This window comes from Pseudochaenichthys georgianus, chromosome 24 (genome assembly GCF_902827115.2).
Source record: "Pseudochaenichthys georgianus chromosome 24, fPseGeo1.2, whole genome shotgun sequence".
In the NCBI taxonomy this organism is placed as follows: domain Eukaryota; kingdom Metazoa; phylum Chordata; class Actinopteri; order Perciformes; family Channichthyidae; genus Pseudochaenichthys; species Pseudochaenichthys georgianus.
Genome location: NC_047526.1, coordinates 33,961,158 through 34,016,325, shown reverse-complemented (window position 1 = coordinate 34,016,325; position 55,168 = coordinate 33,961,158). Strand labels below are relative to the sequence as shown.

At 41.2% G+C, this 55,168-nt stretch overlaps 3 protein-coding genes and 1 long non-coding RNA gene across 4 annotated transcripts; 1 reads left to right on the top strand and 3 right to left on the bottom strand.

The window, feature by feature from the left end:
• Positions 1 to 8,260: 8,260 nt before the first annotated feature.
• gpr31 (G protein-coupled receptor 31) lies at positions 8,261 to 11,497 on the bottom strand. The gene is made up of 2 exons (XM_034075803.2): positions 10,580 to 11,497; positions 8,261 to 9,508 (listed from the first exon to the last, which is right to left on the bottom strand). The coding sequence occupies exons 1-2, from the start codon at positions 11,144 to 11,146 to the stop codon at positions 9,044 to 9,046; spliced, it is 1,032 nt and encodes a 343-aa protein (XP_033931694.1). The 5' UTR covers positions 11,147 to 11,497; the 3' UTR covers positions 8,261 to 9,043.
• Positions 11,498 to 12,111: 614 nt separating this feature from the next.
• LOC139433092 (uncharacterized) lies at positions 12,112 to 32,777 on the top strand. Its single transcript, XR_011642656.1, has 4 exons — positions 12,112 to 12,246; positions 20,363 to 20,483; positions 23,744 to 23,884; positions 32,697 to 32,777. It is a non-coding gene; the product is annotated as an uncharacterized lncRNA (long non-coding RNA).
• Positions 24,866 to 30,106, bottom strand: ttll2 (tubulin tyrosine ligase-like family, member 2). The gene is made up of 3 exons (XM_034075659.1): positions 29,885 to 30,106; positions 28,263 to 29,572; positions 24,866 to 25,175 (listed from the first exon to the last, which is right to left on the bottom strand). The coding sequence occupies exons 1-3, from the start codon at positions 30,104 to 30,106 to the stop codon at positions 24,866 to 24,868; spliced, it is 1,842 nt and encodes a 613-aa protein (XP_033931550.1).
• On the bottom strand, positions 31,936 to 52,817 carry LOC117439755 (hatching enzyme 1.2-like). Its single transcript, XM_034075804.2, has 11 exons — positions 52,728 to 52,817; positions 51,339 to 51,392; positions 51,220 to 51,255; positions 51,083 to 51,133; positions 50,963 to 51,016; positions 50,836 to 50,882; positions 49,959 to 50,028; positions 33,316 to 33,430; positions 32,724 to 32,896; positions 32,370 to 32,451; positions 31,936 to 32,212 (listed from the first exon to the last, which is right to left on the bottom strand). The coding sequence occupies exons 1-11, from the start codon at positions 52,759 to 52,761 to the stop codon at positions 32,080 to 32,082; spliced, it is 849 nt and encodes a 282-aa protein (XP_033931695.1). The 5' UTR covers positions 52,762 to 52,817; the 3' UTR covers positions 31,936 to 32,079.
• Positions 52,818 to 55,168: the final 2,351 nt, after the last annotated feature.

Below are 55,168 nucleotides of genomic sequence, written 5' to 3'. Positions count from 1 at the left end.
GTGCTTCCTCTGATCAGGACTCTTTTAAATTGATAACGCCTACGTCGCATGACCTACATTTGTCTGAAAATAGGTTGCAAAGAAAGTTAGTTTTATTCTCTATTCACATCTCGTCACATAGGTTTGATATTATCATCATAGTGTTTCCCAGACACACAACTATAGCACAAACAAAAAAAGGAGTGTTTTCTGTTGTTAGAGAAAGATAATACAACAAGGAGTACACAAAAATATATTCAAGCCAAGGAAGGCAGTGTGCAACTCGATTTTGATAGGATAACAACTGGTGACTTCTAGAATTGTGTGAGTAACATTCTGTTTTTAGACTTCTCTGTTTCAGTGTGTGTCCTCTGTATCAATGCTCTGTAGTTGATCTGACTGAAATTGTGATTTTAAATCTCAAAACCGCTACAGTATCTGTCAGGCAGAAACTTGGGACAAGTAATTTGACTGAAACCTTAAAACTGAACTAACTGACTGCTAGGGTTAACTTTGATTTAAACATTTGTAGAATACTAAGAGCTTTATTGAGTAGGTGTAACTGTATTAAGGGTTAAACTCATAACTTTATAACTTAGGGTTTAATGTAATTGTAAAACCATTGGGCCACTGTAAAGACACAATAACAACTCTCCTGTTATCTCCATCAGAACAACCTTCTGGATCCGCACCAGTCTGGTTTCAAGGCAGGTCACTCCACAGAAACTGCCCTCCTTGCTGTCACTGATGAACTGCACACTGCCCAAGCATCATCCCTCTCCTCTGTCATCATCCTGTTGGACCTGTCTGCTGCATTCGACACGGTGAACCATCAGATCCTCCTTCACATTCTCCAAGAACTTGGAGTTTCAGGCTCTGCACTTTCCCTCATCACCTCATACCTCGTCTGGTCTTCAACCTTCCTAAATTCTCCCACACCACGCCGCTCCCTCCACTGGCTTCCGGTAACTGCTAGAATCCACTTCAAGACAATGGTACTTGCGTACCATGCTGCAAATGGATATGGCCCTTCCTACATCCAGGACATGGTTAAACCGTACACCCCAGCGCGTGCTCTACGCTCTGCATCAGCCAAACGACTCGCTGCACCCTCGCTGCGAAGGGGACCCAAGTTCCCATCAGCAAAAACACGTGGGTTTGCTATCCTGGCTCCAAAATGGTGGAATGAGCTCCCCATTGACATCAGGACAGCAGAAAGCTTACACACCTTCCGGCGCAGACTGAAAACTCATCTCTTTCGACTCCACCTCGAGCAATATAACTATTGACAAAGCACTTAAATACTAATAAAGCACTGGCTTATCTAAAGCCAGTTGAGTAGCACTTGAAATGTGTTTGCTCTATGAAACCTGATGTACATATATGATTCTGTTTTCTTCAAGTTTGTATTTTGTTAGTCGAACGCACTTATTGTAAGTCGCTTTGGATAAAAGCGTCAGCTAAATGCAATGTAATGTAATGGAAGGCCGAGAAGTATCTTGCTTCCCCCTTTTTTTGAAAAAAACGTCCTAAATACATTTTCCTTGAGAAAGTGATTCTCTCATTACAAATATTTCATATTTACAGATATTATAAGATTTAAAAAAAGCCTGTTTGTTAGATGCAACGACCTTTGAGTCAAATTTGACATGTGAGCTGTTTTATTCAAGCTTTTATATTTATTTCAAAAACATTTTGGATGTACTTAATAAAATCATATACTGCATTATTGCATTAATCAACATTGATCACCATTTTCATATTAACCACGAGTCCAACCCAGTCTCACGGCATTTCGTGTTCACCAATACGATTTTTAATCTATTGATTCGTGTTCACCAACACGATTTGCCCCTTTTTTTCGTGTTGCACAGCACGATTTTAAAAGCAATGTATTTCTACTGGTAATGTGTTTCGTGCCTGCAGCACATCTTTTTCTCCGGTCGGGTCGTGGAAGACCGGAAGCTGTGTGGTTCATAAAAACATGTTCTTACTCAATATCAAGCCACAATTATTGCTTTTATTTTAAATCGTATAATTTCGGACTTTTGTTGCCGTCTGTGAGGAAAATAAATGGGGCTCAGGGATACTGAAATCTGTATTTTTAAATATGTTTTCCTTCTAATTTGTTATTCTTTTCAAAATAACACACTGTTATTTACTCACCAATAACACACAATTATCCTTGCTTTTATTTATTGGTTTAATTCCATAATCTCGGGCTTTTTTGGTGTCCGTCAGGAACTGAATTTCAAAATAAAAATAACCGGAAACAGACGTAGGCCTATAAGGGACATTTCGAGCATCATTGCGATTGTCAACATTTCTGAGTTTAGGATGGCCGAAGACACTACACTATCCATAATCCCCAGCTATCGTTTAGGACTACAGTTCCCGTAAGGTTACGCAGAGCGTCAAACAGCTGTGTGAAATGGAACGAAACCACGCCAGACTATCCAAAACTGGAATCGAACGCCCCCCCAGAACTACACACTACACTATTGTGTTTCGCAAAATGTTCTATGGGACGTCTCTACTGAACATTTTCGTTTTTCCCACAATTAGAAGTTGCCAGTATTAAACACATTGGTGTTATCAAATGTAAAACATATAATTAATAAATTGGTGAAAATCACTTGTGTCCATAATGCGCAGCATTAATATATACCCACATGACAGCTCATTGATACTTTGTAATTCTACTCCACTACAATTCAGAGGTTAACCTGGTCTTTTTACTCCACTACACTTATTTGAGTTACTTTGCAGATTCTGATTAATTATGTGAAATATAAACAACCCTTAAATCAGACTTTAGTTACACCTGAGTAAAATTCAGGTAAGGTGATTGTCAAGTGCCAACAATCAGGAGAGATATTTGATAGTTGGTGCTTGAGAAGACTAAACATGTATCTGCAATTGACATGAATGGAAACAAGTAATAAAGTATATTCATTACTCGTTATTCTCTACTAATAGTTAATTAAAGACTGTATATTATGGCTATTTTGCACATCCCTTTCAAGATTTTCAAAGGTTTATTGACATATCATACACAACTACGGTGTAGTTATGCAATGAATGAAAGACTTGGGTCACAGGTTCCTCAACAGTGCATTACAAGACATCTATCAATATGTGTGTACCTCCACCATTAAACTGTCATATTCTGCACATTTCTTATTCTATCTACATACATAAGAGTATAATTCATATGTATAAGGATAATTGTGTGTTATTGGTGAGTAAATAACAGTGTGTTATTTTGAAAAGAATAACAAATTTGAAGGAAAAAAAGATTTAAAAAATACAGATTTCAGTATCCTGAGGCTCTGAGCCCCATTTATTTTCCTCATAGAACAAAAGTCAGAAATTATACGATTTAAAATAAAAGCAATAACTGTGGCTTGATATTGAGTAAGAACATGTTTTTATGAACCACACCAACACATCCTCACTCCCAGGTCGGCCTATGTTGACGTTATGTCAAGTCCCCTGCCGGCTTTTTCCAACGCAAGGGGGGGGGGCCTTAGAGTCAATTTTCAACGCAAGGGGGGGGGGCCCTTAGCGTCCATTTTCAGCTTTCCGGGATGTCCATATGCGTCTATGGACGCTCATGGAAGCACGGCATTCGTTTGTGTCGACTGCCTTATAATATTATAAGCCGGCAGGGGACTTGACATAACGTCAACATAGGCCGACCTGGGAGTGAGGATGTGTTAACCACACAGCTTCCGGTCTTCCACGACCCGACCCGAGAAAAAGACGTGCTGCAGCCTGCAGGCACGAAACACATTACCAGTAGAAATACATTGCTTTTAAAATCGTGCTGTGCAACACGAAAAAAAGGGGCAAATCGTGTTGGTGAACACGAATCAATAGATTAAAAATCGTGTTGGTGAACACGAAATGCCGTGAGACTGGGTTGACGAGTCACATGTTTTGTGTGAAATGAATCCCTCATACTGAGGAAGCCACGTAAAAATGCCAGCCCCCCCTTTTTGTTTATGGTGAAATCAGATGTGTCTTGCATTAAGACATCCTTGTAGTGCATTATTTGTATTATTTTCAACAACAAAAAAATAGCATTAGTTTTATAGAATGTAAAATATATTATTATATATCCTAAATATATATATTTTTTGGTTTTTGCTGCTTTATGGATGTTTTTTATCTTATTATTTAGTCATTGTTTTGGCTTTACTGAACACATCCTCTTTGGTTCTTTCCTTTTCTCACACTCTGATTGTCAATAAGCTCAGAGGGGACACGCGTTCATGCATTTTGCTTAATATGTCACCAAGGGCAGGACTTCTACTTATAAATAAGTGTCTATTATATTCAAGCCTTTGCCAAACAAGTGTACACAACACTCAATAAGACTATCGCCGTGAGGGACAAGTCTCTGTATTTCGCAGTCTCCAGGAAAGCAGTAAAACTTGCCTTGCCTTACTGGAAAGGGAAAGACTACAGAGCAGCAGGAGGAAGCTATGGTTGAAAATCCTCAGAAGCATCCAAAGAAAAGTCTGTGTTGTGTTTGCTCCAGATAAACAATAAACTCAGTGTTAGGAGGAAGTATTAAATAAAAAGGGGCGAGGACAAGCAGACTCCCCTGCAGGCAGAAGCCATGAGGGCAGTGTTTGTGTATTTACTCTGTCTGCCAGAGGGGGGAGACAAAAACTCTCCAACTTGAATAAAGCAATACAACTAAACCCAGATGCTCCCCTGAGACTTTGAACAATTGTGGAAACATTGAAAGGGTTTTTCTGTCAAACCACAGGACTGTAAATATAAGAGGAAACAGTTGAACAACATTGCATATCGAACAAATATGTTAAGCAGAGTTCATGCATTTCTTCTCCATTTATCATCTCATCTATTTTGGAAAAGGCATCATTGTTAGTACTGCAGTATAAGTTCATTATCCATCTACATGTACAGTACTTGCAGTGGTAAAAAGAGCTCATTGCACACATAAGAGATATGTAAAGTTCCTAATGATTGGCCCAAATTATTGTTTTTGAGTCATTCAATAGTTTGAGGTTTCATAATTCTATCTATGTGGTTTTCTTTTGAATTATTTGACCCTGCAAAACCTCCTCTTAAACCGTTTCCTGCCTTTCCAGCTCCCAGTTTTCCCAGAGTCCACTCCTCCTCCGTCAGAAAGAGGCCTGAGGATCGTCGTCCTGCCTCCACATGTCGCTGCCACGGTGAGAAACAACGACTCAATTCACACACACAAAACACCAGATATTTTCTCACCAAGTTCTCTTATCAACATGTACAGTCCTGTTTTGAGAAAGATTGGTTGCTCTGGTAACTTGACTCAGAGATATGATGAATGGGCAGAAAGCAAATAGACGGCACCAAACACAAATAAAAAACATTTAAACAATTATTCTCGTAGGTGCTTTAAAGAGGACATCAAATGCTCATTGTCAGGTGTATATCAGTATGTAGTGTCTCTACTTTAAAGAGTCCTCTCCTGCTGATGTGCAGGTGTATATCAGCATGTAGTGTCTCTACTTTAAAGAGTCCTCTCCTGCTGATGTTCAGGTGTATATCAGTATGTAGTGTCTCTACTTTAAAGAGTCCTCTCCTCCTGATGTCCAGGTGTATATCAGTATGTAGTGTCTCTACTTTAAAGAGTCCTCTTGTCACAGTTTGCTTTCTCACTCACCTATTTTCTGCATTAACTTTCCTTAGTCACCTGGTAGTCACACCCTGTCTCTCTCTCACTCTGTTGCACCCATCAGCTCCATTAGTATTTAGGCCCACTTCACTTTCACCTCAGTGCCAGATCGTACTTTGCAGCATGCCAGTCTTTCCCGCATTACCCTTCAGATTGCTCTCCCGGTTTCGACCCTGCCTGTCCCTGACCAGCCTGCCTCGCCTGCTCCCTGACCCGTGCTGTACCTGCGACTCCCGTCCTGCTTTCTCCTGGAACCCTCGCCTGTCCCCGACCAGCCCTTTGCCTACTATCTGCCGTTTTGTCTCCTACCAGCCTATTGCCATCAATAAAGCTGATTACCGACTATCCCTGGTTTCCCGTGATCTGCACTTTGGTCCTCAGCTCGATTGTGACACCTCTCCTCCTGATGTTCAGGTGTATATCAGTATGTAGTGTCTCTACATGTCTCCATGCTTTAATGTTCAAAAAGCTCTTTATTCTTCTCATACTGCCTGTGCTGCAGCACCTCTTTTCACCCTCTGTCTGAAACCAGAGCCCAGTCTGCTCTGATTGGTTAGCTGGCCGGCTCTGTTGTGATTGGTCAACCGCTTAAAGATGTCCCGCCCCCTTAGCCTATCTATCACATACAATGTGTTGGATCACAATCTTGTATCCAGTATATTTAATAAGTTCTGTGACGTAATGAAAATCTAGCTACATTTTTTTCCTTGATGGCCCTTTACTATTTATTTTCATTCTTATTTCCTGCTTGTTTGTAAAAGCAGAAAGCAATAGACTTCAGTGATAAAACAGCAGGTAGTTGTAATGACTAAGCCAATAATACATCTGACAGGAAATGTGTTTGAGCCATGAGCTTGAAATGCACTAATGTTAGATCATCCGTGTTCATCCTCTGGGATTAGTCATAAAGCTGACGTGCTGTTTTCGCATTACTGCATTCACCTTAAAGACTGTATGATCACCGAAATGTGTCAAACATTTACCTCTTTCGCAATATTTTAGACCACAAACTTCCGGAGGTATTTTTACCCTTTTATGACATGCTTATTTTTTCCAATACAGTCAGTACTCAAAACAACACCCACTCTTTATCCCAGGACAGAAGTTTCAAGATTGCTCAAATGCATGTTGACTCATATCTGAACCGGTGGGAACTTTCTTGTGACAGTGCTGTGTTATCACATGACGTATATGTTGTTAGATTACTAGGTTAAAATGCATTTATTTGACATCCATCTGTTTTTAAATGCCCCATGTCATGGCCATTTCTACTGATCATAATTCCATTGATAGCGAGACACAGCGAAACCCAGCCCCATGGCGCGTTAATGATATACTTTCCCCATTGAAACATACACACCTGACACCATTTTTTCATACTCCCCTAGTATAGAAAAAACATTAGGGTGGCAGAAATAGCGTTTTTTGAATTGTTGTTAGCTTGTAAACATTGTGCTATTTAAGGTCATGGTACTGTACATTATGTGACTTTAGGACACGTGTGCCTCTCTTTACTCGGTACATATTTGCAGATCTTATTAACATACAGATTTACATGTTGTCAGTTATGCAGATTTAACATTTGAGGAGCCAATAGTTGTGTACACAGTATATAAGTACGCATCGGTGCTGTTTTTTTTATCATGTATGCATGGCAAAGTAGCTTCTTCCTCAGTTGTGTTCCCACCTTTTGTCACACATGAGATTTTATGACTAAATTCCACTTTTGCATAAGGTTGCATAATATTCCACGGCACAAATGTGTCATTGTATTGTTTTTACCTATCCACACAACGTGTCACAGATACAAGGCAATGACTTATTTTATGATACACAATGATGCGTCTTTAAGATAATGATTAGTACATTGACATGACATTGAACCCAGTCACCTGATGGACTACTTCAAATGAGTAAGGCCTTTATCTACAGTATACCCAGACAGACATACCCTTACTCACTGCACTATTACTGTTAATGAGGTCATACAGGTGAGGATGACTTATACAGAACATGGACAGTGGAGTTTCTGTAATTAAGGCAGAGTATTGTTTAGTCTTGTCAAAGGTAGGAGTGATGATTCATTCCTGTAATTTTCCTTGTTGTCAAAGTGGGATTTTCCAACCCTGACTTTTAAAGAATGCTTTTCCCATGAAACCAAACTGTATTCTCAATTACATTTAGAGGGAAACATGTTTTACTCTGGATTCAATCGATGTTTTAAAACGATACAAATTGAACGAAAGCTACTATTTGGTCATGTTCAGTTCTGGTTTGGCTTAACTAAGGGTGTTTTTTGTCATTTAAAATGAATCAACGTAGAATTTTGGTTTGACATTTCAAACATATACATGTCTCCTGGGTGGAAGTCTTGTGTTTGTTGACCCCTGCCTTACGCAGACTGCTGCAGATTTCTTTATAAATGGATTTGTGAAACATCAACAAATAAACGTAGCCAACATAAATCGGCTTCCCTCTAAACTTAATTGACAATGCAGCTGTATTCCCATATGTAGTTGTATGGGAATGTTCTTTTTTGGAAACCAAACTTGATCTTCACATATGCAGTCAATAGTGAACATAATGAGGGACAGTTAAGTGTCTTTTTATTGTTAGAAAAATATGTACAGTAACATATAACCCCCTCTCTCTCTGCATACAGCATAGAAAGTGATATTCCATCATAAATCAACATTAAGGATCAGCTTCCTGTATGGGCCTTCTGGTTTAAGTCTTATCTAATAGGGGAATGACCTCAATGGCTATATGCTTCAGTTACATACATTTCATTCCCCCTCTTACATTTCCTTAGTTTGGACATTTCTTACCATTTGCAGCTTCATAGAAAATGTTTGTCCCAAGACATGTTTATATTCTCTGTGCTTTAATTGATGGCTTCAATCACTAGAGGTTGCTACACAGTGGAAGCTAAGTTACAAGTCGCCTGAGGTTAATATGATTTGAAAGATCACATTCTTCTGAGAGCATTTGAAAGGATTAAAGTCGAAAGCAGAAACAAGAGAAACTGAAAAACAGATGTGCATATTTTTGGCAGACGGTCATTCCCCTTAAAAAGAACCTCATGTTTCACAAAAATAAAATCCACCAACATTAATAATCTATTGAATCACTACTATAGTACATCTACAGTGCTAATAAAAACACACACTCTAGTAGAACAAGATCTTTCTATTTACATATGTATATACTTCTATTCGAGCATCTATAGAAAGTTAAATAACAACTGTCTTCACTTGCCTTCAGAGTCCCCTTTCAAAGTAAGCACTTTTTTGGGGGGGGAGTGGCACACTGTCAGTCTCAGGTAGTAATCTGTTTAGGTTGCTTGACACAGACAAACCTGTGAAATGGTTTTCAAATGACAGTATTGCGTGTAGGTGGGAGTGTGTTTCCCGCCGATGAGCTTTCTATCGGCACTTCACCGTCCTTCACTAAGAACGGGAAGTAAGTAGAGCAGTAAAGCCCTTTGAACTTGGTGCTGCCGAAGCAGTAGACCAGCGGATCCAGAAGACAGTCTATGTAGGAGAGCACCATGAGGCCGTCGAAGAGCAGCGCAGCTGTATCCTGCTGGGGCAGAGGCCATTCTTGGACGCGGGCAATCAGCAGAATCATCCTGGCAATGGTGCAGGGGAGGAAGCAGAGGGAGAACACCACCATGACGGAGGTCACCAGGAACACCGCTCGCTTCAGCTTCGTCCTGTTGCCCACAGTCTTTTTCCTGAGCCGGTTGACGATGTGCACGGTGCAGTAGACCAGGATGACGAAGGGGATGAGGATCTGGGTGAAGAAGACCACCTCTCGCAAACTGTCCACCACATCCTTCAATCAGAAAAAAGATCAAGTTAATCGTCTTTTTTATATCAACAACAACAAATTCTCGTTAATATTTGGCCCTTGTGTCTCTACTCTCTACCAATTGTGTCAGTATCAGGACAGCATCGGTCAGAAGTTTAACCACTATTCTAAATATTTATTTCATGTAAAATCTTATTCTGTAAAGTAACAAGTAAAGTAAAAAGCACTAGACCAGACATTAGTAGTTGGCTTATTGATAAGTGGATCACCAGAAAAATAAACTCCAAATATTTGTATGTTTGATGAAATGTTAAAATAATGGTAAAAGTCTCAAGAAGCTTTTTCCAACCTCACAAATATGGAGATGTCCTTCTTTTTCTAAATGGACTGTTTATCATATTGAACGCAACATTTTGGGGGTTTTGGTCTGAGTTTGATAAAACAGATTCAAATACTTTTTTTGGTAACTGTCCATAAACATCATGTCTATATGACACTGACTACATTTGGTTGTAGCTGTCCCTGTGATATTAGGTGCAGTTTGACACACTCCAGGTTTAACATGTCTTAATTGTAGCAACACTATGTGCTGTGTCAGTGCAAAAATAGCTCTGGAATCAGACTTTATCTACTGTACAGTAAGTGGTGCTGTTGAGTGATAATACTCCCTAAAACTGGACCCACATACAGTACGGCATTCCTGATTAGGCCTCTCAACACCGTACTCACATTGATAACATGATCATCTTTGTTACATTAGGTTGAGAGGATGTTTCCACAGAACTGCTCTTCACTTTGTGTCAACTGTGTATTGCACACATTAAGCAGCAGTGTGTCATTATCCAAATGTGCACACTCAGCACAGCGTTGCCACATTTGAGTGTGAGAAACACGTGAATTAAACATACCCAAAACAAAAACATTACCAAGTAAATCCTAACCATTTGGGATGAATTACTCCGTTTCACTCATCTCATGCAGTTTAACCTAATTTTGGGGACTGATACTGAAAACCTACCAATAGAAAACTAACTTGTTAAAAGCGTTGTATATTGACGATTTACAATAATTACTTATTTAGTGAGTAAACCTTACCTTAATCAATATATCTTCTGGAGCATCTTCTGGGTTTTTGCCATGGCTGTTGCAGCAATCAAAGTTTTTGAGCATGGTGGGGATGGTGAGAGGCAGAAGAAGCAACCAGATGAGGATAGAGATATGAGGAGATTTCTTGAGAGCTCTTAAAAGATTCTTTCGACCTGGGTGCACCACGTTAAAATATCGATCAATGGAAGTGACCGTCAGGAAGGCAATGCTGGCCCCTCGGTTTAAAAACAACATGAACAGCATGGCTTTGCACACGGTGTCGTTATCACTCCTCCTCTCTCCTTGGATGAAGTTGTATGCCTTTATGGGCAAACAGAAGAGCAGGAGAATGTCAGCCAACACCAGGTTGAAGAGGAAGACGTTGTTGGTGTTGGATTTCCAGAATTTCAGCTTGAATATGAAGAGGTGGAGGACAGATGCGTTCAGAGGCAATGCCAGGATGAAAATCATAATTGTGACAGCTGCATAGAATTTATACAGAGCCTTGTTTGTGGCAAGGCAGTCCTCAATACTTGTGTAGGGAGATACAGTGGTAAGTAACGTGGCGTTTGCCATTTTAACAGTGAAATACACTTTCCTGTGTTAGAGCAAAGTGTTCTCTTTTCTGACAAGGAAATCCCTGCAAACATGAAGTCTCACCCACAAAACAAACTTGCCAAACAAGTTTTGCCAATGCCTTCCTGTTTTACTCCTCTTTTAGGTTTTAAATGTCCTCGTGTGTTTTTCCGTTTTCAAAAGTCTTTGGTGTTAGGATCTCCTGAGCCTTGGAGTGATTCTCTCAGAGTGCAGAGCAAAAATGCTTCACGGTTTCTTTGAGTTGTGTTGCAGTTCAGCCCCTGTGCTTGTAGCTCCGCCTTCCACTGTAGCCTGAGGAGGTGAGTCAACAGCTGCTTTTCCAATGCTGGATCAGTGGTCCTAACAAGGAGTAAAACCAGCCTGTTACATTTGAAATACATAATACTAAAAGACAGTTTCTTAACAACAATATACTAGGACGTAGTAAACATCAAACTAAGCACAAAGGTGGTGTCTTTAAGAGATGAAACTCAGTCAAAGTATGCGCGCTGTGCTAAGCCCTGACAAGCCCTTGCTGGATCCGTATGAAAACATTGTGTTACTGATTGCTAAAACTGATTTGACTTTTGACAGGCAGCCAATGGTACATTTCATATTCCTTCAATGCATAATCCAATTTCCTGGCACAAACTGTGAGAATAACCGTTGTTCTACTCTTGAGGGCTCCCAGAAGCTACTGAATGACAGCTTTCAAACGCTTCCGCTCTTTGCTCTCTGTTCAATATTGCGCGCGTTCTTCGCAGATGCTAAAAAGGGACATTTTAGGAACTTTGTCCTTAGAGTAAGCAGATGTGGCTCCCTGGGAATTGATGATGAATGTACGTGTACGCATTGAGTAGATGGATATAGTGCTGCTGTCATTTTGTTCTACTATGTAAAGAAAAGTCAATGGGGTTGCAAGGAATGTTAAGTCCTAAGGGAGGAGAAGGGGGGGGGTAGCTTTGGGCCTCTCACTCAACTCTGCATGCCTCAAACGTTGCATGCTTCAAACTCCTGCGCGACTGCAGCTACAAGTCCAGACAGCTCGCAAGATTAAAACAGGTTTTCGAGACGTGGGCAGGACATGACCTCGTGACTAGGTACACGAAAACTTCACTTTGTTAGAAATCAATCAGTCTATTATGTTTGTTTTGTGACCATGTATCCCTTAATCCCTATGCTTTATAGCTTGAGATGATTAATGCATTATTTAGCTTTGATCTAAGATTTATGTCTTGGATTTAAAGGTGTGAGATCTTTACCTTTTATGATCATTTATCTTCCCTTCTCCTCCAGTCAGACAATGATTCAATTTAATATTGGTTTAGTCTGTTAACAATGCAGAGGATCAAATTGTAATTTAAGGGTCTGATGGCCCTCTGTATCTACTCAACAGCCTGACTTTAGCTACCAGCAAGATACGTTTTATGATAAGGATTGATAGTAGGGCAATTTCATGTCATAATTTAAAGGTCCCATGTCATGCTTTTCCGGTTATTACCTGTCCTCTTGTGTGTTATGTAGCTTTTTATGCATGTAAAAGGTCACAGGCGGGAGATTCATGTGATTGGTTGTTGGTCGCGTTGCTCGCAAAACATCCCCAAGCTTCAGATACGCCCACCTCCAAGATTATTTTAACGCAGCTGTGTGGACGTACCGTCAGTCACAAACCCTCAAAGTACACCCTGTACCGAGTAAAACTCTAACACAGAAAATACCTGTCTATGCTGCCACAGAACGCCTCGTTGGAGATTTATCTTTTTCAATTGTTTTATTCCGAGAACCAAGTGACGTAACGACGACCCCTCCGTGGATTGGTCAACATGGACCGAGCCGTTACGTTACGTCCGTGGATTTGTTCCAAATTGACCAATCCGTGGACTTCCTCACACACTCAATCTTTTCTCAGCTGCAGCTCCGCCGATTTCTCCTCCCTGAGACGGCGGGACGTGCCGAGGCTGTGAGTCGGTGTGTGAGCACACACACAAACTCCCAGCCAGGCTGCGGGTTTGTGTGTGTGTTCGTGCTGGGTTTCGCTGTGTCTCGCAGACGTCCACTGGGCTCATAGGGAGGGGGGGGGGGGGCAGGAACTCCAACAAGCCGTTTAGGAGAGAGAGTGAATACACATACTATACAGAGATGCTGTATGGGAAACCAATGTGAGTTTGGAAAATTGCACAATTTAAATCTATTCTAGTAGACCTCAACAATGGAATTATGATATGAGAAATGGCCATGACATGGGACCTTTAACCTGTTAAGGCCCTGTCACACTGTACCGAAATTGACACCCGATGGACACACGATAAAGGAAATGTTCAAATTCGGCTGTGATCGTAGCAACATCGGGCCATTCGTGAGGGCATCTTAAGCCATCGTATGACCGCCGGTGGAGTTTCTCAGGCTCCGGCAGCAACTTCGTGAGCGGCAACTTCGTAAGGCACTCGTGAGGGCATCTTGTCAAATCGTGTAATCTTCGTGTTATCATCGGTGCATTCACACTCACTCTGATCGGGGCGAATGCCCGATGGCACCGAGGATAACAAGATGCCCTCACGATGGCCTTACGAAGGGCAAAATTGACACACGAATTCAACACGAAAATGAACCTTCGCAAGGTCCTTCGGCAATTTTTTGGCATGCCAAAGATTTTACCACCGCTCACGAAGTTGCTGCCGGAGCCTGAGAAACTCCACCAGCGATCATACGATGGCTTAAGATGCTCTCACGAATGGCCCGATGTTGCTACGATCACAGCCGAATTTGAACATTTCCTTTATCGTGTGTCCATCGGGTTGTTTTATTGCACAACAAAATCATGTAAATATATTATGTAAATAACCCAATTTCTGTTCTGTGAAACTAAAAAGGATATAATATATTATTTTGAAGGACAGTTGACAGGAAATTGTTGTTGTTATGGAAACAACATTACGGAGAAAACGTAATATTTTCTACATATAAAGACGGATAAAGTAAAGAACAAAGTCTGAAGATATCAGTACAGTATCATAGTACTGTAACATAATTGTTTTTGGTACTTTCATTGCAGTTGTATTTCTTAAATGTAATGTAAATGTTGCCTTCGTGTGTGGTTCGGGGCCATCTTCGTGCGAAATTCACAATTCCATATTCGTGTGTCCATCGGGTGTCAATTTCGGGACAGTGTGACAGGGGCTTTAAGCCCCGGCGGGTTCTTTTTTTTCTTTTCTGATACATTTAGGTTCTTAAATATTAAGATCCCCTATTGGGTTGGGAGGGTTACTTTGTAAATGTAATCAGTTACTGATTACTGATTACATGGCTCTGAAAGTAATCCGAATACAGTTACAGTTACGTGTCTTAAAAAAGTAACCTAATCAGATTACTTTTAGATTACTTTTTGATTACTTTCTTTTTCCTTCACAGATGGGTATGTTTTGGTGAACAGGAGACACAAAAAGCAAAAGGAAACTGAACGTGTTTTTACTGTTTTAATGGCTTATCAAGAGCACAACTGAAACATCACATCTGAAACGATGTAACAACATAATTAACTTTTTGGGGATGCAGCTTGGGATGTGAGGAGTGAGGGACACGGCTTAGAACGGGCGTGTCGCCTTCTGTCCTGCCAATGTTGGCAGGACATGAATTAAAATGTCCAACTCGGCCTTCATTTTAAGGACATTTCGACTAGGGATTTAGAGCAATATTTGTTTAAGCACCGGATGAGAGTGTGTGCACCAGTCTGCCTTGATCTATGAATTCATGTCCGTGACACTCACAGTATGCCCACAGCTGTTTTATAGAAGGAAAACCTCCTTCACTTCATGAAATCTCTGCAGCACCAGGAGGCAGCGGGAGGGTTAACTCAGCCTCTGAGAAGACGAGCGAGCAGGGCCTTTCACGCACCGCCTTCCACGCACCGCCTTCCACGCACCGCCTTCCACGCACCGCCTTCCACGCACCGCCTTCACTGTGTTTACCTTAAAAAATAATCATTAGTAAGGCTAAAGAAAGAGCGACCGCAGGCTGATGTGTTTTAACCACACACACACACACACACACACACACACACACACACACACACACACGCACACGCACGCGCGCAATTTAAACGCAGACTTTTGTTCCTCCCTGTTTCGTTGTTATTGTTTCACTGAGCGGACCCGCGATTTTTTTTCAAACGCTTTTTTGGTCCATCTACGGCGGTAATTTGTGCGCTGTGATGATTCGGCTGTAGGCCTACCTTTAGTAATGCATATTAAATGTTGTGAGTAAATCTTTCCACCAGTAATTCCAATAAGTAATCCAAAATGTATTCACTTCAGGTTTACGAAAGTAACTGTAATCAGATTACTTGGTTTTCAAATGTAACGCGAGCTGAATACAGTTACTTGATTTTTGTATTCTGATTACGTAACGCTGTAACACATGTATTCCGTTACAACCCAACCCTGCCTATTAATGTGTTAGTTATACCAGATTAACGGGAATAATCTCAGCTAACGGACGATTCAAACCATTTTTACCAAAACAAAACACAAGTCTCATAAGAAGCATCTAAATGACCCCTGAGCGAAAAATGCTAACGCACTTTGGCACAGAACTCAAGATAAAAGATACCCTTATTATTACTTATCGTAGCTGCACATACAAGATATTCGATTAAAGCTGAGGTTCCACAGATTATTTAGGTATATCATCACTGATTGATCCGAACTCTTGACAGGGGAAGCAAACACACAGACATCACGTACAAACACGTACCTTTACGGAGCTTTTACGGGAGATCGTCTCACCGTAGCTGTCAATCTGATCAAAAGACTTGTTCAATGGCATTAAAACAAGACTGAATCGGTTAATCCATAGGTTGAAATGTTTCTGTGGAATATTTTTTTTTATTTATAATCCATAATTCCATTTTTATGTAAAAATCAGAGAGTAAAAGTTAGCTGCTAATGGTAGCCACCAGAGTTATCTCAGCTTCCGGTCTTGGCTATGCAGCAGTCTCACACACACACATTACCAAATAAGGAGTATGTGGGAGTCCCCTTCGATTCCATTGGCTCTGACGGTTAGAAAGAGATGTCAATCAGCAAAATCGACTAAGGGGGGCCAGAGATAGGTCAAATCCACCCAAATGACCCCAGAAATGTTTTTTTGTTGCTAAATCTCTCTAAAAAGGTCAAATTTAACTTGTTTTGCATCAAACTTGATACAGGGTACTTATTATATGTTGTAGTTTGGATTCCTAAAGCTTTTAGTCTACCATCCCATCATTCAAGGGTGGTTTTCACTAGAAGTAATTTTTTGGACGGACACAATAATTTACACTTTTTTACTGTGTTCAATCTGAATTTACTTTAAAATAAAAACATCTATTTTGATTCTGACACTTCTACATCCAACTCACAGGTGTAACCTTGCTTTGAGAAAAAAGATTATTAATTTAACCCTTTTTAGAAGGGAAGATATGGTCATTTGTTGAGCCTAAGACCTGAAAAACAGGCTCGGGGTGAAACAGGTTAAAGCTTTCCCTGCAATTATGGGAAACAGACGCGTTGCTTTGAACTTATGATTCATTTACGGGCAATACGATACTCTCAATATATTGTTGATTTTGTGTCAAAGTATTTCCTTGTTGCTACAGAGCAAATTAGGGAAGAGCTCATTCTCATTTATAATAAATGAAATGTGGTTTCTGTCTACATGGCATTGTGCTTCTCCAGTATTTGTGCTGTTATTTTAATTAGCAGAGTTGGCTCATAACATGTAAAAGCCAAGATGATTACTTTCATATTGCAGCATCAATGTGGCTTCTACAGATGCCGTCCCAAAGTCAGTAAAAAGCTGATTATTTAAAAGTTTGAATAACATGTACTATTCAAATTCTAAACATGGCATTTTTCAACAATCATTATAAAAACGAGACTTCTTCCAGGTAATTATTTTTGTTATCGAAATCATGGCTTGTTTATTGTGAGTGTTGGATGCAGCAGGAATCTGAACGGTGCGGCATCAGAGGTAGACGATGCTTAGCCTCTCAGACAGATTAACAATCAGACCAGTGTTCTCACTTGTAAAGCAGACCTGTGACTCCAGTAACACTCAGTGTAAAGTTGTACCTGCTGCGATAACTCAAAGCTGTTAAGAGATTTCTCGCTGTCATCCATACTTTCTCACAGGAGGTTGAGATGTTTAGCACATACTTTTGGCTTCAAGCGTGCACACAGTGAAGCTTTACTTCATGTGTTATCCAGCAGAAGCACTCATTCCTGATCTTTGTATATTACTGTTCTGCATTTTACATGTTTTGTCCCATTCAAAAGCATTTAGATAAAAAAAAAAAAGGGAAAACGGAGCATATTCATCCCACCCCAGGGACTGGTAAGACTCAGACTAAACAGATAAAAGCTGGACGAAGTGTCTTCAAGGTTAACAGGGTGGATGTCATAGTTAATATCCACTCTGTTAACTCTGAAGACAGGTACTCAGAGGGCTGGCTTACGGCTGGTGTTTCTTGTAAACCTTATCTGAGATAACTATAAAGTAGAACATTTGTTTCACGCTTTACTTTAAAATGATTGGGCTTATTTTCCAGAAATATCGGCAAAAGCCACCCAAATGATGAGTTTAACAGAGAGACGTTACATCTTGCATTAGGGTGAGGACATTTCCATTATGGACAGAAATAATCTGAAGGTCTCTCTCTATCTTATCAGCATGAACTCCAGAGGAGGTCGTTCTTCAGCCAACAGCAGCCCAGTATGAAGATAACCTCTGCCCCATTTATGGTCTTTAAACACAAGGGAATGCAGCTGGAAGCTTTCGAGTCCTTGACCTTTCAGCCTGAGCATAGCCGAAAGTTTAGTACTTCACAAACCTTTTGCTACGGTTCATGTAATCCTCAGACACCCGAGTGAAGCCAGAGAAAAGACCCCAACGGAAATCAAGCTCAGGGTAAGATGTTTTCTCGGGTCCGCAGCCAAGAACAAATTGACTTCAACACTCCTCTCTTTCCTTAACCTGAAACTCTACCTTTCCAAGTAAAACAGACGAGTGCAGCCAGAGAAAGACCAGAACATATATAGAGCTCAGGGTGAGATCTTTTCTTGGGTCCGCAGCCAAGAACAAATTGACTTCATCACTCCTCTGTTTCTTAAACCTGAAACTCTGCATCTCCAAGTAAAACAGATTACCACAGACACTCAGTGAAGTGAAAGTCCACCCATGTGGAAGAAAAATGGAACAGTGATAACCTTGAGTAAGAAGGCAGAATTAATCAATCACCTTCTGAGCTGACGCCCTTTGTTCGCAAGTCTACTGGAGAGAAAAGGTTGAGGCACCAAGAAATGGAAAACATGGGTGAAACTGCAGGAAAGCTTGTTGACCAAGACGGGGTGAAAGGTCAGTTGAATTTATAGCACCTCCTAGAAAAATGTCTGTAAGCTCAGATGTTCAGTGAGAAAAGTAGAAAGCTCACGTCTCCACACCCGAACATGCATATTAATCAAACTTAATGCAACATTTAAACATTCCTCCCCTTGTGAAAGACAACAGATATTCCCCTCGGGCCTGCAGAAATCAGGAAGTTATTGTTAGTTTTAAGAACGACCACATAGAGAGTGTCTAAAGCTTTAACATGGAAACTCTATCCATGGGCTGTGATGAAACAAAAACACATGTTCATCTCTGCCAGGGCAGCAAGTTGAGGCCAGGAAGCAGATCATGCTCAAACCGGGTCAAAGGTCTAAAACAAGCTACAACAACAACAACAGCATTTTGTCTTTGTGCACCAAGTCAAGTCCCAACACCTCTGAATTCATTTCCCACGCATTCCTCTCCGAGAAGCCCTACTGGTGGTGGCAGTGAGGATGAAGATAACCCTCCCAGTGTCACCAGTTTCCCAAGCTCCCATCCCATCCTCCCCTTCTTGGGCTGCAGGATTCCCATTTCATTTTAAACCTTTCAAAGGAGGATTCTGGGATGCTGAGGAGGGATGGAAGTTACTAGTAAAACAGAAACGTGACACAAGTCCTGGATCTGGATCAGGCCCTCAGCAACAATTATCTACTAACAGCTCAACAAATATGATTAAATTGATCTTGACATATACTTTCAAAAAATTAAGTGGCACATTTAGTTTTCAACCTTTTTCCCACATAGCATTTTTACAAGTGGTATTATTGTTGGCCCAGTTTTTGCTTTCCGTTTTCCCCAGAGCCTACTTTAAGGAACCATTTTTGCAGAATTATTCAGACTATCAGGCAAAAAAACAAATATTCTCATACATCAGAGTTCCTTTTCAATGCCACTCATCATTATGATGTCAATAATAATATGCACATGAGGGCATAAGATCATCCAGCTTTGAATAACTGGCTGTTTTTTTATTAGAAAACATCAAAGAGATCTTGTCTGGTGGCATATAGAATATCTCAGTGAAAGCAAGACTTTCAGAGAACCAAACTAAATGCTGATGGTGTCATTATTCTTTAGCCAGTACATTTGTGCAATCAACATTTCCGTTATAATGATATTGGAAAGGAAACCTGATGTTGCAGATTCAACAAAAATTGCACAAACATCTTTTTCTGCTTGTGTGGTATTCTGATGGCAAGCTAAATGGAATTCATGCTGAAAGTACTCATTCAGTACTAATATATCACCTGATCAGCATTCGGCCTCATCTATGCAGCGCTGCATTGGCACAGGAAGTATTCTGCTGTCATTTCATCAGTTTAACATGAAGCTAGCTTAAGCTTCCTCTCTGCTTTATCATCATATATTTTCTTTCCTGATACAGAAAGCACGCACATGAAACGATGGGCATATCTACACAACAAAATGCCACTTCCCTACTTGTTGACCTATTTGAACCACCTTAACTCAGTGTAATAATATCAACAAAACTAAACAGTTGTATAATGGCAGACGAGTTGAGAATGAAGTTTTCTTTAGACTTTAATCCTTGAAAGACTTGGGTTGACTTGGATATGGATTGCCATACATCTAAAACATTTAATATACAGACATCCCTGATTCCTCTGGATGCTACACAACCAAAACATACCTTAAACAAACTAGTGTTATTCCCATCAGCTGTACTGCTGCACAGTGAAATAAGCTAATGTTGTCAAGCTTACATGCTAACACAAGATAGTGAACATGATAAACTATGTTATTGTTTCTAATAACTTGTTTTATTTCTTAAATGTCTCTGTTTATATGCAGAGAAAGAGGGGATCAGACAGAGGAGATGAAGAGGGTCTGCAAAGGAGATACCATCCTCACTGACAGAGATATGAGAAATCAAAACAAAAGTCTACAAAAACAGGAAACCAGTAAAGTCCAGGTGAGTTTTTGATGAGACATTTTTTGAAACTATATCTGGACAGTTGGTGTAAGCATGATTTAATCTCATGAGACACTACAGCAATATGACATTAAGCTAAAGTCAGACATTCATACCAAGACAATTATAGGGTAAATGAGTTCAGCTTCAATAAACTCATATATACAGTGTTTGCTAACTTGTATTTATAATGTTTGATAGAAATACTCTATCTAGATATATATACTGCTCTGTTTATTGATATATTAACTGTTTATGATTATTTTTATTGTGCAATGCCGTGTTTACATACTGCTGTAACAGTATTAGCATGGGATCAGTGTGGTGTATCTAATCTGATGATCTTGGCTAGTTGTGTGTAACCTGATACAACAGCATGCTTCAACAACACTGGCACACAAGCGGTATTCTGTAGCAACAGTAGTTAGTGAGTCAAATCGACTGTCTGCATTTTTACAAGGTATTCATTGACATTATTAAAAGATAAAACGACACGTTAATATCATTCAATACAAAAAAATTGTGATTTGGCTGCGGCAATTCTGGGTAATTGTTCCTTAACAAACCGCTTCAGTTTTTCTCACGACATCACTGGCCTGTTTCACAACACCAGCTTTCCCACTAAAACACGTTTGATTGTTAACAAATCTTATCTTGGGAAATGAATGAACCAGCCAGGCCTCTGTCATAATTTACCTTTCGACATTTCTTAAAAGCTCCTTCCAGATTCCCTGCAGCCATGATTACCGCCCACACTGTGCAGTGTGTTTTGCAGAACTGGTACCACCGGTAGATAACAAACTATGTCAAAGCATAAGTTAAACCATGCTTTCAGGAACTCAGTAACCCTTTAAATACAAGGTAAAGTGAAACCGACCTGCCCTGAACAACAAGAGAGTGTGTTGGTATTGTGTCAGGAATGAACAGCAGGAAATGACATGCAACTAATGTTGAAAGAACATGCAAATTGGTGTTCTTGTTCTTTGTTTGCATTATTCACACTCGGCAGCACGTACAGTATTGTCCCGGAATAACTTGTATTATCTGGAAAACACCTAAGACAAGTTAATGCCTGTTTTTTCTCTGAGTCTTCACCTGCTTGTCATACTAGAAACGATTATCCCATCATGTTTCAAACTTAATGTCAGGAGGCGTGGTAAACTACAGTATGTCTTATATGGCTGCCACAGAAACGTAATTAAGCATGTAAACGGTCTGCAAAGGCTTAAATCACTGTGTTCCCTCTGGAGGAAGTCTCTCTGTGCTGCAGCACAGGCAGCATGAGAAAAAAAAAGAGCTTTTTGAACATTACAGCATGGAGACATGTCACAGTAGAGACACTACATACTGATATACACCTGAACATCAGCAGGAGAGGACTCTTTAAAGTAGAGACACTACATACTGATATACACCTGCACATCAGCAGGAGAGGACTCTTTAAAGTAGAGACACTACATACTGATACACCTGAACATCAGCAGGAGAGGACTCTTTAAAGTAGAGACACTATATACTGATATACACCTGAACTGATCAGCAGGAGAGGACTCTTTAAAGTAGAGACACTACATACTGATATACACCTGAACATCAGCAGGAGAGGACTCTTTAAAGTAGAGACACTACATACTGATATACACCTGAACATCAGCAGGAGAGGACTCTTTAAAGTAGATACACTACATACTGATATACACCTGAACATCAGCAGGAGAGGACTCTTTAAAGTAGAGACACTACATACTGATATACACCTGAACATCAGCAGGAGAGGACTCTTTAAAGTAGATACACTACATACTGATATACAACTGAACATCAGCAGGAGAGGACTCTTTAAAGTAGAGACACTACATACTGATATACACCTGCACATCAGCAGGAGAGGACTCTTTAAAGTAGAGACACTACATACTGATACACCTGCACATCAGCAGGAGAGGACTCTTTAAAGTAGAGACACTATATACTGATATACACCTGAACTGATAAGCAGGAGAGGACTCTTTAAATTAGAGACACTACATACTGATATACACCTGAACATCAGCAGGAGAGGACTCTTTAAAATAGAGACACTACATACTGATATACACCTGAACATCAGCAGGAGAGGACTCTTTAAAGTAGAGACACTACATACTGATATACACCTGGATATGAGAAGAATATGTCTCCATTAACATTCCTACTGAGTGCTGTGCAAACATTGGTTCTGTAAAGACCGAGAAACAAAGGCTATTGAAGTCAGATGTTGTCCAAGAAACTTGACGTGGCACGCTGTTTGAACAATTATAAATTGCCTCACTTTACCCAGAGTATATTTACCAGACATCATGTAATCCCAGCTGTGTTAACTCCTCTGGTTCATTGTATAATGTTCCATTATAGAATAACAAAGCAACAGTAGTCTAAAAAGATTTTCATATCATTTTAGACTGACTCAGCTTTTTCATTAGATCAGAAATGTGTAGAACCTGTTCTCTTTGATGAAGGGACATGTAGGCATCATGTAACTTATTTTACACATACAAAGAAACTATACACACATAAATCAAGGCTAGAAACATAAGAATAAAAACACAGAAGTGAAGCAATAGTCTAAAATATAGTGGAGAACTACGAAAGAGAGCTGACATAATGATGGCCTTCAAACCAACAACAGGATACTGTGAATTGTGTGGTTGGTTGGTTTTTGTCTCAAGACCATCATGTGATGAGAGACAATTGAATTAGATTACATTCATGTGAGAGAAAGTTATATGGCATGTTAAATACATAATGGTATAATATAATACCATAATCTTGAATGTTGACCCACCCAAATGTAGTGATAAGTAAGATTAAAAGGTTTCATGTTAAATATGAACATTGTATTTGAATAGTTTATCAGGATGGCATGGTTTAGGATGAACATGTTTTCACTTTCAATCTTGACGTCCTTGAAGTTACTTCCTGGTATCTGAGAGTAATTATTACCACATGTTATTTAACAAATGCTTTTATCCAAAGCTATTAAGTATATCAGCCAGGGACACTTGTTGACTGAAGGGGTCGGGATCAAACCGGTTACAGTATGATTACTAGAAACATAATTACCCCTTGAGCCACATCCATCAGGTCTGATGGAGAAGTGTTAAACACAACAGGGCGTAAATCTGAGCTAACATTTACAAACATACTCCCACTTCAAGTCAACACATGAGTCACTGTGTGTGTGTGTGTGTGTGTGTGTGTGTGTGTGTGTGTGTGTGTAGGCAGGCCCTCAGGCAGCAGGGGATGCTGATTGGTCTGAAGTTGAACCTCAGCTGGAGGCTCTGAGGAAGAAACTAGTCACACCACAGCGCCGTCTAGAGGACAGAAGATGTTCTGCACACAGCCTGGAGGGACAGTCGGAGGTAAAACACACTGTATGATCTTATCTTTAGTCACAAATCATGTAGCAGACGGTGCAATATCTTAGGCACGTTGTATAATAAAGAAGACAGCCTATACAAATCTTAGAGAAATGTATAATAGGAATGTGTGTAAAATAAACAACTTGTCAAGGCTAATGCTAAATATGTTGGAAAATAGTCAAAGGAATTCATATGGAAAAACTAGTGAAAATAAAGACATGTTTTTTTCAGATTTCAACATAATTTAAAAAAACAACATTGAATGCAGGGGAAAAATGTATTTTATTGTATTATTTTTGAAGTGTCCCTGTTTTTTTGGAAAGCTTTATTTTCCTTTAAGTTGAGGCTGAATTTGTATGCATTGAACAAATGTAAAAATGTGGTATAAGACATGATAGAAATAATTACTTCCTCCTGCTTACATTTGATATATTTGTGTACATGTTGGAAACAAATCTATTCCATCTCTTCACTTAATATTTCAATGTTTTTCAACAGAATTATTCATCCACATTCTCAGTGGCTTCAAACACTTAAAATGGAAGTATTTAATACTAGTATTAGTATTTAAGTGTCCTTTAAGCATCCCGGCAATAATTGATGAAGACGGACAAAAGATGGTGTCAAAGCCCTGACTGATCTCATTACATGTTCATGCAGTCGATATGCTGCCTGCGCCAAACCTGGCATTGCCAAAGCGTAACCACCATGTGTGGAAAAAAAAGAACTGTATTCATATCAATCAAGTATTCAAGCATTTTTTTAAGGGTACAGAGGAACATATTTCATACAAATAATCATATTTAATTAATAGTGTGTGTGTGTGTGTGTGTGTGTGTGATGTACAATTCATTACTTTGAACAGCTGTTAGCAGAATTCCCAAACCATTCTTCCAGGGAAAAGTGATGTTTACATTTCCCTTTTCTTAGAAAGTAAGGAATCAAGCTTTGCATCAGAGTCTGAAAGAAAGAAATGCACCTCTAAAAGGGTTTAACACAATAACTGAGCAATGGAGGATCCTTCGGCCCCCACAACAGAGAATCAAAGTCTTCTTCACCATCTCTCTCCTCTTCCTCCTCCTCTCGTCTCTTCAACTTCTTTCTTGAAGCCAGCTGAGCAGTGAGCTTGTGCAGCTCATGAATCACTTGTTTAACATCCAGTGTGTGCTGCGAGGCCTTCAGAGTGGCTGCGTTGAACGGGAACGTCCGGATAAAGTCTCCGACTCTGAGCGGAGTAACGTGTTGTCGGTTCAGTGCTGCCGGCCTCTCTTTTCTTACTCTCCGAATCCCACTGTGAAACAATCACAACACGTGTTTGTTATCTGAATGAATGGTTGGAATTGGGTCACTGATGTGGGTAAGGGAATGAAAACAAGAATTACACAATGATAACATGACATACATTCCTGCATACTTGATCAAAATGAAATGAATTCAGAAACAAATATTTACTGGAGGGAATCATTAGTAATAAACTGAGCTTGTATATATACACTAGGGCCGGGACTTTAACGCGTTAATTAAGATGAATTAATTGCACAAAAATTAACGCGTTAAAAAAATTAACGCATTTTAATCGCACTTTAATCGCACTTATTTTTGCACAGCGGAACGTTTCTCACTGGATGAGTTTCAGGCGTACCGATTATCATCATGACTTCAGCATGGGACTTCAAACAACAACAAACCACGGTGAACAATAGTCAAACATGAACGAACAAGCTGATGAGACCGCTTTGGTCGGCCCCGTGGATGGGACATTTTGTTTTAAAAAACGGACGGATGGAAGCGTCGATAAGAGCACGGTTGTGTGCAAATTATGCAAAAAATAATTTGCATATCACCGCAGCACATCAAGTATCTAAAGTATCACCTAAATGCAAAGCATGTAGCAGCTAGCATGGACGTTAGCCCGACTCCGAGTGCAAGGAACCACACCCTGACCCACTCAACCAGATGACTGGTTTCAGGGCCAGGATAAGTAAGTCCACGTCTGAGAAAATAACCAACTCCCTGGCTCACTGGATTGCACTCCACTGTAGACCACTTGGAGTCAAGTCCATGTGAAAATTGCTTCTCACTGTTCTCAGGTCAAATATGTATATTTGATTAAAAATGCGATTAATTTCGATTAATTAATTACAAAGCCTCTAATTAATTAGATTAATTTTTTTAATCGAGTCCCGGCTCTAATATATACACTACATAGGAGCAGGACACACACATTTATTTTAGCTAGCCTCTTTTGTTGTTATTGTTTTGTGTCACTTTTTTGTTGTTTATTCGTCATGTTGTGTTTTTTCCTTTTCATAGTGATTGTCAACTTATGATTTGGTTTGCTCGATTGACTCCGGCCTCAACTCGAAAATGGCTTGGTTCACTCCAAAAGGACAACTCAAATTTGAATCTTTCCTCTTTATTTGAGTTATTGTAGATTTATTCAGCCTTCATCTGCTTCCTGTTGCATCACAAAAACACACTTTCATTAACTTTAGGCAAATAAACATTTCAATGTTTAGCACTTTAACTTCTCCTCTATGGTTTTAAATGTAATCAAGTGACAATTAAATTTAACATTTCATCCAAAGTAAATTCATCTCAACAAAGTAAATTAAATTCCAGCTTCTTATATGTTAGCTTAATACTTAAGACTAACTAGAAATCAAAATTAATTTAATCAAACATGTCTTCAAACAGATACATACATTTACAAATATATTACCAGCAGTGTCTTTGGGTGAATCCTTGAGTCTCGTCTCCTCTCTGTTACTCACTTCTGCTTCTCAGGTCGGTTATTTTCATTTCCTCGGTCCTCGGTATCACCGGAAGTTGATTTGTCTGCGCCATCTTGAGTACCGTCCCATGGCGCTTATTTCCACAGATATATATAAACACTAGATGACTCACCCGCGCTGCTGGCCAATGGAGACCGACGTTGCCACATGGCGCCCATCCTGCCACCACCTTGCCACAGGCAGCTCGCTCATTCATAACATTATGTATATGGTGCACTATTGAAATAACCATAGATTGCTCAATTTTCAAACGGTTTGGTTTGTTATAAACATCAAATATGTAGTTATGATATTGCATACTTATAATTATAATCATGAACTTTTTTTTCCAACATGTCGTGTCTCCTGTATCATAGCCATGCTAATAACTTTTATAATAAACCAAACCGTTTGTAAATCAGTCAATATTTCAGCGAGTTAAGAGTATTTCTGTGCAGATCACTCACCTTACAACAGCTGTAGCAGTAGTTGTTGACTGTGGCAAGATGGCCGCCGGTGAGCTACGCTGGGGACTCTCCCTTGCGCCATCTAGTGTTTATATATATCTATGCTTATTTCTGCCGGAGGAGCGATAACCGAGGAACCACCAGACCATCCTCCGATGAAATCCTCAGATACTCGCCCCGCCCCCTTACTGTGTATCGCTCACTGATTGGACGATGCAGCGCATGCACTGATCTGATGCTGAAGCAGTTTCCCAGCGGAGTGAAGAAGATACATGAACCTCACGGGAGTCACTTCTCAGTTTATACCGTGTTTTGTTTAAATTATTGCATCATTTAGTTACACATATGTGATATATCTGAACAACAAAGTGGTCAAAAATAATTTTATTCATTTTTTGGAAACATTTTCATGATCGCTTTTTTCGTTTATACATTTAAAGAATGGCGTTTATCTTTTTTGAGAATGAGTTCTTATTGTATTTAATATATTTGGGTCTACAACAGATGATACACATGTTTGTGTCAGTAAATGTGTACTAACAGAGGCGGGGGTGTGTGTGGAAATAACGGGGACAGAGCTGCTGTCAGACATCAGCTGTGCGGCGTCATCACAAACGGACGTCGCTTCACGTGACGAATTGCCATTCTCTGGTTCTGACAAAACAGTGGTTTTAAGTCTCTTTGCAGCTGTTTCGGTGGATTCAAAGTCATTTTGTTTGAGTCTTTGTAATAGGTTTAGTTGTTACTTTTTGGTCTGTAGTAATTTTGTGTGTGTGGTATATCATTGTGAGTCTCTTTGTGTCTTATTGCAACTGTTTAGTATCTCTTTGTCTTGGTTTTGAATGTCACTGTTGTAGTTGTTTTGGTCTTCAAAAAGGTGTCTGAACGTTTTAGGTGTTAATTTACCCCTTTGCAAAGTCAATGTCAGTCTCTTTGTGTCTCCTTGCAGCCGTTTACATTTTGTTTTTGTGATTTTGTGTGTGTCTTTGTGGTAATTGTATTCTCTTCTTGGCTGGTATGCATCTCTTTGTTTATCTGAAGGTCAGGGCATTTGTACTAATTCATTAATCCATATAAAAACAATGCTTTTTTTCTATTTTTACAAACTCACAGACGACACACTAGTATTGTATTTACCTGTAAATGTCCAGGAGCTTTTCACGTCTGAATCCAAGCCCCCTGTGTGGGATCTTGGGTAACGAAGAGGAAACGTCCGCCTCGGCTTCTGTTTCAGTGTCGTCGTAGTTTGTAACCTCAGACACACGAAGACTCCTGTTGTCTGTCAGCCACGGGGCACGATCTGGCCACGTCTGTCTGTTCACCACTGACACGTCTGTTCTCGATTGTGGGCCGAGTATCAGATTTGAGGTCATGTCATCGGTGTCGGATTTGTTGGCTGCCACTACTTTGGATGCACACTTCTTGTTTAGGTGAACAGGGGGAAGGTGTCTTTGGTAAACCGCTGCAAAAGCATGTTGTCTTTGGTTGATTTGTTCAGGGTGGTGATGAGTTTTTATCTTAGGGAGAGTCTGTAAAGATTTGTTTCTTCGCTTCTGATATTTGGTTTCTTTAAGCACAGGTATTGAAACCGGTGAGGCGTGTTGGGCATGGATACAAGGTTTGCTGTACCCTTGTCTCTGAAACACGCTCTCTCTCAAGCTGTCAGTCAATTTATAATTCATCAAATCTATCAGATCGCCAATGAGCCCTCTCTTCACCGTGATATCAGCTTGGCAGTCCAGAGTCAGCGCGGGGCTGTAGTTCACCTCCAGAAGCCACGGTTTGAACTCTGCATCGATCAGGATGTCGAACCCCAACAGCTCCACGCAGTTCGGACAGGAAGGGACGGTGGGAGCGATGGTGAGGAGCGTTAGAGTCACGATGTTATTGATCCTCTGCCACAAAAGGAGCTCGTTGATGTATTGGCTCTGGAGGAAGTGCCTGAACTTGCTCATGGTCCACTTGCAGCCTCGGCCCACTCTCTCCTTCTCCGACTTGTAGAAGGGGCTGAACTTATTGATGCTGGTGTTGGTGAGATGAGCGTACAGGTTGTGCAGAGATGACAGGTTGTACTTCTCTGTGGCAAAGCGCACCAGACCTTCCTGGTGAATGTAAACCGTGAGTGGATGGAAGCTCTTCACACAGACGTAGATCCTCAGGTCGAACTTGTAGCCGGAGATGAGCAGAGGGTTGCTGATGTAGCGCTGTACGATAACAGGGCAGTCGTAGACTAACTCCCTCATATCCTCGAAGATGAAGATGCCTCGGCCTCTAGAGAGATCCACAGGCTTACAGATCCAATAGGCCAACGGTCCTCTCGTCACTTTGTTGTACTCGGACAGGAAGCGAGTGTAGTCGTTGGGCAGGATGAAGGCGGTGGGACTGAAGTCGTAGAGAGACGAACCGAACGTGGTTCTCATTCTCCTCAGGTTGCGTGCCAAACAGTCCTAAAGGAGACATTTTAGAGAGGGGTCATTTTAACTGTAAGAGGCCTTGTTGAGCTTTTTCTTGTAGTGTGTTGTATAGGTTGCTGCGCATGTGAATGGTCTACAAAGGCTTTTTTATTTCTTCAGAAAGTACAGATTGCATTGGTTGAGATCTGGTACAAACTCCATAACCATACTGAAAGTTGAGACACACCGTGTGACAAAAAGCACAAACAGTAACACTGATGATTCATGTATCAATGTATAATAGCACTAACATCTCTGCATTCTTTTAAAACACACATTTAACACCACATTTCAGAGCGTCCTCACCTTGCGTGTGATCCCGACAGTCTTGGGATGGTGGTTGAGGTGCTGCCATGGCATTAGGTTGAGATATTCTGAGTTGCGAAACGCAGATCCTCTCCAGTACAAGTTCCAGTCCTCTTCCTCCCGTTCCTCCTCATCATATTCCTCCCATCCTCGCTCCAAGAGCACCTCCCTCACCACCTCTGGACCTCGCTCATGGAGTCTGAACACCAGCGATGCCTCCATACAGCATCGTAAACTGTAGATTAAAAGCAGATATATGGTAGATAAACAGGAGGTATACAGAGGAGGAACGTGGAGCATATTATCAGAGAATTCTGACTTTATTTGAAGGAATGTGTGAAACGAACTCAAATATCAGATCAAATCTCTCAAAAACTGTCTTTGACATTAAACACATTACAATTATTCAGTTTAAATCCTTATCTCATGGGGTCCTTCATAAATAAACATGAAATAATCCATTTATAAAAGTAGGAACCGAGACGCTACAACTTGTTTTAAATAATCCAGTAGTTGTCCGTGCACCAACAGACAGTAGCAGCTAATCTGACAAATTATTCATAGCACCAGTTTACCAAAGTGCTAACAAATATAGACTCCAAGTACAGAGATGCAAAGAGATTAAAAGAATACTAAAAAGGCCAAAAGCAATAATGTGGCGCCACGTACCGCTTTAAGAAGATGCAGACTAACAGTTCATCCGCAAGCTGGTCCCAGCACCTTGTGAGCTGTGGTAAATCTGAGATGCCCAAATAAACCCGACACTTTGATACCCACCGGCACAGAGAGGGTGTCAGCACATTTACAAATACATGAGAACAACTTTTATTATCCTAAAAAAGGTCTGAAAGGATGGAAAAAGATCTGCATTTCACTTAAGATGAATACATACACACATACTAGTAAAGTTAGGGTCTTATAAAAACAGATAAAGAAATATGTTATACAACGTCCTGCAGGTCACCCTTGAAAAAGAGATCTTTTGATCTCAAGGGGCTTCACCTGGTTAAATAGAGGCTACAAACGGGCTTGTCAACACTAATATTGACATTTAACATTTACGCTAGAATATGTAAAGCAGGATCTACATCATAGTCTATCGTTACTGGCAGGTAAATGAAGTGATGGTATAAGAAGCTGTTAGTGCAGGGGTTCCCAAACTTTTCAGCCCGCGACCCCCAGAAGAACAGTGCTAGTGACTGACGACCCCTGTCAACTGGGGGGGGGTAGTGAATCTCGCGGGAATATCTCCGCAATGGAGCGAGTTTAAATTTCACTTTCGATTGCATGATGTAGCCCAGTGCAACACCTTCGTCACACGTTGCCCGTTTGTACCATTTTCAGGCGATTTGTAATACGTTCTAGAAAACTGTGCTTTTAGGATTTCAAGAAGCGTATAGAACAAACAATAGATGTATTTTATGAAAAATTATCCAAGCTGGAAGTAGATTTAGATGTTTTAGGAGTGAGAGATTATTATCTAGTATATGCATCCAATCCATGCATATATATATTTTTTATTTAAAAGAAAATGTGTTTTGTAGGCAGACCATGCAGGCCAGCCCGATGGTCACCAAGTTTCATGTTTTAATAGCATTTTTACAAAAAAAGCCCAGACGAGCCAAACATGTGAAAAAATGGCTTAAGTGTACAGCACACAGGCTGTGCTTTTAGCTCCTCCTACAACACACACGGTTGTCAGATACAATCAGATCCTACTGTTAGCACTTCATTGTTTATTTGAATATATTGTGGCGATACCAACGAGGGTTAGAAAACTGTTTAAGGTACAACAATGTTGGCATTTTAGCTCAGGATATTACTTACTTGGGTAAAAGAAAAAACATGAAGTGGCCTTTCCAGTAGTGACCCCAATTTGCTTTCAATTAGATTAATTAATTAAATACTTTCAAATTGTTACTTCTGATCACAGAGCGGTATATTAACCATTATAAAAATAAACAATATGCATTAGGGCTTGTAGGTATACGTTTTCAATAAAAGGAAAGAGCAAGCGGGGTAGGATTTTCAAAAACGTTATTACTCTCATGGTTAATGTCAGTTAACATCAGCGTGGCTCAGTGCGTCCCTCCTCATGTCTGAGTAAAGTTTGAATACTTTGCATGAACTGAAAACTGTACTTCAGTTTTGATTATGCATGCGTCTGTAATATATTTTGACAATAGCGCAGTTGGTTAGTCGTTACCACAGTGGTAGAGTGAGTTCAGCCTCAGTACATCCAGCTCACTGAGGTGTGTCCTTTGACCTATCTGCACCCCGCTAGTCTTCGACAACACCGTCGGACTGCCATCTTTACTGAAGTAAGACCTGAAACAAAAGATAATTTACGAAATAGTTGTGTAGGATTATCACATACAGTTCTTCCCAAGTTAGAATTCATTCATCCTGTATTGGTATTATTATTCGTTTTTCTTTTTAAATGTTATGCAGGGGAAGAAATACACGAGGATGGGTTTAGACTTACTCTCCATAGTGCATGATGGAGTTGAGGTCATACGGCAGGTTCTGAGTGTCTCCTTGTTTCACCTCGAAGTTGCTTCGTTTCCCTTTTTCAAATCAGGAATTATTCATTACACCTTGATTTCTGCAGAACATGGAGTTGGTTTGTTCTAATCATCCTCAGCTACAGCACCATTTTATGTTTTATTTCTGTGCCTTTAAGGATTTGTATAATCTAAAATAAAACCTTAAAACCTTACAATGTACTTCTACATCAAATTGCCCCAAAAATAAATATGCAGTTTAAAATATGCGAAATTGAAAAACAATTCATTGTGTTTTCTTATTACAGCATAATGTCTCCCAGCGAGGTGTTCACCTGGCATGATGTTGCTCCACTCCACAGAGATGTACTGGTCGCGGTCCCTGCGGTTGTGTTCGTGGTGCAGACCCAGAGCATGGATGATCTCATGGCAAACATTACCCACAGAGCACGAGGGGGCGGAGTACAGCGCCTGGGCTCCTCCTACACATCCAACGTAGGACGCACAGCTGCAGAGACAAGAAAAGGCATTTACTCTCCTACATTCAAGTACATCCTTTCATACTGCTAGTCACATCCTCATGTACATGTAAATGTATCAAGGTCAGAAAAGTTACGGAATTCATTTATCGTGCGATAAGTAAATTAATTGCTTATCGCGACAGGCCTATGTACACAATAAAACAGTGGAAACAAACATGTGTTTGACTTTCATTAGTGAATGAAACTGTGTGCCCTTTATAGTCTGCGTCCAATATTGGGTATTTGTATATATATCCTATATATATATATATATATATATATATATATGTTAAGGTCCCGCTACTGACATGATGGCAGTCATTTAGTGCGCATATGTGTAATTAAACACATATCAAAATCTCACTCCTGCCAGGTACCCAAAGTTGGCAACCCTGACATCTCTCACCCTTTGCCATTGCAGAACTCGATGTAGTTCAGCTCTGTGGTGTGAGGCGTGAAGCGAATGCAGGTGACGTCTGAGATCATCTTGAAGGCAGCGTGGATGTCAAATGCTCGATCAGCTGTTGGAATGAAAACATAACAGTTGCTAATCACTTGTTGCTAATGAGTCAAACATTAGAGTGGGTTAATAAAGAATCCAACCACTGTTAGGAGATTTTGGTGGTAACTAGGCCGCATTTCCAAATCTCCTCGCGTTCCTACACAAGCTGTTATCTTACATGAAGGGAATCCAGAGCATACACTTAACCGTTAAACAATAATCCACTTTAATGGTAATATACAATGCAATACAATCAAATCCATTACCATACACAACCATATCGTATCATATGTGTAATGTCAGGAGTTTGGCCTACTCCTGGCTCCTGCCCACAGGCCGCCAGACCTCCAGTCCCAGCGGCACGAGGAGAGAGAGAGCGAGAACACAGCGGGGTTCCTGTCTAAATACCTCACTGACCAAAGGAGGAGTTATCTGCGCCTCCCTTCCAGACCAGTGATTGGCTGCCCAAATTAGTATCAACAGCTCACATCTTAAGTCCCCAATCCCAGTGGCTCAGCTTCCTTATCACAGGGATCTGAGATGACTGTATGTCAACTCCACACCTTCCCCCTCTTCCTTTGTCCTCACAAAACCAAATGTTCACAGGCCCCAAAAACAGTTCACAGTTTTCTTACTCAAATCATTTTCAAGCTTCTTCACAGTTTGCATGAATACATACAAATATTTCCTTACAATTCCCTCTTTTGCACTCTTAAAAAAGAGAGTGCAATTTACACAAGGCACTTGCAAAAAACTGCATCCTAGTCTGCTGAGTCTCCATACTTTTTATTCTCAGTGTCCACAGTGAAGGGCACTCCGTCCAGGCTCTCGTTGCAGATGACGCAGCGGAAGCAACCGGGGCGGTAAGACTTCCCCAGGGCCTGCCGGCCTGCATGTCCATGATTAGATGTCCACCTGCGTTGCACTTGTCTGCAGACTGCTGGAACCCAGAGTACAGAAAGTCCTCTTCACAGAAAACCCTTCCTGCGTCATAGTAGAACGCCTTCCCTCTCAGCCTTCGACTACAGGCGCTGCAGGTGAAGCAGCTGTCATGGTAGAGGCTGCCCATAGCTTGGCAGGCCTGGCTGGCTCCATACACCGTCTTGTTGCACTTAACACACACTCCTGTTTCAGCGGAGAGTGGAGTCCCCTGTGCCGTCCTGGCTTGCCGTGTCTTTGTCCCCTCTGATCCGCTGACGGCGGCTTCTGGGCTGCCTGCTAGAGAGATGTCTTCCTTCTCCTCCGGCTTGCTGATGGCGGCTTCCGAGTCGATGCTGAATAGATGTCCTCCCGATCTTCCTTCTCCGGTCCGATGATGATGCCTCCCGGGACGACTGCTGGATGGATGTCCTCGAGGTCCTTCTCCTCCAGTCCGCTGATGACCGCATCCGAGTCGACCTCCATGATGAGAGCCCGATCCGTCCTGATGTCGTCTAGGGTCCTCGCAGGTGTTTTCCCCCGCCCCACACTGGCTCCACACAGTGGTACCAGTTGTCCCCCTTTCCTTGTAGGCGGACGGCACGGGATGTCCTCTGGGTCACTCGGTCGGGGCCGGAGAGCCTGGGGTTGACAGTCAGCCTCCTGCGTCTCGGGTCCCTCTTTCGGCGTCAGCAACCTGTGTGGAGAAATCTGATACAAATCCCTCAAGCCTACGCTCCGGGCTCTGGGGCCCTCGGCTGTTTGACCCACCAGTGCGTGGCAACTTGGAGCCTGTTGGTGGGGTGTCTTACAATAACAGACGTCGGTGCACAGGTTTTCTAAATTAATTGTGCAGCTTCAGAATCTTAATACTTGGACTGTTCCCACTAAATAAGAACCACAACATCTTTAGGTAAACTAAATAACATATTTCAATAGCTCTGAATTTCTGACAAGCATCTGTATTTATTTTTAAATGAAATCCCTGAGATCCCATTAAAAATCTAAAAATATGATTTGAACTGCTAATGTTTCTGGTAAAGAAACACACTAATGTTATGGATTCAAAAACAACCAAAATCACAATACTAACAAAGTGAATGGCTTCCTGGTGATACTGCTTCTACCCGTCAGTGCTTAGATATTATCCCACTAAAAAATGAATACAGAATTCCCACAAACTGTCATCAAATGTCTTTCTATTACAAATGTAGATGAAATGTATATCCCCATAATGACCTAAACAATAAAGTCTATGGCTTTTACTTCTTTACCAGGCTAGTTACATGATGTTGTCTGTTGAAACATTACTCACAGGTCAGCTCCCAGCATTCCATTCTGGACTTACATCTCTCCCAGCAGCCCCTTGGCCACTGATTCTCTATCTGTGTTACCTGCTATAACTCAATCAATATTAGAGACATGTCAACATTCATCAAACAGTGTGTTATCCCCAAATATGGAGCAGGTCAATTCTAAAACTGTCAATCAATGGTCAGATTGAACAATCGAGTTGTGCCAGCCGGTTCCTTTCAGTCCCTAAATGAAAAATGTACATTGTAAAGTTTACACTCCCCCTTTTTTACACATTATCTCATGTGTAAACAAAAACCTGTATGGGAAGAAAACCTTCAGGTCATAATGGATTATAAGACAATACCAAACATTTTTCCCAGTAAACACTTGAGAGTGTTTCTCTCCATCATTCAGTCCTAAAAGAAACATAATTCCAAATGTCATAGTTTGAGTTTCACATTCTTCAAACCGCCACCTCCTGTGGGAGTGAAACATCATGAAGCAGATTAGATACGGTTTCCCCTTTTGTGCAATGTTAGGAAACCTCTCATTTCACACATTATTATCACCCAAAAATAATGTGTTAGTCCAAAACATGCTTGATTAGTCATCGTTTTAAATCATGCAGTTGCACTGATCAGGTGCAGACATACACACACTCACACTGTCAGGTTGTAAAGTCAGGTTTGGTCAGGTTCACCGCAGAGTCAGTCATTGACAGTGCCTTCCCAAGTTACCCTGTCGGTCAGTTGGTCCCAGTCTTTTTGGCCATGTGTCTTGCTCTGCAGAGACTTTGATGTTCCAGCACAGGCCAGCATCCTCCGTCTATACAAATCTGTATATATGGAGCGCCATCATTTATTAATTCACAATTACAACTATAATGTTCAAGATATCTCCAACCCCTCCTTGCTGTTTCCCACATTCCCTGAAAAGTGTCTAGCCAAAAAAATGTCACTTCCTTATTGTACTATTACTATTACTGCAATTCATTTACACCTAATTAGTATTAAAATGACTAATAGATCTATTTCAGAAACATGTGTACATCACTATCTTGTGTCAAAACATTACTAGGATCTGTAAAGATCTGCTATGTATTCCATAACTCATTCTATCAATTTATCTTCAATTCTGGTGCACTTAAAGAACAATGTTACCCTCTTTAACAGTGCGTGGAACTCTGGGTGTCTGAACATGAAACCAGTACCTCAAATTGAAATACTATATTTTGTTTAGAACCAGCTTTCCCTTCAACATGACCTATATAAATAAATATTTATCTGATCTTATAGAGCTGTTACTAAAACTCTCCCTTTGAACTGATCAATACTGTAACAAATTAAAACACTACCAAATTCACACACGAATAAAAAGTCCAGTGCATACTTCCTTCATGCCCCCCCCCCCCTTTTTTTTTATCAGTGTGTATTAGACTGATTTTCCACTTCCCTTTAATAGTTCCCCTCTTTTCCGCTATTTTTATTTACCACTTGACTAATTTATGGTTGTTACGTCCCCACTAAGGTCTAGGGGACCTGGAGACAATAACGTACAACCAATAAGTATGAGAGAGTCAGAGTAAAGGTTGACAAAAGGTTTATTCCTTGTAACCTATCAGATAATACAATTAAACAGAAACTCTGTTTGTGAGGAGGAGGAGGAGGAGTCAAAGGATTGTGCCAAACAAAAGAAACAAGCATAACAAAACCAGGCCTACCTCTACAACTATCCTTTGAAACCAAACTCAAACAAAAACCTTCACTAACTAACTACAAAGAATTTGACAAAACAATATACAGGGGTGGCAACAATCCGCTTACCTAGTGTGTCTAAACAATAGTTAGCTCGGTGGTGAGAAATGTACAGGGTACCCCAGACTTACCTAACTCCTCCACCTCTCAACACACACATTAACAAAGTTCAGATTTATCCAAAGAGCTTTAGTTGCTAAGCACAGCCGTGTTCCTTCCTCAGCAACAGGCCCAGAGTGAGAGAGAAGACTTCCTGGGTGCCTCCTTTATGGTCGGCCCTGGTTGCTGATAGGCCAGCTGAGGGTGAGAGGATCCAATCAGCCATCAGACTCAGGTGCACAGGCAGATACCGATCAGCTGCTGATTAGCTGTGCAGAAGACAGGGAGAAGAGAGAAACACAGGAGGGAAGGAAAACCACACATGTACAGCCTGCCTGGCACGTAACACCCCCACACATATAAATCCAAACAGTATGTTTGGCCCTTACAATGAACATTCTATTTACATAGCACGAGATAGTGCATCGGCAAGAACATTATCGGACCCCTTTTTATGGCTTATGTCAAGGTTGTAGTTCTGGACAATCAACGACCAACGCATAAGGCGTTGATTGTGGTTGTACATCCTTGAAAGAAAAACCAGCGGATTGTGATCAGTGTATACCTTAATAGGTTTTACACTGGAGCCAAGATACACCTCAAAGTGCTGCAAGGCAAACAATAGAGCTAAAGCTTCTTTCTCAATAGTAGAGTACTTCAACTGATGTTTGTTGAACTTTCGGGAGAAGTAGCTCACGGGGTGATCGATAGCCTGTGCATCTTCTTGTAGAAGAACAGCCCCTGTCCCAACTCCACTGGCATCGACCTCGAGCTTGAATGGCTTCGAAAAGTCTGGTGCAGAAAGAACAGGACTACAACACAGAATACCTTTTAGGCTCTCAAATGACTGCTGACACTCACCGGACCAAACGAAAGACTTTGAGGGACTGGTCAACGTAGTGAGTGGGGCCGCCACCGATGAGAAGTTTCTGCAGAAACGGCGATAGTACCCTGCCATTCCTAGGAAGCGGCGAAGTTCCCTCCTGGTGGATGGCACTGGGAGGGAGGCAATTGCCCTGATCTTTGCATCAGCAGGGCACACCTTCCCCCGACCAACCTGCTGACCAAGGTAGAGAACGGTACCTTTTCCAAACTGGTTCCCAGTTTTAGTTTTAGGTAAGGGTCCCACACAATCCACAATCACCCTTTCAAATGGCTCTCCCATTACCGGAATAGGAATGAGAGGAGCAGGGTGAATCACCTGATTCGGTTTACCAACAACTTGGCACACATGACATGTTCGACAATAAAGAACTACATCAGACTTAAGTCCTGGCCAAAAGAAGTGTTTTAAAACTCTTTGATATGTTTTTGTTACCCCCATGTGACCTGACCATGGATGATCATGAGCCAAGGACATCACCTGAGAACGATAGGTTGTTGGCACGACAACTTGATAAATTGCTAAGGAGTCTGACTCCTCACAGGCATCACTAATCCAGCGACGCATTAATAGGTGATCTTCCATAATGTAGGCCATCTTCTTTGACTTGGCCTCTTCCTGACTGATAACAGAAGAGAGACATTTAGAAAGTGTTTCATCACTTAACTGGGCTGCCATGAATTCTTCCCGAGTGGCAGGCAGTTGTACAAGCTCTGAGCTGTTACTGGGTGATCCAGCACCAGCAGACCGGGCCTCCTCTGGCAGTCGGTCCGACACTGTCATGTCTTCAAGAAACTGCCCTGTAGCAAGAAAAGAATCAGACAAGTCCTCTCCGTATTTCTTTAACTGTGCCCTTGTAACAACACAAGCAGGAAAGATTTCGGGAGGTACTTCAGCTGATTTCTCTGCGTCTAAACTTAGATCAGGAGAATCAATGACCTCAGGTACTGGCTTAACTTTGCCCCCAGCCAAGTCATTACTGAGGATGAAATCAACACCTTTGATGGGCAAGGCAGGGAGGACAGCTACTTTAAAGAATCCTTTGACAAGAGATGAGTGAATATAAACATTGTGCAAAGGAGCCGCAACTAGTGTCATGCCTACCCCTTGAACAACAGCACTTGATCCACATGATGATCTGGAGGTTAAAGGTAAGATGCCTTCCCTAATAATGGACTGAGAACCTCCTGTGTCCCTAAGTACCTGTACTGGCAGCTGGTCTTTAGGATCCCCTGTTAAAGAAACAAAGCCCTTGGAAATAAAGGGTTTGAAACAGGGATCAGGTACATCATCTTCCTGGGACATTTCTATGTCTGATAGGGAAACTCCTTTAATGAGTCCCATGCCTTTTGGCGTTTGAAAGCGTTGCGAAAATTGTTGTTTACGCTTTAAGAAATGACACCCTGAAATAAGGTGTCCTGTTTTATGGCAGTAGTTACACTCACGGGTCCCCCGTGAAGGTGATGGTGGTCCTCTAGACCTTTCAAAAGTTGTTGGGCCAAGATCAGGTCTTCCGGTTTGTGATATTGAAACTCTATCTGGGCGCAAGGGTGAAGAAAACACAGTCTTGTGAGTGAGCATAAATTCATCTGCTAAAACAGCTGCCTTAGCCAGTGAAGTAACCTTCTGTTCATTTAAGAATATCACCATCCTTTCAGGCAAAGAATTCTTAAAATCTTCCAAGAGAAGTAACTGACGAAGACTCTCAAAATGATCCTTCACTTCATTAGCCGCACACCATTTATCAAAGAGAATGCCCTTCTCTCGCGCAAACTCAACAAATGTCTGCGTAGCAGACTTTTTATGGTTTCTGAACTTTTGTCTGTAGGCCTCCGGCACAAGCTCATAAGCACGCAATATCGACTCTTTAAGCACTTCGTACTGCAAGCTTTCTTCCAAAGAAAGTGAAGATACCACTTCCTGAGCCTTACCTACTAATTTGCACTGAAGTAGGATTGGCCACATGTCTTTAGGCCAGACCAGTGCGGTAGCAATTCTCTCAAAAGCACAAAAATATGAGTCAACCTCTGACTCTCTAAAAGTTGGCACTAAAGCAATATTTTTACTAACATCAAAACTCTTTGTATGAGAGACTGTATGTGAAGGTCTTGACCTCTCAAATGTCTGCTCTGAAGAGATTCTCAGGGCATCAACTTCAAGCCGCTTTAACGTGATTTCTTTCTCAGCTTCTATCTCTAACTTGCGAATCTGCAGCCTGTGTTCATAGTCCGCTCTACGCTCCTTTTCCTGGCCCTCCATCTGAAGACGGACAAGACGAACTTTTAGTTTGGCATTACTACTTGCACCTAAGCTACCCGGAGAGAAAGCCTCAAACCTAGGAAGCGTTGCAGGAGGAGCTTGAGGACTAAACTTGTCAACTCTAGGTGTAGCTAATACTCTTTCCCTATCATCTTCAATAGACACCTCAGCCCTAGGCTGAGTTGACATGCTTGGGATTACAAGAATCTTTAACTCCTCTAGTTTTTGCAGGATTTTCTCTCTTATCTCTTTTTTTACTTTATACTTGTCTACTGTAATGTTAAAGTGAGCTGCGATACATAACATGTCATCTTTGCGACAGGAATACAACGTATCAACACTTGGACTTTCAATAAAGTCCTGTAAGTCAAAACCCATTTTTCAGCCAATGTACAACACCTACAATGACTTCTCAATTATTGGTTGTTTTTATTTCAGGAAAATAGAGATCCCGGACCAGCCCCCATTTGTTACGTCCCCACTAAGGTCTAGGGGACCTGGAGACAATAACGTACAACCAATAAGTATGAGAGAGTCAGAGTAAAGGTTGACAAAAGGTTTATTCCTTGTAACCTATCAGATAATACAATTAAACAGAAACTCTGTTTGTGAGGAGGAGGAGGAGTCAAAGGATTGTGCCAAACAAAAGAAACAAGCATAACAAAACCAGGCCTACCTCTACAACTATCCTTTGAAACCAAACTCAAACAAAAACCTTCACTAACTAACTACAAAGAATTTGACAAAACAATATACAGGGGTGGCAACAATCCGCTTACCTAGTGTGTCTAAACAATAGTTAGCTCGGTGGTGAGAAATGTACAGGGTACCCCAGACTTACCTAACTCCTCCACCTCTCAACACACACATTAACAAAGTTCAGATTTATCCAAAGAGCTTTAGTTGCTAAGCACAGCCGTGTTCCTTCCTCAGCAACAGGCCCAGAGTGAGAGAGAAGACTTCCTGGGTGCCTCCTTTATGGTCGGCCCTGGTTGCTGATAGGCCAGCTGAGGGTGAGAGGATCCAATCAGCCATCAGACTCAGGTGCACAGGCAGATACCGATCAGCTGCTGATTAGCTGTGCAGAAGACAGGGAGAAGAGAGAAACACAGGAGGGAAGGAAAACCACACATGTACAGCCTGCCTGGCACGTAACACCCCCACACATATAAATCCAAACAGTATGTTTGGCCCTTACAATGAACATTCTATTTACATAGCACGAGATAGTGCATCGGCAAGAACATTATCGGACCCCTTTTTATGGCTTATGTCAAGGTTGTAGTTCTGGACAATCAACGACCAACGCATAAGGCGTTGATTGTGGTTGTACATCCTTGAAAGAAAAACCAGCGGATTGTGATCAGTGTATACCTTAATAGGTTTTACACTGGAGCCAAGATACACCTCAAAGTGCTGCAAGGCAAACAATAGAGCTAAAGCTTCTTTCTCAATAGTAGAGTACTTCAACTGATGTTTGTTGAACTTTCGGGAGAAGTAGCTCACGGGGTGATCGATAGCCTGTGCATCTTCTTGTAGAAGAACAGCCCCTGTCCCAACTCCACTGGCATCGACCTCGAGCTTGAATGGCTTCGAAAAGTCTGGTGCAGAAAGAACAGGACTACAACACAGAATACCTTTTAGGCTCTCAAATGACTGCTGACACTCACCGGACCAAACGAAAGACTTTGAGGGACTGGTCAACGTAGTGAGTGGGGCCGCCACCGATGAGAAGTTTCTGCAGAAACGGCGATAGTACCCTGCCATTCCTAGGAAGCGGCGAAGTTCCCTCCTGGTGGATGGCACTGGGAGGGAGGCAATTGCCCTGATCTTTGCATCAGCAGGGCACACCTTCCCCCGACCAACCTGCTGACCAAGGTAGAGAACGGTACCTTTTCCAAACTGGTTCCCAGTTTTAGTTTTAGGTAAGGGTCCCACACAATCCACAATCACCCTTTCAAATGGCTCTCCCATTACCGGAATAGGAATGAGAGGAGCAGGGTGAATCACCTGATTCGGTTTACCAACAACTTGGCACACATGACATGTTCGACAATAAAGAACTACATCAGACTTAAGTCCTGGCCAAAAGAAGTGTTTTAAAACTCTTTGATATGTTTTTGTTACCCCCATGTGACCTGACCATGGATGATCATGAGCCAAGGACATCACCTGAGAACGATAGGTTGTTGGCACGACAACTTGATAAATTGCTAAGGAGTCTGACTCCTCACAGGCATCACTAATCCAGCGACGCATTAATAGGTGATCTTCCATAATGTAGGCCATCTTCTTTGACTTGGCCTCTTCCTGACTGATAACAGAAGAGAGACATTTAGAAAGTGTTTCATCACTTAACTGGGCTGCCATGAATTCTTCCCGAGTGGCAGGCAGTTGTACAAGCTCTGAGCTGTTACTGGGTGATCCAGCACCAGCAGACCGGGCCTCCTCTGGCAGTCGGTCCGACACTGTCATGTCTTCAAGAAACTGCCCTGTAGCAAGAAAAGAATCAGACAAGTCCTCTCCGTATTTCTTTAACTGTGCCCTTGTAACAACACAAGCAGGAAAGATTTCGGGAGGTACTTCAGCTGATTTCTCTGCGTCTAAACTTAGATCAGGAGAATCAATGACCTCAGGTACTGGCTTAACTTTGCCCCCAGCCAAGTCATTACTGAGGATGAAATCAACACCTTTGATGGGCAAGGCAGGGAGGACAGCTACTTTAAAGAATCCTTTGACAAGAGATGAGTGAATATAAACATTGTGCAAAGGAGCCGCAACTAGTGTCATGCCTACCCCTTGAACAACAGCACTTGATCCACATGATGATCTGGAGGTTAAAGGTAAGATGCCTTCCCTAATAATGGACTGAGAACCTCCTGTGTCCCTAAGTACCTGTACTGGCAGCTGGTCTTTAGGGTCCCCTGTTAAAGAAACAAAGCCCTTGGAAATAAAGGGTTTGAAACAGGGATCAGGTACATCATCTTCCTGGGACATTTCTATGTCTGATAGGGAAACTCCTTTAATGAGTCCCATGCCTTTTGGCGTTTGAAAGCGTTGCGAAAATTGTTGTTTACGCTTTAAGAAATGACACCCTGAAATAAGGTGTCCTGTTTTATGGCAGTAGTTACACTCACGGGTCCCCCGTGGAGGTGATGGTGGTCCTCTAGACCTTTCAAAAGTTGTTGGGCCAAGATCAGGTCTTCCGGTTTGTGATATTGAAACTCTATCTGGGCGCAAGGGTGAAGAAAACACAGTCTTGTGAGTGAGCATAAATTCATCTGCTAAAACAGCTGCCTTAGCCAGTGAAGTAACCTTCTGTTCATTTAAGAATATCACCATCCTTTCAGGCAAAGAATTCTTAAAATCTTCCAAGAGAAGTAACTGACGAAGACTCTCAAAATGATCCTTCACTTCATTAGCCGCACACCATTTATCAAAGAGAATGCCCTTCTCTCGCGCAAACTCAACAAATGTCTGCGTAGCAGACTTTTTATGGTTTCTGAACTTTTGTCTGTAGGCCTCCGGCACAAGCTCATAAGCACGCAATATCGACTCTTTAAGCACTTCGTACTGCAAGCTTTCTTCCAAAGAAAGTGAAGATACCACTTCCTGAGCCTTACCTACTAATTTGCACTGAAGTAGGATTGGCCACATGTCTTTAGGCCAGACCAGTGCGGTAGCAATTCTCTCAAAAGCACAAAAATATGAGTCAACCTCTGACTCTCTAAAAGTTGGCACTAAAGCAATATTTTTACTAACATCAAAACTCTTTGTATGAGAGACTGTATGTGAAGGTCTTGACCTCTCAAATGTCTGCTCTGAAGAGATTCTCAGGGCATCAACTTCAAGCCGCTTTAACGTGATTTCTTTCTCAGCTTCTATCTCTAACTTGCGAATCTGCAGCCTGTGTTCATAGTCCGCTCTACGCTCCTTTTCCTGGCCCTCCATCTGAAGACGGACAAGACGAACTTTTAGTTTGGCATTACTACTTGCACCTAAGCTACCCGGAGAGAAAGCCTCAAACCTAGGAAGCGTTGCAGGAGGAGCTTGAGGACTAAACTTGTCAACTCTAGGTGTAGCTAATACTCTTTCCCTATCATCTTCAATAGACACCTCAGCCCTAGGCTGAGTTGACATGCTTGGGATTACAAGAATCTTTAACTCCTCTAGTTTTTGCAGGATTTTCTCTCTTATCTCTTTTTTTACTTTATACTTGTCTACTGTAATGTTAAAGTGAGCTGCGATACATAACATGTCATCTTTGCGACAGGAATACAACGTATCAACACTTGGACTTTCAATAAAGTCCTGTAAGTCAAAACCCATTTTTCAGCCAATGTACAACACCTACAATGACTTCTCAATTATTGGTTGTTTTTATTTCAGGAAAATAGAGATCCCGGACCAGCCCCCATTTGTTACGTCCCCACTAAGGTCTAGGGGACCTGGAGACAATAACGTACAACCAATAAGTATGAGAGAGTCAGAGTAAAGGTTGACAAAAGGTTTATTCCTTGTAACCTATCAGATAATACAATTAAACAGAAACTCTGTTTGTGAGGAGGAGGAGGAGGAGTCAAAGGATTGTGCCAAACAAAAGAAACAAGCATAACAAAACCAGGCCTACCTCTACAACTATCCTTTGAAACCAAACTCAAACAAAAACCTTCACTAACTAACTACAAAGAATTTGACAAAACAATATACAGGGGTGGCAACAATCCGCTTACCTAGTGTGTCTAAACAATAGTTAGCTCGGTGGTGAGAAATGTACAGGGTACCCCAGACTTACCTAACTCCTCCACCTCTCAACACACACATTAACAAAGTTCAGATTTATCCAAAGAGCTTTAGTTGCTAAGCACAGCCGTGTTCCTTCCTCAGCAACAGGCCCAGAGTGAGAGAGAAGACTTCCTGGGTGCCTCCTTTATGGTCGGCCCTGGTTGCTGATAGGCCAGCTGAGGGTGAGAGGATCCAATCAGCCATCAGACTCAGGTGCACAGGCAGATACCGATCAGCTGCTGATTAGCTGTGCAGAAGACAGGGAGAAGAGAGAAACACAGGAGGGAAGGAAAACCACACATGTACAGCCTGCCTGGCACGTAACAATGGTCCATACATCTTCTTATCTTCACTTATTTATCAAGTCAATTCAAGTTCTTTACAATACATTAGTAGATACCTTGTGGAGTCTTCACAATAACTAATCCCCTCTAGGATATGAAATCCATTCATCTTCAAGCAGATACTATGTCCTTATTTATGTTTTGTTCACGATAACAATGGTATAACAACCACATGTCATCAATTCTGGTCCACCTAAAAAACAATGTTAAACTCTTTAGTGTGAGAGAGATTTTCTTTTCAGCAATGTAGATGGAAGGAATGGAGGCTGGAGTCCGCTTTATATCAAACACTGAGTTTAATGAGAGCCAACGGCCGTGAGTGAGCTCAGAGCGTTTACACAACATGCCATGAGAAAACCCTCCAACTCACTAAAGCATTACACAGAAAACACAGACGATCTACCGGAGAATCCGGGAGGGGCCTCTATTTCGCGCGTCTTCTGATCGATAATTACAAACACATGGATCAAGAGACAAAGACAGTCTGTTAAAGTCCTCTGGCAGTTAGTCACAGTCCCCCAACAGGAAAGCGGAACCTTTAACCCTTTAACCTTTAAACTCTTAAACCCCTGCTCTAAGTTATAGCAGACCTATGTGAAACACAAAATGCTTTTTGGTACAAACACATAAACAAAAATATTTCCTTCACATTTAGCAGTGTGTGGAACCCTGGATGTCCGAACATGCAACCATTACTCCCTCCTTTATCAAGGATTTAAAAACAGAAGTCATTTCATATTTCCTATGGTAATAACTATGCTACAATGGTGAAATCAATTATTTAGATTGGAATACTATATCTGGCTTGGCACCAGCTCTCCCTTTAACATTATCCATACAGATAAAGATTTGTCTTATAGAGTGGTTCCTAAAACTATCCCACTACTTTATTCACACGTGAATAAAAATGTCAAAGAATATTTTGTTAACCTGATGAAAAGATTGAAGAATATGGTCGTACTCTGTCATGTGGCCCCCTTTAACCCTCAGTGTGTTCTCATTTTACTCTAATAGTTTACTGCTATTTTTAATTTAATAAATCTTTCTGTATTTACGTATTTATGCTTTAAATGTGCGTTTTGTGAATAAGTGTGTTTATGTGTAAACTCACTCATTCCCGTTTTCCTTTTCTCCTCCTCTGGTTTTCTCAAGCCGTGACCCCGGCCTCCTCACTTCTAATCGACCATGCCAACTCCTCTGATTCTGTGTTCTCTTCAGTCCATCAGCTGTAACTTCATCCGCTGTCAGCCATTGGCCCAGTTACATCTGCATGCCCCATCATGCTAATGTTCTTGCACTGCTTTGCATTTCATCTCCTCCTTTACAGTCTCCCTGCTGTTTTTATGGAGGGCGGATTCTGCTCTCATGTCCCACACTTTGCTCTTGTGCTCAGCTTGGAACTTCATGGTCCCGTCTGAGGGACTGATGAGCGTAGATTTCTGCCCGTCAGCATGCTGTTTGGTTCTGGATGCCACAGGTGGAGATAGTTCTGGCTGCAGTCTTGTTGTTGTTGTTTCAGCTCTGGTTCTCTGTCTGTTCGATGGAGAAGGAGGAGTCTCCCGTTGGGTTAGGTCTTTTGTCTGCTTGGAGGGTCGGGATCGTAGCCTTTTCTAACTCAGAGGGGGAGTCCAGGTCTCGGGACGCATTACCTATAAAAAATCTAGCACACTGAGGTTAAATAAATCCAACCCTTTCCACTCTGACTCTTTGTAATCATACTATCTGTCTTAATTGTTAAATGCCATCTAAACAACCTAATTGATGTCTACAAATGATATTACAAAAACTCACTCTAAAAATGGTTTCATCCATTGCTACATATGTACCCAACATAACTCTTTCAGGAAACCATTTTCTCCTATACATTGAAAAACGTACATGTTTCCAGCATCACATATTCCACACACTACGAAAGAACATCTACATATTTTCACCAATATTTTAAGCTAGTTTCTATAACAAGATTATCACGTGTGACATAATAATCAGATGTCTTGTTTGCTAACCAAGAATATTAAACTTTAAAATCTCTTTTGACCAGTTGAAGTCCTGCTTACTTCATCCTTAAACTCTTCTTTAATTTGAAACCAAAAAAGGTCTTCCTTCTCCACCATGATCCTATCTCTATATCAAAGTCCAGACAAACTGATGATTTATCTTTATAAACCATGAGGACTGACTCATAAAACACTATTCTCCCTTACTTCAGTTCTAAATCAAATGAGCCAGACAGGAAACCCCCTTTAACCACTTGAAATTGTTTATCTAAGTTGTGTTGCAAGCAGGTTAGATCTGTAATGAATTAAAATCAATATTTAAAGACGTAATATAAGTTAAATATATTGTTAAGCAAATTGCTGTTTTATTGTGAAGGCCTCTCTGGCGAACAGCGGCCTTTGGCTTTTATTTTGAAAGGCCGTTCCGGAACAGCGAGTCCGATTTGTAGAAACACGGCAACTTGACAATCGTTCTAATGCATTAACTATAGTCGTGAAAGAGACAAGGAGGGCGAAGGCGTGTGGAAGCAAGCAATGAACTGAAAATGCCACCAATCCTGTTTTAACGTGATGGCGCACATTGAAAACCGAAGCGCCCTGTCATAACTGACAAGCGTTCAAAAACCTTTCTGCTTATCACTTAGGCTACTACTTTTCGTTTTATTCATAACCTAAAAATCCAATTGTGATGAATAGCTTGCTTTTGTACCATTACATTTACCAACATAAAACAAGGTCTGTACTAATCAACAATGACAACCTACAGACAGCTCATTTATTTAAATATACGCACTATATTGACTTCGCTTTTATTTATCTGACTCAATTATCGTGCTTCCCCCCTTTTCAGCCACTAGATGGCAGCAGCAGAGCACAAATGAGCTTCACTCTTCTGATCGAATGTCTAATTTCCACAGACAATGCTCACACAGGTTATTCAGGTAAAAATCACACAGATTTATTCCCCGTACAGTTTGTCTAGCTTGATAACGTGCCTCATATGTCGTCACGCAGGACTCTCTGCCTACCTTGCGATCAACGTTATGTTTACGTCAGCCTTTCAAATGAATTTTTACAGACAAGGGAAACGAGAGCTGGTCTCGTCACAATGTAGGTGACGTTAGCGCTCTCTCCCAAGGATTTAACATATAAAAGTCAGCTGACACTTTCGCTTATTTGGTCTTGGACTCTTATTTACCCCCAGTTTTAAACGGCGGCTCGATCTGAAAATATCGAGCGTCCAGGTTCCGCCGTGTAGGAATTACACCCACAGCCCACGAACTGCACCACTTCCACGTCACTTCAGGAATAAACTTACCTGAGATCCACGCTAAACTGCTTTATTTCTCGTCACGCAGGACTCTCTGTACCTTGCGATCAACTTTCACGTGTTTTATATAACTTTCCTAACATAGTAAAAAATATGCATTGTATACTCCATTCAAACTTCAAAAACACTCTGAAACGCCTACAGACAATCCTACAGTTTCGTTACCTCCATTGTAGTGGCGCAGGGCCCTGCTGTTGTCCGAGGCGTCTAAAAGTGTTTGTACCCGACCTAGTCTGGTCGCCTGAATCCTTCCACAGCTCATGTTTATTCGGCACGTCGAGATCACCATTTGTTAGGAGATTTTGGTGGTAACTAGGCCGCATTTCCAAATCTCCTCGCGTTCCTACACAAGCTGTTATCTTACATGAAGGGAATCCAGAGCATACACTTAACCGTTAAACAATAATCCACTTTAATGGTAATATACAATGCAATACAATCAAATATATTACCATACACAACCATATCGTATCATGTGTAATGTCAGGAGTTTGGCCTACTCCTGGCTCCTGCCCACAGGCCGCCAGACCTCCAGTCCCAGCGGCACGAGGAGAGAGAGAGCGAGAACACAGCGGGGTTCCTGTCTAAATACCTCGCTGACCAAAGGAGGAGTTATCTGCGCCTCCCTTCCAGACCAGTGATTGGCTGCCCAAATTAGTATCAACAGCTCACATCTTAAGTCCCCAATCCCAGTGGCTCAGCTTCCTTATCACAGGGATCTGAGATGACTGTATGTCAACTCCACACCTTCCCCCTCTTCCTTTGTCCTCACAAAACCAAATGTTCACAGGCCCCAAAAACAGTTCACAGTTTTCTTACTCAAATCATTTTCAAGCTTCTTCACAGTTTGCATGAATACATACAAATATTTCCTTACACCACCGAGTTCCTGACTGATGGTGTACGGCATGACGGCGTCAGACCACAGGTTCTGCACGGCATTCCTGTCCTCCTGAAAATATAAACGGCAACAACGGTTCGGTTTTATCGCCACACTTTCAACACTTCCATGGATTTATAAATATGGTTGTTCATCGTCTTAATTTACCAGTTTTGAGCCCAATTTCCATCAACAATTGCAGAATTCTGAAGACTTCATTTTACAACTTAAAAGGTGGGGTTGTAGGCAAAGTCTTTAATCTTACACATCCATGGGTAAAATACACAGCCGGAAAAAATGTGGCTCTTCAGACTTCCTTACAGAGCCCCTCCTCCAACACACACATGACCAATGAGGGCACGAGATGTGTTTGTGCACAGATGGAAGGCTGACAGGCAGGCAGGCCATCCAGTTACTTTAGCCGGGACGGCTCAGATGATTGGTCGTGCTTTTTATAGCGCCACGCTTCCACAGATGACCTTTTTTTATGTATTTATTGTCAAAGCATTTAATGTATTCATTGCTATCGGATGTTAAGATCATTCCATGGAATATAACAAGTGTTTCTGAAGTGAATTACCTACCCCACCTTTAAGGTCTACCTGACTTAAAAAAAAGCATTATTATTATTTGTAATAATTCTAAGAAGTAGTCGGGAGGGGAGTAGTGGTGGCAAAGGTAGAATTGGTATTAGTTTAAATATTTGTAGTTTAATGCATTTGTTTTATTAATATCCCCTTCAATGCTTTCCCTTAGTGTGCCGGCTCGCCCCTTGGTGCTCAGGAGTCTTTATTCTTTGTTTTGCAATAATAAAAACAGTTGGCCAGGAATGTCATTGCATCCTAAAGAAATGTGGGAAATAAAAGTTGTCCCTCTTACCGGGATCAAAATGTCTCCCTCTTGGACAATCACGTCATCTTCAAGCCCTACGACGTGATAAAACGAGTCACTGTACATTGCATCTATGAAATACTATATTTGTTTTACACATGTATTCAAAGTCTACCTTCTAGAGTTTCTGAACTGGATCGCTGTGGCTCTAGCATTGAAACCAACACACCTAGAGAAATCTGAGGGTTAAATCAAATCATTTTAAAACACGACATTCAATATCTGATAAACGTACCTGTTGCAGGATGAGTCATATTCTGGGTGCCATTTAAGGGAATGACACTACCTGTACATTAAATATTAAGTGAAACATAGTTTAAAACAAATAGAGATAGAAACAGAATGTTCAGTTTGTATACAATTACAGTTTACCTTGTTTTTGCACATCTGACATCGTAGTAACATTGTCTACAAAAACAAGGAATTCCTCGTTAATAATTTGTTTATTTGATCAAATGCTTTTAAAAAACAATAATCAATTGAACACCAACCTGTTGCATGACTGGTATCCTCCTGTGTTGCATTTATAGGGACACCACCAACGACTGCATGAAAAGAAAGAGTGAATAATCATTATTATTATTATTAGGCACAATTTGTACTTTTGAATGCTTAAAGGGATAGTGGAAATTGAACCACAAATAGTTTCGTTTTAACTTATATACAAGCATAATTACGTACCAAAACAATCACACCTGATTAAAAAAATATAATAATTGCCTTACGCATGTTAGAAGCACTTTATTGCAGCTTCCCCGAACTTTTTTAGAAACGAAATGATGAGTCAGCCAAACCGGAAGTGAGGAAAACTCAGGAAGACGAAACAATAACAAACCACGGCGTCTATGCAGAATGAACGTGGAAGGGCAAATATATCAGACAAAGAAGAAGGATTGTACGAGGTATCCAGTGATGATAGCGAGTCAGAAACATCCTCTCGGCTTTCCTGCGAAAATGTAGTTTTAGGAACTGAATCTGAATCCGGTTCAGTAAGCGACGATGGTGAGAATATTGAGCCAGACGATGGACCATTACGTCCTTATTTGTTCGAGCCCGAGGAGATGGAGTTAGTTCACGGCATGGGCAATGGCGAGGATGACCAGGACCAGGCGCCAGATGATGCACCCCTACGCACAAATAATCTTGACTGGTAGGTCCCTAAGCATAGCTCACGCTAGGCGCTATATTATATATTGCAAAAGTTGGCATGCATGCACTGTAGGCCTATGGCTATGCGCGAGGATGACTGCATGTAGGGTACATTTCATAACATACCAGGGTCAGGTTCACATACATTTTCTTGTCACATTTATTATTGTATATGTAACAGCCTTATGGGCATTAATTACATGAATAAATGTAAATGAATTGTATACTAGCATGATATACAGCTAGAGGCAATCGGTCTTTTGACGTAGTATGGTCCTAATCCTAGGCTAGCCAGGCTGCCTGTCAAGTGTAGGCTGTACTCACAGTACTGTTAGTCTATCATGTCTATATGATGACTGTAGTGTACACATTCGACACTGTGTACCGGATTATCGGATGACGAGGCCTCCGGTCGCCTAATCGACAGGCAATAAATGGCGTTGTACACAATGGTACAGGCTAACGATGCATTAAATCAGCCAGAAAACATAATAAAATACTCGTGCCTCGTCCAATGTTTGTGCCCGTCTTCCTTTGTTTTCGTCATCACCCGAAGATTCCCGAAGTATTTCGTTTCATTGAGAGGGCGTGGTCGGGAGCAGTAAAATTGAAAATAAAATGAAACTAGGCGCATGAAATATAAAAAAATGGTTTATTATGCTTATTTTTAATTAAAATACATAAGTTAAACCCAAAATTCGCGGATTTCCACTATCCCTTTAAATTCTTACCTGAAAGCATGCAGATGAAGACCAGAAGCCACATAGTGCAACACAGTTTCAACAAACTAACAAACTAGTGTCCTGACTGTCTCCTCAGCAGCTGTGATCACTTCACTGATTATAGGCTCTATATATAAGCATTCAGCCTGACCTGTAGAGGGCGCTGCAGTGGGTTTAAAGGGGCTAACACAGTATGATATCTATTCATAAGGTATTGGTGTTATTTTTAGGCTTTTTCTTGACATATATTGCGCAATGGGGACTAATTATTAGGGTGTAGGTTAACAATTTGCAACAATATTTTTGACTCATCGCTTTTACATAACATATTTATTTTCTCTTACCTTCTTTGCAAAGAACATGGTATTTTCTGTTATTCATTACCTAAGTCACATGTGTCAAACTCAAGGCCCGGGGGCAAAATCAGGCGCTTGGTGGATTTCATTTCGGTCCGCAGGATAATTTCTAATTACTAATAGATCTGGCCCTCCGGTATATTGCACGCACACCTTCACTACATCCTGACGGCCCGTCTACACTACAGGCATCGAAAAATGCTTTCACCGCTTCACCCATTCATTTGAATGGGGTGAAGTAGAAGATTTTTAAACTTCGCCAAACTGCATTGTGGGGAGCATGGCATGGCTTTGCAAGCATCACGAGCATCTATCGGCATCAAAAGTTGAACAATGTTCAACTTTTGAGGCTCGATGCTTGGCATCAGCCAATCAAATCCAGCGTATGCAAATCTGACAGTACAAGCGCTAGCCAATCAAACCGCGTGTATGATGGGAGAGACTACGCAGGTAATTTCCTCATATTCAAAAAAATGGAGCGGTAGTGAATCACCCGGTGCTGTATGATCAGTCTCTGTTCATCTACCGGGATACAAACCGGAGGAGCGAGGCATGGAGGGAGGGGGCAGAGACAGTGGGTGAAAGTGGTAGGTTTTTGCCTGTTTGGGGATTTTATATCCAGTTTACTTCGTTTTAACATTGCTATTGCTTTGTATGCCGGTGGCGGGCGGGAGATTCATGATTGGTTGTTGGTCGCCTTGGGCGCGAGAAATCGCCAAGCCTCAGACACGCCCAGCTTCAAGATTTGTTGATGCCTGTAGTGTAGACGGGCCATGAGGGTCTCCTCAGCTCAGAGCCTGAGCCCAAACATTGATGACCTTGCACCCAAGATGAGATGCCAAGTATCTGAACTAGCATCACAGAGCAGCACACTGAGTTTCCATGGATGTTTCCTTCTGACCTTTTTTTTTTCTTTTGCGACAACAGGGCATGTTTGGTTTTCTCTTTGAGGGGAATAGTTTTTTTGAAACTGTTGTTGGCCTGTGGAAAAATGTCATAAGAAAACCTGCAGATAGAGATATTGAGACATTTAACATTTACGCTAGAATATGTAAAGCAGGATCTACATCATAGTCTATCGTTACTGGCAGGTAAATGAAGTGATGGTATAAGAAGCTGTTAGTGCAGGGGTTCCCAAACTTTTCAGCCCGCGACCCCCAGAAGAACAGTGCTAGTGACTGACGACCCCTGTCAACTTGGGGGGGGGGGGGGGGTAGTGAATCTCGCGGGAATATCTCCGCAATGGAGCGAGCAAAATGTCACTTTCGATTGCATGATAGCCCAGCGCAACACCTTCGTCACACGTTGCCACTTGTTTGTACCTTTTTCAGGCGATTTGTAATCCGTTCTAGAAAACTGTGTTTTTAGGATTTCAAGAAGCGTATAGAACAAACAATGGATGTATTTTATGAACAATTATCCAAGCTGGAAGTAGATTTAGATGTTTTAGGAGTGAGAGATTATTATCTAGTAGGGGAGAAGGGGGTAAATTGAGCCAGTGGATAAATTGAACCACCCCTGTAACCAGGCAACGCCTTATAGTTGTAATCAAGTGACTAGAAATGATGCAAGCTCCACCCATTTCTCATTGCCTGTGAAAGAGAGATGCTCATTGTGGTCTGGTAAGTAAACATTTTTCCAAAAAAACGTGTTTTGCTTGTCAAGTACATTTTCTAGATGTCAGCTATATCGGCTGTCATGTCAAAAAAAGGTATCCAGGTTTAAACACACTGTATATGTTGATGTGTTGGCAGCGTATTAAACCATGTGAATCATTAAGCTAAAGATGACTCTGAATTGTAATGCTATGGTATTTTTTCTAAAATGGTGGCTATGGGGTAAAGTAAACCATGGGCCTTGGGGTAAGTTGAGCCAGTTGAGCCATACAATGAAGAAATGAATGAAAGTAGGCCAAGTTGATAATAAGAGGACATTGTAGGCTACATTTAAAGTTGAATTTACCATGTGTTTGATTGGTAAGATGTATGAAATTGTATCACCATTTGTATGATTACTTTTCCTTTTAACATGTTAAAAAAAAAAATCAATTCAATCGAAATTTATATTAAACATATTTGAAAAACTAAGCTTGTA

What these genes read in the sequence shown, in the direction of transcription:
- ttll2 (XM_034075659.1), bottom strand. Translation starts at nt 30,106, where the DNA reads ATGGAGGCATCGCTGGTGTTCAGACTCCATGAGCGAGGTCCAGAGGTG. An exon ending in CTGTCGGGATCACACGCAAG is followed by an intron (nt 29,573 to 29,884) that starts GTGAGGACGCTC and finishes TGTCTCCTTTAG; the next exon opens with GACTGTTTGGCACGCAACCT. An exon ending in AAGCTCCTGGACATTTACAG is followed by an intron (nt 25,176 to 28,262) that starts GTAAATACAATA and finishes ATTGTTTCACAG; the next exon opens with TGGGATTCGGAGAGTAAGAA.
- gpr31 (XM_034075803.2), bottom strand. Translation starts at nt 11,146, where the DNA reads ATGGCAAACGCCACGTTACTTACCACTGTATCTCCCTACACAAGTATT. An exon ending in CAGAAGATATATTGATTAAG is followed by an intron (nt 9,509 to 10,579) that starts GTAAGGTTTACT and finishes TTCTGATTGAAG; the next exon opens with GATGTGGTGGACAGTTTGCG.
- LOC117439755 (XM_034075804.2), bottom strand. Translation starts at nt 52,761, where the DNA reads ATGTGGCTTCTGGTCTTCATCTGCATGCTTTCAG. An exon ending in CTTCATCTGCATGCTTTCAG is followed by an intron (nt 51,393 to 52,727) that starts GTAAGAATTTAA and finishes CTTTTCATGCAG; the next exon opens with TCGTTGGTGGTGTCCCTATA. An exon ending in GGATACCAGTCATGCAACAG is followed by an intron (nt 51,256 to 51,338) that starts GTTGGTGTTCAA and finishes TTGTTTTTGTAG; the next exon opens with ACAATGTTACTACGATGTCA.